The sequence below is a fragment of the Salminus brasiliensis genome, chromosome 4 (assembly GCF_030463535.1).
Source record: "Salminus brasiliensis chromosome 4, fSalBra1.hap2, whole genome shotgun sequence".
In the NCBI taxonomy this organism is placed as follows: domain Eukaryota; kingdom Metazoa; phylum Chordata; class Actinopteri; order Characiformes; family Bryconidae; genus Salminus; species Salminus brasiliensis.
The window spans coordinates 19,304,494-19,361,118 of record NC_132881.1 but is presented as its reverse complement, the minus strand read 5'-3'; the positions used below and the strand labels follow the sequence as shown (position 1 = coordinate 19,361,118).

Sequence of the window (56,625 nt, the reverse complement as noted above, 5' to 3'; positions counted from 1 at the left end):
CGTTTGTCTTACACGCGGATGTAGTCATAATAAACGAAACGATTTTTTGAATTTCATTCAGAAGAGCCATATGGACATCCACAGTTGCGTCATTTCGAACCTACAGGGTGCAGTGTTGCTTTATCGAACGGGGGTTTAAAAACGCTGTAGTGTAAAGAACGCTGAAGAGTAAACGGTTTGTAATTTTAGATTATCATATCTGATAGAGATGTTAACATTTTGCGAGGCGGTGTGTTATGCAGGACATTAATCAACTACTTCAGTAGTCTCTGTAATTTTGCCAAAGGTTGCTCCGTCTCTCTCTCTCTCTCTCTCTCTCTCTCACACACACACACACACACACACAAACACATGTCCATAGTCTTTTATAGTACCGTGTGTAGTATGTGTGAGCGATGATGGGCAGGGGGTCTTAATTTATATTTCTGCATAACTGTTCTATCAAACAAGTATGACAGCTGAAATAACGTTACTATGTGTAAAAATAACTCATGAGTCACCACAGTGCCCACTATCAGCAATGAATCACTGGACACATTACAACATATCTCTGAATAGATTCAGTTAGATTGAGTTATCCAATACATACTGTGTGATCCTTTGAAAACAGATATGACATGTGCAGTCTGCTCTGCCACAACATGTGTATCTGGGACAGTAACTGGCTGAAACACTGAATTTATGTTTGATGTTCTTAGAGTAAAAACTTGCATTAAAAACAGATAACTTAATTTATCAACGGAAATCCTATTACAAATGGTCAGATTTACATAAAGATAGAAAATCTTATTTTAAAAAACAAATAAAAGTTTATACTTACAATTTTTACATATTAATCTGTGTAGCTTGGATTCATTTGGAAAAAAACTATCTATTCAGAACACCATGTGATCACAGCAGCCACATGTTAATGCCGCATCTTTTACAATTGGTATTTCTTTCTCCTGGAGTACCAGTGATGGAGACATTGTTTATGCCAAATACAGAGCAGTGGAGCATCAGAAGAATTTTGAATCAGTTATGCTAAGGTACATATGCTGTGTAGTGTTGTAAAGGCTTTGAACTCTAATAATAATAATAATAATTCTAATAATGGTGGCTCAGCGGTTAAAACGCCGGGCTATCGATAACAAGATTTATTAGATTAGCATTAATAGGTAATATATATCAGAAAAGTGATGCCATATCTACAGCTTGGTCACTGTAAGACTTCTTTATCATTAAGGTTGTTATTCCTGTTCTCTTTTAATAGGCTCCTGTAATTTCTGCAATTATTCATGGTGGAAAGCAGATGCTGATTATGTTTCCACTGGCAGTGCAGCCCATGTATGTGTGTGTGTGTGTGTGTGTGTGAGAGAGAGAGAGAGAGAGAGAGAGATAGAGAAAGAGTGACTCCCTAATTGAGAGTTCATGAGGTTCCTGCCCCAAGCACTAATGTATTTAGGCGTCACTGCAGGCAAAAGGGTGATTGTAATTTTGTGATTGTGATTTTCTAAATAGGTAGTTATACCTTATCTGGTCAAAATACCAGGGTAGCTAGCAATCAGTCAGTCAACACTATATTCTAATTATATTACAGATAATAATATCTTTATCGTTGTGACATGGCAGAATAAAGAACAAAAAAGCTTTGTTGGGGTCCTACTGTTCCTGACACTACAATATATTGATCTTACTTTATCATAAACACTGTCTTGTGCCTGTCATTTCCCCCACCCTTAAATGTTACACTTGGAACTGAAGGCATTTATTTTTTCTTAATTATTAGGCACAAGAGTGATAAATACTTACTGTGTCCTCACTCTTGATCTCCTAAGCACATGTGCTCACCTGTACACTACCCAATGTAAAATTAAAGAAAATCAGACTGACAGGTACATTAATTAAGAGAAGCAAATTAAGATGTCTTAGGGATGACATTTCAGCCTCAGCTGCAGATTAGACAGAGCTAGATGTTTCACATTGCCACAGAAGAAACATTGTGTCCCTGACAAATATTTACATTTCTGAAAGGTGCAAGTATTTGTAACTGTACTACATACAGCGACACTGTACTATGTATGCATTTGACCCATCTGTGGTAGTGAACACACACACACACACACTAGTGAACTAGGGGCAGTGAGCACACACACACACTTCTCCTCTGGGAAAGAAAAGCATTAGTCCAAAATACAAGTAAATAAAAAAAAATTTTCATTCATACATTTTTATCTTTTGGCAATTTAATTTAGCATGCACTACACCATCTTGGTTAGTTCTTATGTGTTCTGGAGAGAAACAAAGTTTCATTTGCAATGTGTGCTGTTTGTCTCTGGAGTATGAGAGAGAAGCAGCTAAAGTATTTTTCAGGTCAATGTTCTCGTAAAGTGCTATTTTTTTTTTTATCGGACACATTTTTAACAATTTGTTGTTAGATCGTGGGGTGCTGCTAAATAGTGTCACATGTGACAGTTGCTAGGCTGCTAGGTGGTTGTTAAACGATGGTTTTTAAACGAGGTTTTTACTAGAATGTTTCTATGTTTGCTTTGGTGTCCTATATGGCCCATATATGACACATAACGGGGATGTTTTTAAGCAAAAGATTCTACCATTTCCCTATGGGTACAATTGGATGAAAAAAACTATTGCTATGTGGAAACATCAATATGTACAAAAAATTGTATTTAAACATGCCATTACCGATTAGATCAAACATCCAGAGTTGCAATAGTGTAGATATCTTGTTGATACCTTAAAAACTACAGGTCTAGAAAAGAGCTTTTACTGAAGGTGAATTACAGGTGTAATTACAGCTATGATTTGGCTATACAATTGCTGCTGTTTCCCAGGTAGTTGCTATGTTGTTCCAAGTGGTTGCCATGCTGTTACTAAGCAGTTGCTATGGTCCCTCAGGTGGTTGCCCTGCAGTTATTATGTAGTTGCTGTTCTGTTCCAAGTGGTTCCTAAGCAGTTTTCATTGGTCGTTATGCTGAACTGTTACTTAGCAGTTGCTATAGCATTTCAATCAGTTACTATGCAGTTGCTAGGCTGCTGCTATTCTATTCCAAATCGTTGCTATGCAGTTGCTACAAAAAAGGAGCACAACATTTTTGCCCACAGGATTGGCCCACACAATTCCTTTCCCTATGGAAAAAAAGACTGTATGGAAAAAATACCTAAATCGTTGCTATGTGGAAACACACGGAACATTTTAGAGTTGAAATGGTGCCGGCATCTTGAAAACTGTGAACACTGCGAAGGGGGTCCAGTTTTATCTGCACAGGGCTGGTGTGGCTGCAGGTTTTAATTCCAACCAAGCAGGAGTGCATTCTGCAAAAGAACTAACTGTTTGAAAACTGAGAGAAAATGATTGAACAAGCAGAATCAAGTGTGCCACAGCTTGTTTAGAGTGATACCTCGCAGCCATGCCGGCCCTTTGTTAATAGGAATGTGTGGTTTTACAGAATGAAAAGTTAGTGGTATGAAGTAAACATATTTTTCAACATACTGGGTAAATCAGTGAGCCATAGTCTGTTTCTTGTGATCCACTTATGTTTGTTTGGGTTTATGTACCCAAAATGCTTAATTCCTATTGTCATATGATACTTTTTAAACTTCTGTTACAATATCCTTCATAACGAACACATTATAATGGACACATACCTGTGTTCTAAGGTGTCTTGTGTTGTGCCTCATTTAAAAATCAATCTTTGCTAAAATGCTTTTAACACTTAAAACAATTAAAATAAATGGTGGGTCAAACTTCTAGGTCGAAGGCAAGCATAAATACTGAATAAAAGCATTGGTTTTTGTGACATCACTAAAATAATCAACACAGCATAATCTGTTTTTGCAGCTTGATTTTGATATATGAACTGTATGGACTGGATTCAAGTTTAACAGTGTTTACATGGTATATTACATGTTCATTGGTTTATTTTTTTGAAACTATGTATACCACACATTTCAGGCATATACTGAACCAGTCCCTTAAGTCAGAATCATTGTTAATAGGGTTCTGTGCCCAAGAAAAAAAGCTTTAAATGGGTTGCTTGAATGCTGACCGAATGCTATAGGGGTATCCCTTTCACAGCCGTTCTCTTACAGGGGAGAGAGAAGGACAGATTTAACCTAGCATGTTCTGCTGCATTGATGATTTTTCTGTGCTTGGAGCAGTAATTAAGCTGAGGCTTTACTGCTCTGCTGATCTACTCAATCTTGTTTATGGTCTAAACTCAGGGCCACCGCAGTGCGATACAACACTGAAAATATTATGGTGTGATCTATGCCCTGGTATATTTTAAATGTAACACACAAAATATCCCTGTTCAAATAAGGTGTTTTGTTGACTTTCTAAGTAAGATTAGGGAAACAGATTTTCTAAAGTTATTTGCAAAATATACACTATATTGTCAATAGTATTTGCTCACCTGCTTTCACACACATATGAACTCGAGTGACATCCCATTCTTAATCTATAGGGTTTATTGTGATGTCTGACCACCCTTTGCAGCTACAACAGCTTCAACTCTTTAGGGAAGGCTTTCCACAAGATTTAGAAGTGTGCTTATGGGAATTTTGGACCAATCTGCCAGAAGCACGTTTGTGACGTCAGACACTGATGCTGAACGAGAAGGCCTGGCTTGCAGTCACCTCTCTAATTTATCCCAAAGGTGTTCTATTGAGGTCAGGACTCAAGTTCTTCTACACCAAACTCATCCATGTCTTTATGGACCTTGCTTTGTGCACTGGTGCACATTCATGTTGGAACAGGAAGGGACCATCCCCAAACTGTTCTCACCAAGTTGGGAGCATGAAATTGACCAAAAACTCTTGGTATGCTAAAGCATTCAGTGTTCACTAAGATTAAGGGGCAGAACCCAACTCCTAAAAAACAACCCCACACCATAATCCCCACCTCCACCAAAGTTTACACTTGGCACAATGCAGTCAGACAAGTACCATTCTCCTGGCAACCGCCAAACCCAGACTCGTCCATCGGATTGCCAGACAGAGAAGCCTGATTTGTCACTCCAAAGAACAGGTCTCCACTGCTCCAGTGAGTCCAGTGGCAGCGTGCTTTACACCACTGCATCCAACGCTTTGCATTGCACTTGGTGATGTAAAGCTTGGATGCAATCTCTTCCACTTTGTTATCATACTACTGACAGTTGACTGTCAAATATTTAGTAGCAAGGAAATTTCATGACTGAACTTGTTTTACAGGTACCAGGCTGGAGTTTCTGAGAGGGACCCATTCTTTCACAAATGTTTGTAGAAGCAGTCTGCATGCCTAGGTGCATGGTTCTATACACTTTTGGCCACAGAACTGATTGGAACACCTGCATTTAATGATTTGGATGGGATTTCTACAAATCAAAATTTTATGATGTGAAAATCATTGTGACTTTAAATTGCCTAAAGCTTGCGCCAATCAGTTAGGTGACCACTATTGTCCCTGTTCCAAAGACAGCCATCATTACCTGCTTAAATGACTGGCTCCTGGTTGCGCTAACCTGTATCATAAGCATTTGAGTATTTGATGTGTTTTATCTCACGCACACCTACTGCAACTTATGAAGCTCTTGTTTTTCCACCTGATTTGCAAATGTGTGCTCTCACAATGGATTCTATTTTTTATTTCCAGGGGATTAAATCATTTTGAAACTGCAGTATGTATGGAGGAGAATAAATGAAGCATACAAATAACTGTTTTAAATGTATAATTTACTTTTCCCTTTTTTTTTTAAATTTACACAGTATTTAATATTGATCACCAAAATGTTTGGCTCCATCTGAGTTAGATTTTGACACAGTTCACAGACTTGTATTTACCAGACCATCTCAATCTAGAATCTGTAAAACCTGTAAAACCTGATTAATATAATTGCATTTCTTATGCATACTAACTGATTCAACACTAGAATACAAGAACACTGAAAGAACATGACATTTAATGCAATAACTTTATAAACCGAATGATAATGAAAGATGAAAATTAGAAGGGAAAGTGAAATAAAGATTAGTACTCTGAGGATCTTTCTGCAGCTTCTTCTTCAGCTCACAATTCCATCATCACATGATGTCATAATCATTCTAGCATAGTCATGCTGTTCTAAAGCTACTGCCATACAAACCCTTTAATTCAATATAAATTGTTTGCATAATAAATTAAGACATGTAAAAATGAACAGAATTGCTCACCACACTGACCAAATTATCTATTAAGAAAAGCAAAACAAAACTGATTTCAGTGGAAACATAGGCTAGTTAAAGAGCACATGAACATAAACAATGTGATCTTGCCTGTTAGCTGCCGTTTCAGAGCTTCCTCCAAACGCTGACTATACTGTACCAGCAGCAGTTCTAAAAGAGGCGGTGGCTGGAGGAGACATGTGCTAGTCTTTACCCTACTAGTGTTGGGGGCATTGCTAGTGATAGGGTCACTGGGTAATTGGCCAATTTAATTGTGTAAAATTATTTTATGTATAGCATTTAGTTTCAACTGAATGAGATGTAAAATGGTAAAGAAAAACATTTTCACAGTCACAACTGCCAGTAGTTTCAGAAACAGCCTCTTGCTCTGTCCGAAGTTTAAATTTTAATGTCACTTATTCATTTCTAATTATTGGTCATTCTTGACCGGGAACACCAAACAAAAGTTAAATAAAACATGCAAAAATGTTATGACAGTTCAGATACCCTGTGTGGACAATGTAATGAAAGCTAATAATAATCAGATTAAATGAAGTACTTTTTTCAGAGAGAAAACTTGAGACAAATTTGACTAGAACACAATAGGCAGGTTAAAATAGTTAAACATTTTCTGCCATTAAGAAGCTGAAAGTCCTAAGTGGTGTTCAAGTGAATGCACAGGCCTCCAAAAATTCATCTTTACTCATTTATTTGTTCTTCTGAACTCCTGTCAGAGCCATGACCAAGAGTCATTTTAACAAGAAGACAACAGCAGACAAAACCCTGTCTCCCATATGCCTGGAGTTTGGGCCTCTTGATCTAGAGCTGTAGTTTGTAACTTGTAACTGAGTTGAATAAACTCAGCTCAGCTGCTTGTTACAACATAAGGTAATTTTAGAATGAACAGATGAACCACTTCTTACAGTGTATGTATCTAATATTGTGGTTGTGCTTTGGTTTATTTCAAAGAACTTAACAGTGGGTGTAACAACGAAAGTTATTTATTTAAAGTGTGTTTTAACACGGTCTAATTGAAAAACATGATTTTGTTTTGTTGAAAACAAAACTTAATAATTTTACTGAAATAGTATTTTACTTCAAGCCAAATGTTTTAATGTTGTAGAAAGGAACTCTTTTAGACAAGGTGAGAATTTTGTGTGTTAAGGAGAATGCTTGTTTTTTTTCATGGCAAATGTGGCAGGATAAACAGCTAGTGGGACTGTACAAACTGTCTTTGTGTTTTGATTGCAAGTTAGCTTGTTAGCTAATGCTAATGCTAAGTCTTTTGTACGTAAACTGGAAAATGTTGGAACTATTTTTAATCAGGGGAACAACTGCTGTCATTTTCCAGATTCAAATGGAATTTTTGAGTTGAATCAACTTAAAATAAGTGAGTTTAGTTGGTTGCCATTGGCAAATGGATAGTGATTGGCCCATGCAGTCTTGCAGAAATGGCACACACTGATGGCCATTGATGTTGGATTTACTCAATTCTCTCATATTGATGTTTCTCAAGAAGTCCAGTAACTGAGTTAGCTGTGCTGGTTTTTTATCACAGTAAATGTGTAATCATTCTCCCCAGACTTGCTTGGTTGTCTGGCCTCAGTGCTGAAGGCTGTAAAAGAAAGTTGCCAGTTCCTGTGTTGTCAAGTGTAATTACATGCTGGCAGTGCTTCACATTTGCCTTAACACAGGATTGTCCTGTCATTGTTTTTCCAGATTAATGAAAATAAATTAAGGCATGAAAGACCAAAACTTAGTTTTCAAAATTGAAGGTTATTCTCCATCAGGTAAGAGCTCAAAATATTCAATTAAAGTATTAAGACTTCCTGAGTTGTTCCATCCTAATTTAGTAAGTTTGTTACATGCTTGGATGTACATGTGAAGTCCTGTCTTGTGTGTAACAATTTATTTTTTTACATGTGTGTACCAAGGTGTTGCATACTGCAAGTCCGCTGGATGCTGGTTTGTACTGCAAGCATGATACAAGCTGTAAGACAGCAGTAAATGCTGCAAAGTTACTGTGCTCGGACAGCAGTGATGACTTATTCTTTCTTTTCTAGCACTAATCTGGCCCTGCAGACAGCAGTGTTGTCGCAGGTGAATAGGAGTTGTAAACCTGAATGTATTATCTCCGACACCTGCTTTAAGGAACCCTTGTAGACTTCTCTCATTCTCCTCTCTTCTTGCCCACACACCTTTTTTTCTCCCTTTTCTGTCAATACACATGCAAAGGCTAATGTGTTCAACTAGGTTGGCAAAGAGCATCAAATCATCATTATAATTATAATCATTATAATATTTGGAGGATGTGCTTCTCAAACCGGTCCTCCATACCGAGGACCATGCCAACCCTGAAAATCATTAACCCTGAAAAAACATAATCATGTTAATCTCCTGATATAAAGATACTGAAAGCTTTATAATAAGCATTATAAAATCACAACAAGAGTTTGTAAAAAAAATTAATTGCCCTGCTAGTCACCAGCAAAACAAAAATATTTTGGATACTGTTATACTGGACAACCAGATCTGGCATAATGGGGTGCCAGCTAAATCAGCCAGACCAACACTAGACCAGCAAAAAGATTTAAATAATAATAATAATAATAATAATAATAATAAAATAAATTCCCACTGAGCCCCTGAAATTATGTCAAAGTCGTTCAGCACAGTGCTGCTCCTCTCCTTCAGTTGGGAGTAGGGCTGTAATATGGGGATTGCCTTAAGATGCGTATGCCTGTCCTGACTAACTAACCAAATAACAAACATTAGTCTACTTCAATATGGACTAAGCGAACAGGCCAATTTCCTTCACCCACTTTTCTTACAAAATTTTCTTAAAATTATGACATTATTGCCCTTTTCTTAAGCTCTCATATCTTTCTTTGTGTTTCTGGCTGTCAGGTCCGCGTCGCCGTGCCCGCCCCGGGGGCGGTCCCGTGCCGCGGTCCACAGGCTTCAAGGTCAAGGACTCTTATGTTCATGTCACGGACTTTTAGTTCTGGATTCCTGTTCACGTCACTCACTGGACTTTTATGTTGACATCCCTCCAAGCACGACGACATGTTTAGTCACGTGTGTTTCATTTACGTTCATGCATGTTTTGATTTGGGTCACCTGAGAGCTGGGGTATATAGGGAGCGAATGCGATCCCCTCCTTGCCGAGAATTACGGTTCGTTAGCCGACCGGGTGTGGCGGCGTCTTGGTACACTTGCTATGCCAACCTGGAGGGCGTCATGTTAAGGAGATTCGTGACCGTCAGTGGTGTTTCTCATGAGGACGTCTGAGAGAGTCCGTTCACGTTCAGGAGTATATTCGCTTCTCTGTTTGCTATTTGGTCGCCTTGAGGATTCGGCGGCCAATCCCTTAGTCCAAGTAAAGTCCGGTAAGTTTAGTTGCGCCTGACGAGCGCTGTATTACGTTATTTACCTTTTACCCCCCCCCCCCCCCGGTGAACACCTGTCATTGTCCTAGCCAGTCATGTCACTGGCAATCAGATTTTGTTTTTTTTAATCCAACATGATACTTCACTTCCAACTCATAGTTAAATATTCTATCTAATTCTAATATAATATAGAATTATTATTATTATTATTATTATTTTTATTTTATTTATTTTTTTTTTTTAATGATTATACAATAATGTTCAGTCACTCAGTCTCAGTCCTTACTTTTCCAACCCCATATGGCGGCCCAGCTCGGGGCCCTCAGTCATCATTCAACCTCCAAACACTTGAACCATTCTTTAGGGGACAAAGTAATTCCAAATAATCTTTTTGGCACCTTTTAGTTTAAGAGTAAAGTTATTTTATTCCTAGAGGGTCCTGTTGGGTTGGTGTCCACCAGACATTTACAGAAAATTGTTATTCTTGAATTCAACTAAACTGTAAAAATGGTTTGTCTGTTCAACCTAAAAATGGGCTGTGTGGTGTCAAGCAAATTCTTTATTGGGATTGAATGTACAACCATTAATTTCTTGTTACCAGACTATCATTTGTTTAGGTTACTTATTTTTAAGTGAATAATTGATTTTGGTTGTTGGTGCTTTATAGACTCATTTGACAATTTTCCAGTTTGAGTAATTTCTTTATACTTGAACAAATAAAAAGCTGACATGTTGACCGATTTTTCTTTTCCAAGTGCACAAAAATGATGTTAATGCATGTACAGATTATGTTGAAGACAGCTGGAGAGAAGTTTTTTACACTAGTGTTCTTCCTGCAAAAATCCACACCATTTGGCATACAAAATAGTTAAAACTTTTCACCAAATCCTGCATATTAGCGTAATGCAAAAGGGTATTTACCTGGCTAGCAATGGCACATGGGCCTAGAAAGACATGTCAGATACCTGTAATAGGAAAGAAGCTACCTTAGGTGACGAGTAGTAACAATCGATGCGCCACTGTGGAACAGTTATGCACTATGAACACCTTTCATTACCTTATACAGTCCATTCACTAGTGTCATCCAAGCCATAGGTGGTTATTCCCACTATTGGGTAGGTGGTCATAATATTCTGATATAACTGTGTATATATTGTCACACTATTGTATTTTTGTTATTGACATTTCTTGCATGTTCTTGCAGCATGAAGCTCATATTACACCTTAAAATACCTGAACAGGCATGACAGCCACATATTAACATGTTGATTGATATCTTACAGATTCCGTAAGAGAAGTACTATTCAAAGTGGTTTTAATATATTCATTTGTTTAGTAATATTTTTTTTGGCATCTGACAGTGAATACTAAGTTGTTGTTTGTTTTTTTTTTTTTTTTTTTTTTTTTTTTTTTTTTTTTTTTTTTTTTTTTTTTTAAATCAGGTTTTTATGATCACAAACTTGCCTCGTTTTATTTTTGTTCATTCTTCTGTTCAGGAAAAGGTGCTCAATGTGGGCTTAAATGCATAATTTGATCACAAAATATGCAGAATCTAACCTTTAGAATGAGGATAACTGTCATGGCGTGTATGGCCAGACAAGAAGGGATGAACGCTCTCAGAAATGGAATCAAAGCAAGACACTTTATTAACTAAAACCAAATTGAAAACAAAGGGATACGAAAAGCGAAGTGCAGCAAATGTGGGCAAAACAATGAACAGAACCAAAACATGACAGATCAGATGGCAAAACAAAACAAACCTGGGACTGGGAGGTGCAGGGAGCTGAGCCAGAGAATAACAAGGGGGATAGACAAAAGAGGGGACTAAACAGAAAGCCACAAGCCTTGCTTGGGCAACGGGCAAAAGTGAACTGAGGACAGAGCTGCGCTCTGTATATAAACAGGGGTAGCTGGGAACCGTGGCTTAACTAGAAAACAAGGCCAACCTAACTTAAGTGCGCAGTGAACTGGCTCAAACTGAGTCGCCTTGGAAGCTGAGCAGGAAGCGAATGTACCTCGCTTGCCTCTAGAGCAAACAGTGAGTCCTTCAAACCATGAACAGAACTATTGCATGAACAATGAGTGAACAGAGAATGAACACAAATGAATCACAACTGAACATGAATCAACACAGAAAAACAGGAAGTGAAACGGAAGTCCTTTTTGGGCCTGTGTTGTGGCTTGAGATCGCCCTGGGGGAGGGTGCGATAACAACGGCCTCACAATAACAAGCAACAAATGTGCAAAGAATTCTTTTTTGACTATATGCACATTTATTGGTTATAGAAACTCTTAACTCATTAACATTGCTTTTAGTGGCAAAATGTACATATCAACCCAGCTCTAATGTATACTGCTGATTTAACATTTAATGTAACAGTGCCAATTGAATACTTCAGGACTAAATTAAATGGAGGTTTCTTTTATCACTCTGTGTGGATAGTGAATTAAGTGAGGCATGGGAGAGAGCGAGAAAGTCAAATGCTCTATATTGTTAGTGGCCTTTTTAATCAGGTAGCTTGGGGTTCCACTGTTTCTCATAGCTTTATTATTAGTCATTGCTGTCCAAACAAAAAATTGACCTCAGGTTATTGTTGTTACTGTGTGCTTTGGCAGATTTAGACATGTGATCCAAGGACAGCATGCAAGTTATTTGGAAGGCAAATTGTGGGGATATAACCAAGACGCACCATATGTTCCAATTATTGCCATATTTATAATCCCCCAATTTATGCTACTTGCCCACCTCTGAATGCTCAATTACTTCCTTTTTTAACTCTAAATTAAATTCCTTTCATTGCTCAATTTCTCATGGGCTTCTCAGTCCAGTGCCCAGGTTGATCAGTTGAGGAAAATAATAACACCATAAATTTTCCAACTGAAAATGGTCAAAAAATTATATCAATCAAAAAGCATTTCTTTGCCATGTACCAAGCAGTGTGTGTGTTTATGAATGATCTACCATTTCCCATAATTTAGATAACTGGTCATTAAAACTGGAATCCATCTTTACACATTCCTTTTTTTCCCTGCAATTGACAGTGTGTGTATAAGCAAGAATAGGCAACAGATTATTTGGAGATGGCTAAAAGGTTGATGGTTTCAGTTGGTCTAACACAGCTGATTCCAGGAATAGATTTACCCTTGAAACCCTAAAACAGGCAGTGAAACAGTTGACAAAATGCAGAGTCTGGTTAAATTGCTACTTTCTTACTGTCTTTGCTTACACCTGTTGTAACAGGTCCTTTTGATGAGGCATTGTTAGACTTCACACAACTGGACACGATAGATGGGGACCCTAATTGATCGGATTGATGCTGTTCGCAGGCTGGCGGATTCCCAGAGGTGGGGAGCCTCAGTACCTGGTGGACTGGGAGGGATATGGCCCGGAGGAGCAGGTGTCAGCTGTGTATCCGCTGATTTGTAGGACCTTCTGACTAATCACTAGGATATCAACTGCAAATAAATGTTGTTTGTATTGTACTTGAAAATGTACTTTTCAATCCCTGCCCACACTTCTGACAGCAGCCAGAGGTGCAGACACCGCAATTTCAGTAACCTCATTTACCCCCCTTGTATTGATACCAAAGTGATGGTGACTGGTGGACTCTGGAATTGCCAGTCTGGAGTGCATAAAGCAGATTTCATTTCCGGTTTTGAACTTGCTGGCAGAGACGTGGGTCACCCCAGAGAACTCTGCAACTCCAGATGCCTTGTCGTTTGCCTTTTCCTACTCTCCACTCTCCATGAAGGACTGGCAGGGGCGGCAGAACAGGCTTGCTCCTCTTTCCTCTGTGGTGTTTTTCACCGCTCTTTTTCTAATCTTGACATCTCTTTTGAATACCATGTTGTTACTGTCTCTTTTGTTACTAGACTTCTCATCATTTTTCTCTATCGTCCTTTGGTCCATTAGGCAATTTCTGTCCCTCAACTGTCCTGACCACTCTTCCACATTGAGTCCTTCTCTCCCCCACTAGAAACTGCTACACTCTCCTCTCATCTATCTCCACCTCTGTCAACCTTCTCTGCCCTTTCTCATCTTGGTCAGCAAATTCTTCTCCACCTTCCCTGTGGCTGAAAAGGTGCGCCGATCCCCTGCCTTTACCCCCCCCTTTAGTCAAGGTCCCCTCCTCCCTCTTCTCTGTCCTGCTTCTCTCCTTTGCCCACAGACGACCTCCTACACATTTCCACTTCTAATAATCCTACCTCCTGTCTGCTAGACCCTGTTCCATCCAAACTATTCCAAACAATTGTTCCAAACCTCCTTCCTTCCTCAGTCTGCCAGAGTTGCCCCCATCTTAAAAAAAAAAAACTAACTCTAGACAGCTTGGACATCAGCACAGACTTATATCTCCTCTCTCTTTCCTCTCAAAGATTCTTGAACGTTTTCATGGTTTCATTAGAAAATTCTATGAGGTGCTGTCCAGAGGCAAAACAAAACACAATTTTTGTGTGTTTTTGTTTTGCCTCTGGACAGCACCTCAAAGAATTTTAATGGAAAAGGAGAAGGAGTCCTTGACACAGTCAAATCCATAAGTAAGTCTCCCACAACGTGGGGTTGTCATGCCTGTCTCCTAGCCTTTCCTGTTCATTAGTGTTCCCACCTGTGCCTCCTCTGTAGCCACGCCTCCTTGTTAGTCCCAGGTGTCCCTTGTTATTTCCTGTATAAGTACCCCTATGTTTGAACATTTCCTTGTTTGGTGTGGTGTGTCTTTTATCTTATCTTTATTAAAAACCTGCATTTGCATCTGCCTCCAAGCTTCATACACCATGACAGAAGACCAGACCTTCAGATTATTATCTTTGTCAGTTTCAGAAACTGGGAAACCAGTTTTTGTTCCCCAGTTTGTACCTCCTTGTATTCTTTCTGTTTAGTTTATTCTTTATTAAAAACCTGCATTTACGTCTGCCTCCAAGCTCCACACACCGTGACAGGGGTAGTATTCCATTCTCTTTTGGACTGTAAGTAAATATTTTAATAGATGATCCATGGTGGGTGATCACAGGCTTTGACAACTGTATGTTTTAGAACATATTCTGCTTTCAGAGCCTGTGGGAATTTGTGTTACTATAAACAGATGGTGGAAGCAATATAAAAATTATTTTTTAGCTCTTTGTCTTAAATACATTTACAGTGGCACAAATAAGATTGAAAGTTTGACGTGAATATGTGATTCAATCAGCCAACTCTCATTTAGCACCATGGACAGCACATTCAGCAGAAATTGTTGCAATTGAAATAAATTAACCCTGTTGCAAAATAGTTTATTTATAGGTGATGTTTGATTGAAAGTCATTGTAAGAAAATAAACAAAATGTGAAACTGTTATTTGCAAACTAAAATTAGGCATTAGGCATGGTACCAATAGGTTCATGTTTATAAAGACAAAAATATTCCATTGACAATACTTCTGACAATACATTTATTGACAATACTTGTTCTTCACCAATGACTAAACAAGGTGTGTGTGTGTTAGCACAGCTGTGCATAGCTGAATGCATGCATTAGAAGGGGTGTCCACAAACATTTGGACATACAGTGTAGCTGAAGAAGGGAATATCACAAACCATGTAAGTATAGGATTGATTATTTCTCAGAGATCTTAACATTATTAATGTACCATAGCTAAAGTAAAACTTTTAACATTAACGTCATGCAATATGTTCGTTAGTCTGCCACATTCCTGCCACTGCTAGCAATTTACTCCTTCACACCTCATTAGCCAAATCCATGACTTGCTGCAACATGTTTTGTCAAGTTAGATGTTAAGTTCTTGAATGCAGAAATGTATACATTTATAGGATGACAAAGCAGGCAGATGGTATGGTAACCTGTAGAGAAAACAATGCCTAATACAAGGTCAGGAATGCTCTCCCTTCGCTGCACTCTATGCCGTCAGCGAAAAATAATAAGGCAGCTGGACTGCTGGTGATGAAAGGGAAAACCTAATTGCAGTGGTGGATATAATATTTAAAGTCTGGTTATTTAACCTCTACATACTAGTGCTTCTAATAAATCCAGTAGGACAGTGGTCACTAATACCAAGGTCAAACACACCTATGGACACAATATTGTTGCGTTTATTGCATATTAATTCATTCATTCATTCACTGTTGACTTGTTGGAGTGCCATACATTTGGTCTTGTTGGTTCTGTTATGAGTATAAAGTATGATGATTTATACTGTGTTCAAAGCACACAAATGTGCCTGATCTGTACAGAGGTTTATTTGTGAGGTTTATATAGTGCTAACTCAGTCAGGCTACTTATATTTACTTCTCATATCTACATATATCCTCTCACATAATTATAAAGTGCAATACTCAACAAATAAGTGATTTGTCCATTTGGTCCCCACGTTCCTTGCTTACTCAGCACTTTATGAGCAGAGAGAGATGGACAGATTGATAGATTGATAAAAAGAGAGAAAGCACTTTGTACAGGTCCCACTTGCTCCAGTTGCCTCTTTGCAAGTATCTCCTGCCCAACGTATAGGTGACTGAATTTTAATTTCAGATATTGTCAAATCAAACCTGGTTATATACAGAATGGAAGAAAAATTAACTACTGGAAATAGATCATCTAGTTCTGGAAATAGATCATCTACTGTTTTTCATTAATGTAGGAGAATTATGTGCAGTATGCACATGTTTTTTTTATTACATGGCTTTTGGCCAATACAAGAGCTGCTCATATTTTATTTATTCACTTCTGTGTGGGTCTCTCACCTTTAGATGTAGAATCAACCGTTCTTCTGCACTAGCTGGAGCAGTTGCCAGGGGATACAGTTGCAGATTGAGCACTTTGCAGAGGAAAGTTTTTGCAAGAAGATATTACATCACATCAGCATCATTATCATAGGTCATCATCACTGACTGCACCAATATTATTATTATGATCACTGTCATCTTCATTATCTGTCATTATCTGGCACTGACATTATCTCCAGTTTTACATTTGTTTTACTTACAGTTATAAGTAATACAATTGTATATCATTTTTTGTTCCTCAGTGTATTGAACAGTGTATTGAAATATTTAAAGTTTGGATTCAGCAGAAGCTTTAAATGAATGGCCTGCTGTCTAAACATGAGTCATTAAACCTCTTTCTCTAAACCTCATTCTCTAAAAATTATAATTAATTACTTTTCTGATGAGCATGCTAGCCCATGAAATTACGACACTCATTTCATCGAAGCAACAGCTATATATAAAATAGCAATATTAAATATAATAATATTATATTTAAATATAAATCTACAATTTATCACTAAATCACTAATGCTTGTCAGTCCCCCACTGCCCAGCTGAAGCACTGCTCCAGCACTGCTTCAGCTCATTAATGTTTGCTTGAAATACTGTTATTCAAAAGCTTAGTCTATTAATTCCTACACCCAAAGTACCTTCCTCTTGATTAAAGAGAATCCTAAAGAATACCCAAGCAGGGAAGGCCAATGAATTATAGGAGGGCCTTTGGTGTCGCTTCCCCAGTTTGTAATCTGGGAGCAGCACAAATTGGGTGGGCACAGAAAGGTCAGACCCAAAGCAACACAGGCTGATAGACCCTTTGAAACACTGCCGCTTAAAGCGATGCCATCCCCCTTTTAGCCATCTTCTCTTTCCTCCATCATAGTCTATAGTGTGCCGGCTTGCCATTTAAAGAACTACAAACCAAACACCTAGGGATAACACATTGGTAAGCAAAATGTGCAGTCCCAAAAAGCAGCACGTGTGTTGTGTTCTTTCCAAGATTTAAATTACATGTTTGAACCAGTTTTATCAGTCATTTATCCACTTAATGGTGTCCTGGATTCCCAGCAATTTCCAAGCAGTCTTAGTTTTAGCAGTCTGCTGATTTGTGTTGAGTTAAAGAAAATATCTGACCTTTTCTCAAGGTTGCAGATGTTTTAGACACCTTTTCACACCTCCATGCATGACAATAAAGCTATTTTTTGTTAATGCCAAGCTGTTCCGAGTATGACCATGTACTGCTTGAAACTGAATATTTCTCGAATGGTCCACAACAATAATACTATTCAGACATTAAGTAACTGAAATATGAAAGTGGTTATAGTATCCATAGCAGGTTATGGGAACAAAGATTATGTAGTTATATATGGATCCTTATCGAGATGCTGTGGCATAACCTAAAGAAGGCTTTGGAAATCTCCAAAGTAAAATCTTGTCTCGGTTTATTGTTTTCCACAGTCTCGTCTGCCATGTCCGCTAAAAGCAGTGTCATTTGGTTCTTGGGGATAATGACACCCCTAAATGTTTAATTCACTCATATTCAATCACTGAATATGGAAATACTAACGTCGATGCTGTAGCGAAAGCAACAGCACTCTGTGTGCATGTCGCATCCTTCAGCTTTTTGGCGCAGTTTTGGAGGGAAACCCCGCCCTCCCACTATTCGCGCGCTGCGTTGTTTTATCCCACCTGTTTTCCTAATCCCTCCTTCCTGTGTTAAGATTGGCTAGTTGTTCGCACCCACGAGCAGTCAGCCGATATGTCGATAGGTTGTCTGCTTATTAGAAGGAGCCACCAGCCAACCCTAGCACAGGAAGGTCGGGTTTGCCAGAACACGGGTGAGGAAAAAAAACTCACGCGTGATAGGCAGCTAAAGCCACACTAAGGGCTGTTTCTGTGGTATTTTTCACCTTCGTTTCAGCTTCGTTGAAGTTTTTGTATTATGGAGAGAGCTTATAGAAGGTTTGAATCCTGACGAGAGATTCGAGTGTTTTTTCTCGCCACTGTCGATCAGCAAAGCCACGACTGTATGTAAGTGCTGTTTGGGACAGGCTGGTTTTCTGTAGCACTTACTAACCTATCTGGTGTACGAGGATTGGCGTCAAGTGACCATCGCGTTACACGACTCAGCGTCAGTGATCCAACAAAAAAGAACAATGAAATGTGATCTAAATCAGAAAGCAGTAAGGGAAAATACAAGGATGAAACCGAAATCAGTTTCCTGCGCTGCTGGATTTATGCTACATGGATTATGAATTTACCACCAGTGAACCATATCGGATGCTTTTTTCCTGGCCCTTGTGCCGTTCGAGCAGCACAGAAGACAGAGAAAAGAAAAGGACTCCACAACTGCACACCACAAACCCCTTTTAAAAAATGTATTATATTTCAAATTATATATAGTTTAACATTGAGTACTAACAATAAGCTTTATTTGCTGACTTTTCATCTTGTCCTATTGTCCTTAGGGAGTGTGGACCCTTTAGACATAGATCTAATGATGCACCGTCGCCTACTCAATGCAGTCCTTCTTTTAATAAACGCTCTGTTTTGTTTTCAAACTCAGAGAACCCGAAACGACATTTAAGATGCGAACGAGCCCCGCGCGTTGTTCTCTACTTGAATTATCTCACCCTTGTAATGTCGTTTCCTTGGACGTTTGGTGCAACGACCCAAATGGTGAGCCAGACTGGCTCTTCTTCATCACGTACAATGGCCAGATCAGTGCACACTCCTGTAACCTCGAAAAGAGGAAAAGCAGAGAGCACCGATGTTTCATTTTCTTTCTGTAAGAAAACCGTTTTTAGCTGACTCGCTGATCTCTGATTCGTGAAGATTACACGTAATGGGGTACCGTGGGACACACCTTGGGGCAAGAGACTTTTTCCACTTGAAAGATGTGCCTGGGTGGTTTATAAATCTACAACTAGTCGAGAATTCTCTCTTTTTACTTATTTAGCTCTCAACGTCGGTCTCGAAATACCACAAAACCTCAAAAAAGTGACTTGCGCACTGGTGGAGACTGGCGAGCGCCGCACGAAGCGGGAGCCTCGCCGATGTCTTTGTCGCTGTCCGTCGTTGTGCTGGTGCTGAAATATAGACGATGCCTGGCCAGAGACTGCCAGGCTGCCGCTCCCTACACGTCAACGAGGACAACGGGCGCTTCCTGCTGCTGGCCATCCTGATTCTGGTATACCTGTTGTGCGGCGCAGCGGTTTTCTCGGCCATTGAGAGGCCGTCAGAGCTGCGAGCGCACGGGCGCTGGAACCGGACACTGCACAACTTCAGCAATGCGTTCAACGTGAGCCTACAGGACCTCAGTTTATTTCTGAGGGAGTATGAAAGTGCTGTGGCCGCCGGGATCCGCGCCGATACTCTCAGACCGAGATGGGATTTTACAGGCGCTTTCTACTTTGTTGGAACGGTCGTGTCCACAATCGGTGAGTTATATGTTTTAATAGTTGATGAAGCAATTCTGTTTTTCACTGTTTAATTTTTTAATCAGTATTTCATACGTCTATCTAACAGAAACTAAACCCAGAAAACCCCCGGAAACTAAATCCCTGTATTTTACAAAAACGGTTCTAGGACACAAATCTGGGTTACGGATCATTGGTTAAAGATTCACAAAATCTGTAAAATTCTGTCATTATACCCTTCAGAAAGGAGTTGTTAGGTTCTTTAGTAAAGATAATGGCTATATGGACCCATATAAATAGGTTCTTTGTTAGTTAAGGCAATATCTAGGCCATATAAAACAAAAGTCAAAGAATTTGAATGCTGAAATGCTCTTATGATGGTAAAGCACCTTGTACATGGGTATCTGTAAATTCCAAAAATGGTACCAAAATATAAAATAACTGTTGCGAGTCAAAGAATCCACTTTTCAGTACTATACAGAACTCTTTTTGTTAAGAGTGTATAGAATTCTGGAATGAAATGAGCTGCTCTATATTTTTCCTTAAATATTTTTTCTATATCACAATACAGACTGTTTTGCTACAGTTTTAAAAATGGGTTCACAGTAAAAGCAATCATCATAAATACAACTATGACAACTCAAAGAACCATTTGAATGTTTAAATGTCTATTTGCTTGATTAAATGGTTCTTATATCTGATATTAGAATCCTTTGTGCTCTCGCTTGTGCATTCTCTCTTTTGCTTCTCCTCACCCTCTGTTGTGTGTGCAGGAACCATGTCAAAGTTGAGTTGAGTGAATAAATGTGAATCGATAACACACATATGTAATATCTTTCTCTCAGTACCTTAGCTACAGGCAACATTGCTGCCCTACACACACATCCACTCTCAGCATCCTTCTGCCCATGAAAAAAACATGTCCTCTATCTTTGCTGCAATTTTTCCATTGGCTTTGCACCAGAAAACTCATTGAGTCTTTTCTAGCCCCAAGCCCCCTACAGTGTGCACAATCTCGGGGCATGCCAATGACATTGGTATGAGGAAGGATCCCTGCTGTCAAAGTTCAGGATGCAGCCTGAGGCTGAACAATCTGCTCTGGGCTGTTTCTCACAAAGCAAGTGTGCTGACGCCTGCACATATTGCAAGTAACATTTACATTTGTGACAGGTCAATAAAGAGCAAGTAATTCTCCAAGGGTGCCCTCTGTCCATTGTTTGTGTTTTCAAACATTTACAGGACAGATATGCCCTGACATTGTTGAAAAAAACATTCACTCTCCAGTATATTTGGACAGGTAAATGTACAGTGCCAAAAGTATTTAACCCCCCTTAAAAGCCATCTGATCCAAAAATCCAAATTCATTTTTTTTTTGTGCCTGCATAGGTATTTTGGTATTATGTTACCCCCCTTTTTCTGTATTAAGAACTGTTTGTTGCACTGTTTGGGAGTGAATTTGGCTTTTAATTGCATTAAAATCTGCACTTCACCATTGTCTCATCTGAACTCAACACTTTCTGTTAAACTGTTTTTACGTTAAACTCCAAATGTGGTTTAATGTGTTTTTCTTTTATGGCTTCTTTCCAGTAACCCTTCTTTACATATCATTTGTATGAGTTCGTGATATTGTCTGGAGCACCTTCGTTTTCAGCCACTGAGCTCTATAGCTCCTTTAAAGTGATTGTTGGCCTCTATGTGACTTTCCTCCTTCTTGCTCTGAAGCTGAGTTTCAAAATCTCATTCTATTACTTTTAAGAGCCAGGCTTTTTTATATATAATAATAAAATTCAATATATCAAATGTATCATTTGTAATCCAGACTACACTGATGATTTTTAAGGGGGCTGAAATTATATTTGATGCAACTATGAGTGTATGTGTGCTTGTGTGTGTGTGGTAATTAGAAAAGCTTGTCAGTCAGTTTTCTGAATAAAGTTGCCAGCACCTTTTCCTGTAAGCTGTCATGCACATACATTCAATAATTGAAAAACTACCACACGAAGGGGCAGTGAGAGGAAGGCTGTCACAATATATGCTTCATACACAAGACTAAACATTTATCTACCTCCCAGATTGCTACTGGCACTGGCCCACAAAACCACCATCAGCTTATGTGTTTGCTGCTACTCAGTCAGTGTCTATGTAATGCAGGTAAATGTCACACAAAGTAACAAGAAAGAAAACTACCATCTGTGGGACCATCCTGGGTGAGTAGGATGTTTATCCTTCTTCCCCATCACCTAGTGCAAAGTCAGCCAGTACAGGGGGAGTCCTACATACTAGATAGGAAAAAAAGATATGACTAAAGTTTGGGAAATTGGGATAGTTGGCTGCCCACCGCTCTGGGTGTGTGTGTGTACTCACTGCCCCTAACACGTGTGTGTGTGTGAGTGTGTTCACTACCAGATGGGTTAAATGCGGAGGACACATTTCGCTGTACAGTCCACACTGTACAAGTGACGAATACGTGCACCTTTATCCTTTTTTATAAATAAATAAAGAGACACTGAAACATATTTGTGTTTGGAACACAAACACAAGGGGGGGAAAAAGAGCAGCACATTCTGCAGTACCACTCATTATGCCACCTAAACAAGTGATGTAAGGGCTCACTCTTTTAAAATGAAGAAAGAAAAAAAAATGTCAGAAATAGACAACAGGAAATATATAGATACAAAAATTTTTGATTTGAACATTTATATTTTCAAGTTTCATGTCAGATAGGCTAAACCACTTTTTTAAATGTGATTTTGTCACTGCAACTTGTCAACTGTTTAGTTATCAAACTAGATGCTATGTTTGGTGGACACCAAACACTGCACATCACCATAAACATGTGAAACATGGCAGTGGCTGCATCATGCTGTGGGGATATATCTCGGCAGCAGGCCATGGAAAGCTTGTTTAGGTAGAGGGTAAAAATGCAGCAAAATGTAGAGAAATCCTGGAAGACAATTTGATTCAGTCAGCAAGAGAACTACAACTTGGGAGGAGATTTATTTTCCAGCAAAACAATGACCTGAAACAAACAGCAAAAGCTACACAGAATTTTAAAAGACAACAAGGCGAATGTTCTAGAGTGGCCAAGTCAAAGCCCAGAACTCATTTCAATAGAGAATTTGTTGCTGGACTAGATAAAGGGTGTTTACATCCGTTCCTTTTGCAACCTGACAGAGCTAAGACAGCTTTGCCAAGAGAAAGGAAGTAACATCGCAGTGTCTGATTGAGACCTTTACATACAGACGTTTTTCATTTTGAGATTTAGAGTTTGTTTTGTAAACTCTTAAAAAAAAAAAGCCAAATTACATTGACATTGATTCTATTTATGACGGTAATAAAAGGGGAACACATGCAAGGGGTGAATACTGTTTATAGGCACTGTATAAAATAATAATAGCAAGTAGCAGGTTTGTGACTATACTTTGGTTATAACGTTAGTTATGTTTTGCTCTGAGAATTATTACTGCTAATTTTCTAATATATATCTGTTCTAATATATCATTGTACTCCCACCAGTAGTTGAAATGATCATTTATGTGGTGTTAATCTTAAATATCATTCTGTAATTGATAACACTGTTTGACTAAAGTAATCAGAATCTTCCTTAAATTGAATATTCATGCATTCATGAGTCTACGTTCCCACATCAACAGGGTACATTAAAGAAGTCTAAAGAACCTTCACTTAAATGTTTTATTCCAATTTAAAGGTTCTTCAAATACACCTATTGCAAACATGGAGGCGCTTTAACCTGCTTGTGGGCCCTGGGGCTGTGGATAGTTGTGGGCCCTACTGGGACAAGTTAAAAGTGTGGACTAACAAAACTAAACACTGTACCTCAGTCCAAAAATACAAAACACGCAGCCATTAATGTCAATTACAGCCTTTAATGTCAATTGCAGCCTTTAGTGTCAACAGCATTTAGTGTCAGTTGGCTGTCTCTGAGCACCACATATTGTCTCTCTCTCTATTACTGCAGCATATAAACTTAAAACTAGACCACAAAAAAGCCATTACTGCCATAAATACATAGGTTAATACTTTGCAAAGGCTGTATCTATAAGATGTTTACTTACATTTCTCTTTAGTTATCAGACTAGCACCCCTTGTGGTCTTGATGGAGCAATTCCCTGTTTTGCTCTATGCACGTGTTTGCACAAAACAGGTTCAAGCTACTTGAGTAGATTTTGATTTTATTTGCTAGCCCTGTCCTAATATTTATGATTGCAGCTTTGTTTATGGCACTGTGGTTTCAGCTGATTTTAAGGAATGTTAAAATATTTGCCTTATTATTATATTATAGCTTAGATATACAGTTGTATTCAAAAGTTTAATTGAAAAGGAGTAAACAATGTATTCTAAAGGATTTCTTCTTCAAATTATAATGCATTTACTTTATATTTCAACAGAATAGAAAAAGTAAAGTAATTACTAACTAAACAGATAGATGATTATCCGAACCCCCATATGACAGCAAAGACCTGCAGAGAAGTTTAGAAGTTTAGAGGTTTAGGTGGTGCACTGTTGTACAGTGATGAAGTAAAATGAAACTCTTTGCCCACAATCACTGTAGGCATGTTTGTTAAAAATAGGACTGGGGTGAATCCTTTGAGTCCTGATCATGTTCATTACATATCAGAAAATATAGAACATCACTGTAAAATAAGGTTATTAATGGGATACAATAAACAGCAGAAATAGCTACATTTTCACACGAGGCCTAAATGGCTTCAGTAAAAAGATCACACAGATCCTCTTCTATTAGACATTCTAAAACAGAGCAAACGTAGAGCAGCATCCACTACCAGAGTTCATTGATAGTACTGTACTGTATTTTGCCGCCCCAGGTTCTTATCTATAGGTCTGCAGCCAGACATATCTCTGACACTTAGCACTTCCTTTTGTCACTTTGCCTTTGTAGACAATTCAAGCCAAGCCAATGTTCAGTTAAGGAAGGGCAAGCCTCTTGTGGAGGAACAGCCACTGTTTAATGTTATAGTCACCTGCTGCATGGCAGATGCACCTCTGAATCATGAATTTTTAAATGAGGAGAGCTGGATTGTTGCTGTAGAAAAAAACTCTCCAAAAAGAACTGCAGGAATGTAAAGATGCAAAGATGCTACTGACTGCTGTGGCAGGTTTTAGATATTACCATGTTTACAGTCAAGTCCATAAGTATTTAGAAAATAACAGAGATATGCGATAACGAGTAGACTTTCAGGTTTAACTTAATGGGTTTAATGAAAATATTGCATTTACCAGATTTTTTATAAATTATAATTATTATTATTAGAGACTTGTATCACACTCCCTACATTTTAGTAATTTGGGTCAATTTGGGCAAATAATAATTAATAAGCAATTTCATTGACAAATGTTTGCAAATTGCAAATTATGCAATTGAGTGGTTGTTTTTCAATAACCCTTTGTTTTTCCTTACACTTTGGAGAAATGATGCACACATTTCTATAGAAGGGTTTGTAGTTTTCCCCTTTCTTGCTCCCCATCTTTCCCTTTCCTTTCTGTCTCTACCTTGTTTACTAAACATTGTGGTAACTTCATTCAGTAGGTTTTACCTTAAATACATAGTGGCAAGGTTTTAGCACTCACAGTCAACATTTCTGCTGCTGCAAATAATAAAGGTTGAAGATGAACTCACCTACAAAAGATGAAACATTCTTATTAACATTTAAACAAGATTAATGATTTATTTGTAGTTTTAGTGTAAATAAGGAGATGAGCTCAACGCAAATGTTTGAGGAAATTTAAAATCTTTTCAGTCATCAGAAGAAAAACATTTTAAATTCAGTGGCAGAAGTTTCCAAAGGAACACCTAAAGTCTGAAGCATTTTGGAAACAAATCATGTGAACTGTAAAGTTAAAATACAATAGAATATAATAAAATAAGTGTATAGAAAAGGGGTGCATAACTTCTTAAAAATGACTCCAATCCAAAACTAATAGATAAGATATACAGATATACTCATTTATTGTCAATGAACAATAGTGCAATATAGTCGGTATAATAAAATTAAGTAACAATAACAAATGTTCCCATATTACAGCAAAAAATAGAAAAGATTAAACTGTGATCTACAGTGGGGAAAAAAGTATTTAGTCAGTCACCAATTCTGCAAGTTCTCCCACTTAAAAAAATGAGAGATGCCTGTAATTGACATCACAGGTAGACCTCAACTATAAGAGACAAAATGAGGAAAAAAAATCTGAAAATCACATTGTCTGATTTTTAAAGAATTTATTTGCAAATAATGGTGGAAAATAAGTATTTGGTCAATTACAAACAAGCAAGATTTCTGGCTGTCACAGACCTGTAACTTCTTCTTTAAGAGGCTTCTCTGTCCTTCACTCATTACCTGTATTAATGGCACCTGTTTGAACTCGTTAACAGTATAAAAGACACCTGCCCACAACCTCAAACAGTCACACTCCCAACGCCACTATGGTGAAGACCAAAGAGCTGTCAAAGGACACCAGAAACAAAATTGTAGACCTGCACCAGGCTGGGAAGACTGAATCTGCAATAGGCAAGCAGCTTGGTGAAGAAATCTACTGTGGGAGCAATAATCAGAAAATGGGAGACCTACAAGACCATTGCTAATCTCCCTCAATCAGGGGCTCCATGCAAGATCTCAGCTCGTGGGGTCAAAATGATCACACGGGGGGACCTAGTGAATGACCTGCAGAAAGTTGGGACCAACGTTACAAAGGCTACCGTCAGTAATACACTATGCCTCCAGGGACTCCAGGGATCTTGCAGTGCCAGACGTATTCCCCTGCTTAAGCCAGTATATATCCAGGCGCGTCTGAAGTTTGCTAGAGAGCATTTGGATGTTCCGGAAGAGTATTGGGAGAATGTCTTATGGTCAGATGAAACCAAAGTAGAACTGTTTGGTACAAACACAACTCGTTGTGTTTGGAGGAGAGTGAATGCTGAGTTGCATCCAAAGAACACCATACCAACTGTGAAGCATGGGTGTGGCAACATCACGCTTTGGGGCTGTTTCTCTGCAAAGGGACTAGGACGACTGGTCCGTGTACATGAAAGAATGAATGGGGCCATGTATTGTGAGATTTTGAGTGCAAACCTCCTTCCATCAGCAAGGGCATTGAAGATGAAACGTGGCTGTGTCTTTCAGCATGACAATGATCCCAAGCACACTGCCAGGGCAACAAAGGAGTGGCTCATAAGAAGCATTTCAAGGTCCTGGAGTGGCCTAGCCAGTCTCCAGATCTCATACCAGTAACGGTGTGTGTCAACCTTGTGAAGACTTACAGAAAACGTTTGACCTCTGTCATTGCCAACAAAGGATATATAACAAAGTAGAGATTAACTTTTGTTATTGACCAAATACTTATTTTCCACCATTATTTGCAAATAAATTCTTTAAAAATCAGGCCGTGTGATTTTCAGATTTTTTTTTTCTCATTTTGTCTCTCAAAGTTGAGGTCTACCTATGATGTCAATTACAGGCCTCTCTCATCTTTTTAAGTGGGACAACTTGCTCAATTGGTGACTGACTAAATACTTTTTTCCCCACTGTATAAGTGAAAATGTAGTATTGTGGCACAAAAATATTTGACCTAAAGCGTCTTCCAGAGGGTGAGGCGGATCTTGGAGTATGTTGGCTGCTTTGTTGAGACAGCAAGAGCTTAAAACATCCTCCAAAGGGGGGGAAGTAAGATGATTCTAAAGGCCTGCGACTGACCCTTGGAGCCTTCATTTTTGTTTTAAATTAAGACTATTAAACTTTAACCATTCACAGAATATTTTATTGAAATTTTATTAAAATATTTCCTTTTATTTTTCTTGTTTGGCAAGAGGTAGACATCCAGAGCCTCTTCACTGCCTGAACTACCTTCCTACCATTCTGCCCTTTGAAACAGGTGCAAATGATATATTATGCACTGTGAGCTGGCCGTAGGATCGCGTTATGCGTAAAGGAAAAATCTAGTTACCAGAAATGCATAAAAAGAAAAGGAGAGACAAAGGAAAGGGTAACAGTATGTCAACCCATTTTTATGAAAAGTGGGTTTTGTCTGTGAGTGGTGAAAATTAACCTGTTAGCTTAGTCCATTGACAAATAGGCTAACGTTAGTTATTACTATCTTCAAAAATGTGTTTACATAACTCTTTTAGCTGTGTTTTAGTCGACATTAAACCAATACAGGCAAAATGTTTAATGAGGTGTCCCTGTCTCTGTCCTGTACTAGAACAGACAAAAGCAGCTGGCTCAGCAAACCTGCCTCCCAATTTCTCTATCACAGCCCTATTCCCAACTGAGAGGTGAGCAGCACTGTGTTGAACGACTTATCAGGCATAATTGCAGAGGCTCAGTGGAACACTGTAAATACTTTTTCATACCCTTCTGCAAAACAAAAGCACAGACCATCATGCCTTTTATGCTGGTCTATGTTATTTGTCCCTGCTGTTTTACTTAGTGTAGTCAAATACATCAGCCTAGCAATCTAGCAGTGTTTAATATTGACTAATTTTGCTAATCTGTTCCACCATTTCAAAAGAGTTAATGGTTAGTGGTGAGATGCAGGCTGGGGTTTTCAGTGGCCTGAGAAGATTTCCAATCAAACAATTCCATTATTTTTTGTTTTGCTAGTTTACAGATGACTTTGATTTAATGTAAGTGACAACAGGAACAAAAATACTAAAACATAAAAAAATGGAATGATGAACTTTTAAAGTAATACTTTTATATTTTTTTCCTTAGGTACATTTTAGAAGTGCATACTTTTATGTTTTACTTGAGTAAATAATGTAAACCTTACTTTAGCTTTTACCAAAATAACTGGAATATTTGTACTTTTAGTTAAGTATGGGTACTTGTGTACACACTCTTGATGCCCTTGTCTGCATTAGGGCTAAAAGTATATAGTTTTAGCACTATATAACAAAAGAGCAGTCAAAATGAGAATCTGTTTTGGTCTGCAATTTTCCCACACAGCTTGTAACCATGTCAACAGCAGTTGAACTACAAACAGAGTACATCTATCAGAGTACATCTGTACAAACAGAGTTGTGTTTTTCCTCCTAAATATGTAAACTCATCTACCTTTATAGATAAATGAAGCATCTCTTCCTGCAGACTTCCTATTATTGCAGATATGGAAAAGCCCCTGGCTAACTGTTTTGCCATAACCTTTTAGAAACCAAAAATCTGCAAACCTCTAATGACCTGTGTACATGAATATGTCTCCCAAATATAAACAAAACCAAGGTACATTTAAAGCCAAAGTTACTAATGCTAATGCAAGTGGCTGGTCCTTAACAATCTTTGCACAGTTCCATTCCATACATCTTTCATTGATGAGTCAAAACAACAGCTCACTTCTATCAGAAACATAGTCTTACACTCCTCATCTACAATGACAACATCAGGCCTTCTAGCAGATATCTCAGACAGTGCATCTTTACTACACACACTCTGTCACATCTGGAATTTAACAATTCGTCCATGTCTGGAGATGGACAAGACCTTATAAAGCAATAGCTATTGAGTATTTGGGACATATACTCAGTTACCTCAGTTTGACAGTGATTTAAGCATTATGCTGAGTGCAGTTTGGGATATCAGATGGAGAGGTTAAGCTGTGTTGGTAAAACCTGAAGTCTGGCAGACATGTTAGGCCCCCCTGCAGTCAAAGTCCTAATATTGTATAATATTGTAGCTTTCTGCTGCCCTGGTTATCAAACACCACAGCTTTCTGCTGCAACACTGCCTTTAAGCCCTGGTTATAAAATACCACAGCTTTCTGCTGTAATGCAGCCTTTAAACCCTGGCTATGAAACACCACAGCTTTCTACTGCAATGCAGCCTTTAAACTTTGACCATCAAACACCAGATCTTTCTGCTGCAACACAGCCTTTAAGCCCTGGTTATCAAACACCACAGCTTTCTGCTGCAACAGCAGGCCATCAAGCCCTGCAGCAAAGAGTAGAGCAGTCCTTAGAATTCTCATAAATAACTTCAGGCACTTCTTCGCTCCCAAGCAACTATAGTTTAATGCAGATCTTATGAAACTCAAATTTATTTTTTGTTATTTTAAAAACAAAGATAACCATCTGATATAAAACAAGCACATCAATTCTTATCAATTCTGCCTAAGTTGATAAGCAGTATGAAGATCAAAAATTATAAATAATATAACTTAGTGTATATGAATCAGTAATAAGAAGGATTAGGAAGAATACATTAGTGTTGGGGGTCAGGGGACACCTGCTACACTTTGAAATACATCTATGTGTGTATGTACAAGCTACTACATAAACCGGCCACTTCATGAAAACCACCTCCTTGTTTCTACAATCACTGTCCATTTTCTCAGCTTCACTTAGAAGTACTTTGTAGTTCTATTATTACAGACTGTAGGGATAGACACTAATATATTACTAGTTCAGACACTTCTGTATTTGATCCACTTGTACCAGCGCAACACACACTAACCATGTCAGTGTCACTGCAGCACTGAGAATGATCCATCATTCATTCAGCAGTCTTTTAGTAGTTTCAGGATAAAAAAGCAGAAAACCTCAAAATGGTCACCTTATAGGACAATTCAATGTTTTAATGTGAAAAGGAGAAGTTTAGTTTAAATCTTTGTTTGCTTTTGTACTGGTTCCATTCAGTAAAAGCTTCACACAATGTACAGACCAGGTGTTGGGTTTTGTATTTTGTATTGTATGTATTATAGCTGCCAAAATATCCTTTCTTCTTCATTCTGTATTATTCAGCTTTTGTGTATTTTAAAGTGCTGGCCAGAGGGGCTTTAACTGGTGCTAGAAAAAATACGAACAAAACAACAGATGCGCCAGCACTTTGTTCATGCTGCAGCCCTCATTAAAAAACATTTTACAAAAATTGCAGCATGCTCTGAGAAACAGATTCCACCCTTCTCATTTTTTTTTTTTTTTGTCTTCCTAGGCTTACTCTCTTTTTTAATTTTTGCTGTCTATCCCCAAACTATTTGCCCCGCTCAACCTTTCCGTGAAAATGCCTCACATTACAGAATTGAAGCATATGCAGTCTTCTATCCCTATGCTTTAAGCAAATCAGCGTCAGGAGAGTCTATGAGCTATATTTCACTGCTGGTGGGAGTGGTGTGGTAACTAAGCTTTTAGCCCATTCAGGCTTCTTGAAGCTGCACTAAATGAGGACAGAAATCTACTCTTTGTCTCCCTCTTTCTCACTCTGTCTCACTGCAGGTTAGCTGCTCAGTCAGAGTGTGTGTAGATGTGAACGTTAGTATCTACAACTCTGCGTCATTTAGCTTCAGAGTTTGGCACACACGCTGGTGAGGACAACCCACAAACCTTTCATGTCACAGAAATGCCCTCGGGCATGGGTCGTTCCCTTCCATTTTTAACAGTGACATTTACAAGCACTCTGATTTTAACAAACGATCCAGGAGATCAGAGACAAACAGTCAGAGAGAAACAGAGAAAGCACGAGAGTGAGGGAGAGAGAGAGAAAGAGAGAGATGGTGCAGAAATAGTGCATTAAGATAAAAAGTGGAAACTAGTAAAGCAACAAAATGCTAAATCAAAGCAGTGTTACTTTTCCTTGTAATAATTCTAGAAGATCATAAAATTCCAGAGGCATTAAAATGTAGATATTTGAACTCCCTTTGCATGCTAAAATCACACAAAAGTATTTATCTGCAGTGTTGGGAGTAGTTATATCTAGCCTTTTATTGGTGTAGTTGAGATTAGCTGGAACACAACTGCATGATCAATGTTCTCAATAACTTTGATTAGGTAAATTCCTCCGGGGACCAAAAAAAGCTATTCTGAATCTGCTGACCTCATTGGCAACGACAGGATTCAAGGTCACGTGCTGTACAGTTTTATGATGAGATTTGTAGCCACATAACCTGAGGAGGACTGCACATGCAAGGCATCTGAGAATTACTGATGAACTGATACACATTCGCAAGGAGGGCAATGGTCCAGGACTCCTGAATGTTGTGTAAATCTTGTTTGTAGCTACAGAAAACTTTTGCAGTATTTATTTAGATAGTACATGTTAACCCCCAATATATTATCCACAGATGTTCACATTTTTAACAAACTATCTGGTGAAACTAGTTTTGTGTAGGGGACTGTAACTAGACTGCTGTCAGATAACTTAAGAGGGGGGGGGGGTGCTGTCAGGATGGAGGAGCTCTTGTAAATATGCACAAAAAATAATTGTAAAATACATTTTATTTTTAAGCACTGTTTCTTGTACATTGGCCTAATTGCACATTTAAGATATATAATTAAAAACATTAATAAAGACTACCTAGAACACTTAAAAAATAGCACTTGTAAAATAAAACATCCATAATATTTAAGGTAAAATACACAATACAATTGTAGTTATGTCCCTAGGTTTTCACCTAGTTCTGTTACCATAACACATTACCCCATTTAAAGAAATTAGAACATTCCACAAGTCACATGTTCAACAGGAAATTGCATCAGTTGGATCTCTTGAAGGCCATTGGAAGACCAAAAGTAAGTTTCCTTCCTTTTTGTTCTGTATATTTGATCATATTGTAACTATGACTGAATACTCCAATGTCAACATCCTGTTCTGTTACCTAAATAAATTTTTATAATATATGTTTATTTTTAAAATACAAATTTAGGAAAAATCACTATATTGTGCTCATAGCTGCCATGTAGCTATATTTCATGTTTTTGCTCATTCTGTGCTAAAAACTCAGTCCTGTTACTTTCAGTCCTGTTACTCTTTATATTAGTGCCAGTAACAGAAGTGAGTAGAGTCCTCTGGTTTATTGATTTATTAGTGCGAATATTAGTCACCTTTTTTTTTTTTTTTTTACAGTATTTTTATTTTACAGTTGAAATTTTGCTGTAGATCCACAACCAAGCACTTCCAGAAGTTATGCCATAGATCAGATTTGAGCCCAGTATTCTGATTCAAACTTGGATGTATTGTGTGGACTCAGTATTGTGGATGCAGTATTGTGACTGTATTGTGGCTGATTATAGAAATGATTATGTGCATGTGATGGAGGAAGGACCAGTGCAGGGGAGGAATTAAACTACATATAAGGTCCCAGTTAAAGGCTAATCTGTAACTTTGCATATTTCTAGTTCATCTACTTCAATTAATTCCCATTGAAAGTTCCCAAATTTGAATTTTGCAACCTTAGATGTGCAACAATCAAATGTTAGAATGTATTTAGAAAGTAGCTAATATAAATAGACATGATTGCATTGCTGTATAAAATTCTGCTTATCAAGTCACAGAGATAATGTAACAGTACTTTTTAACAACTTCAATGTGTTATTTAATGTGATGCACATGTGTGTTTTAGGGAACATAATCAAGGGCAAAGAAGAAGATAAAACAAATCTTTAGAAGCAAATTCAAGAATTACAGATTTTGTTGAAGAAACAAACCCAAAAACCCAATGTTCATTCCTGTTACCTGATAATAATAAAAAAACCCACTTTTTTAAATTATATTTGGCCAATCATTTATCCATTTGTTTAATAAATTACATGATGAATTTATTTTTATCAATTTCAGGTTTGGGTCTTCATCAATTATTTGAACATGTAGTCAGCCACTTCTTCAAAATAAACACTTTCTTGAGGGAAAATCAAAGGAATTAGTTGACATGGTTTTAAACATTCTTTTTAAATGTTACATCAGTTTTGGAAACAGGACTGATAAAAATGTAACCATCGAGAATGCTGATTCAGTTTTTGGATGCTCACTTGACGTTTTTGAGGCGGTGGTGGAAAGGAGGTCACTTAACAAACTCATGGCTTTACTGGACAACACTTCACACCCACTCCATGACCTCCTGGTCAGACAGTGGAATACTTCCAGTAACAGATTCATTCAGCTCCACTGTAGCAAGCAACGGTACAGGAGATTGTTTGTTCCAACAGTGATCAACACTGTACAACATCTCACATCACTGTGCCGGGACATTAATGTATATTGAGCCCTATCAGGACAGGCTCTCTGAGTATTGATATTGGTATGACAATACGCACTGCACCGTCATCTGCATAATATTAAGATAAGATGAATGGATGGATGGATAATTTTATTAATCCCAGAGGGAAAGTAAAAGTGCAGTAAAATAAGGTACATGCTTATTTTATTACTTTTTACTGTACTTCTGTAATACCTGACTTTCCCTCTGGGGTTAATAAAGTTATCCATCCATCCATTCATTTAATCTTTACCCTCCTAGTGTTGGGGGCATGTCTAGTGATAGTGGGAATTCACATGAACAGGGATTGGGCAATTGGCCCTCGAAATTGGGTAGAAAATAGTTAATATTGAGGTAAACTTAAAAATGAATTACGTAAGAAATAACTGGTGGAGCTATCTCCCCTTCACTTAAGTGCATATGCTTTTGCTCCCCTAATTTTGATTCCCCTACTTATTATAATTTTTTTTTAATTACATTCATTTTATCAGCCTCCTGACAAAAATACTGTTTAAGAACGAAAGCAGTGAAGATGCTCTTTGCTGGAACAGTTTACAATTACAATTACTTGCACCGCTGGCACTGCAGAAGAGTAGAGATTTAGTATTAACAGTGCATGTTTAGGAATAAAACAAATTCCAAAGGAGGGCTATTTTTTGCACCATAGTCCTTATCTTAGCAAATAAATGTCACCAGTCTCATTCAGTCAGCAATCTTTTAGTAGTTTCTGATAACATTTTTAGAATGAAAACAAAAAACAGCAGCTGTTGATGATTTTTATAGTCTTTATAGCTAAATTATCCCCCCACACTGTAATAATGACTGTCTTTACGAAAACTGATTTGGCTCATTTTAAACTACTTCACGTGTATCAGACAGAGGAAAATGTATTTATCCTATTTATACTTTTGTACCTGTATTTATGCCCTTCCTTCTTGCCTTCTGGAAATGTCTGGAAATGGTAGGCACACAGCAAAAGTATAAATTAATCTTGATATTGGTTTGAGCACATTTGTCTAAAGATGTTTACTTTGAGCATACACTGGCCCATTTCTCTCTCTCATAAACACATCTACACACACACAATAACAGATATCAGATGTTTTAGAAGACACAGCAAATCTGTTGATCTTTCTTCACCCCATGTTGATTACTATTCCACTGATTCTGTACACAGTAGCCTCATAAAACCCTCACCCACGCACACACATGCATAACACACACAAACACGGCTACAGTGAAGTTGTACTTATCATTAATTGCATTGGTGCTCTACTGAATCCAGTAAGATATTACAGCAGTATTAAGCGGTAAGCGGTGGGATCTAATATAAATACCAGTGCAAAGGCACCAGTAAATCAGCCCATGTCATTGTTCTGCAGTGATCTGATTTGTTGAAGTGACATTCTGAGCATCTTGTTTTCTCAACAGTGTTATGGTGATACAATGGTGACTTGAAACTATTTCTCAAGCATTCATCCTTTTCTTCATAGTTTAACAGTTAAGCCAAGCTATTTCAATGCAGTTAATTTGTAAATATAAATATAAATTCTGACCATAGGTCAGTTCTTTGTTGAAATACCTAACGGCGAATGCAACCCATAGTCTTGTTCAGGGATAGGACTCAGCTAACACTACTGTTTAAATATTTTTGGAATTGCTGTTGTAAAACTAAAACTTATTTGCAGATACATGTTTGCATGTGTTGTTCTTTGGCTAACATTAGCCTGTTTCCAATGCTAAGGCTGGTGGTTATTGTTTATTTGAAAGTTGCTAAAAAACTCTTTGTGAAGTGTCCTGGCAGTCACAGAAAACAAAATATGCCCCTAAATAGTCAAACATGGTGGAGCTCAATGTAGGGCCCAGTGCCTAAAGGCTGTGTCTCTGTCAAGGGTTATGGGTCTTCCAGCAGGACAGAAACAGACCATACTTCAAAAAGCACCCATAGTTTAAGACAAATGGTTTAAGGAAAATGCTGTAACATTCTAAAGAGTCTAAAGATTAAAATCTTATGCATCTCAGCAGTTGGGAGAAGACACCCTTTAAATCTGAGAGACCTGGTATTTGGCAAAAGAAGGCTGATCTAAAATTCCAGTAGAGAAGTGTAAGAAACGCATTCATGGTTACAGTAAACTTCAGTTATTGTTTAGGGGTGCCAATAACTTTGTCCATATTTTTTAGTGTGCTTTTCCAATGCAAAAGTAATAAATATGTGAAAACAGACACATTTGTTACTGCAACACATTTCTGAAAGAAGTGCAGGGGTGCTGATATTATTGGTCATGACTGTATGCTGTATGCAATTTCTTTAAATGCTGTGTGTATATATATTATAGGCGGCCATGACCCTGTCGATGGTTCACTGGTTGTCCGTTCTTTGACCACTTTTGGAAAGTAGTCATTGCATACCTTGACAACCCCATAAGATCTATTAATGTTTTGGAGATCTATGTAAAAATATATTATTCCAAGTCTTGACTTTCTTATTCCATGAATATTATAAATATATATATATATAATATATATATAAAGTATATGTGTGGTCCTGTACATCTTAACCAGAAAAGATTTATACAACCAGTAAGTAGTGAAACACTTAAAACATTGTAAAGTTTATAAATTATATGTTACATTAAATTTGTAAAGCAAAAACTGGCTTACAAAACCCTGAAGGAGTGAAAAATTAACCATTAGCTTCGACCTTTTTTACTCCTGTCACGCCCGCGCCGCCGTGCCCGCCCCAGGGGCGGTCTCGGGCCGCGGCTCACAGGCGATCAAGAACTCCCCCTTCAAAGTCTTGTCATGTTCATGTCATGTTTAGTTATGTTCTGGACTTTTATGTTGAAAAGGACTCTTGTGTTGACACCCATCGTCGCCATCTTGGTTTTAGGTTGTGTTTGTCATGTGTCTGTTCATTGTTTGGTTTATGTGTTACACCTGTGGGCTGGTGTATTTAAGGAGAGCTAGTGTCAGCTGCCAGTTGCCGAGAATTACTCTTAGTGCACCGCATGCACCCTGGTTATTGAGTTCACGGTAGAGACTCAGGATTCATCGGTCTAGTCTGTAGAGTCCATCCTTGTACAGAGGACTCTTTCAACCTAGCTAGCTTAGCAGGGGAAGCTAACTAGCTAGGCAGCTCTCGTCTCAGGGTCCTTTAGGGAGCTACTGCAGGTCTGCGGCGATCTCTTGCCAGGCTTCTTCGGTTCTGCAAGCTGGGGTCCTGGAGCTCCAGGAGTGAACGGCTCTCCAGCTTGCTTCAGCAGTTAGCTCTCCTCACCGTCGGACCGGAACAGTCGTCTAGGTTTGGTGGCTGACTCCTCACGCTCTCAAGTCTAGTAAGTAAATGCGCCTGACTAGCGCTACTCTATATGTCCTAGTTCATAGCTTTCCCAGGCTTGGCTTGGAGGTTTATGTTTCTGAGTAATGGTATTGGCTCAGACCCGGCAGCTAGCACTGCCCTAGTGCCTCACCAGCCCCAGGTGTGTTCCTTTTGTTTGCCCAGTATGGTTTGTCACAGTTTTTAGTTCTTCCTTATCCCTGGTAATCATTGCTGCATTTCTGTTTTGTTTACGGTTTATTGTGCTCAATAAACTCTCTCGCCTTGGTCCATCCCCTGCGAGTGTTCACCCATTCTTGTCAGACCGTGTGGATCATGACAACTCTTATATGGATGCCCATTATTTTCTGACCCCATTTCATGTCTGATGATGTTTTTTCATTGGCTATGTTAAAAACTTATACTACCTTTTACAGTATGCATCCCCAAATACAGCCTCTTCATTTATTGAGCTCCACATGCTGCAAACATGCCACTTATTCCAGTAGACTGAGTAGGAGTGAAACAGTTGAGCTGAGCCAAATGATGCTATTGTGCTATAAATGACCCTGATTGCCTCCAGCCTCTCTAACACTTGTAGTCAATACACTGCATTTTCAAAACCACATAAAATATGAATTATGTGTATGTTAGAAAGGTTTCCTAAGCATGACTTGTATGCTGCACAGCACTTGTATGTTTTTGGCACTGTTGTTTAAATGCACACTGTGTGACTGTGCAGTGACAAAAAGAACAGAAATTAACCTGGAAAATAATATCATACATAATGCTGTAAAGGACCTAAATGATTGTTTTACATAAAAGGACACTGATATTTTAAATACAATTTCACTAACAAAGTAATCTTTTAAAGGCTTGTGATTGCTTTTAAATGTCTTTATTTCCTTGATTATTTCCTTAGGAACCGGGCTAAGTGTAATAGTGTGTTTGACCATGTTGAGTACTGTGCATTTTTATATGTAGGTATTTTGTATTTGGTAGCATCTAGTATCTCTTCACACTAGCTAGTGAAATTCTCAGAATGGACACTAAAGCTCTTCTGCTCTGGATATGAGCATCTAGTAAATGTAATAAATCTAAATATATCTTGAATATAGAAAAATATTGGCACTCCTGCACTTCTTTCAGAAATTGTACCCCTTTACCCAGGATTTTTTTTTTTTTTTCTAATTTCAAATCGGACATCAAACTGCAGACATGTATACTGATTAAAGACTGTGCATTTAAGAGAGTGAGGTGTAATGTTCACATTCAAAGTGGCTGGTGCAATCAGTGTAGTGCAATAGAGGTAACACTTTTAAGGTTCATCAGGCAGATCTGTTCAGCAGTCTAATAGCCTGCAAGCATAAACTGTTTGAGTCTGGAGGACTTGGCCCAGATATTCTGAAGCCTCCTTCCAGACAGGAGGGGTGTAAACAATCTGTGTAAATGGTGAGAAATTCTTCTTGGTGCTACAGGCCTTTTTTGTATAATACTTAATTTATCTTTTCTTGATGGCTGGAAAGCTTGACAAAGTGATTAACTGGGCCTGAGCCAGAGAAACTGCCATACTAAACTGTAATGCTGGAGGTCAGAATGTCTGGTATATAACTGTAGGGAAACGGCGCACAAGCATGTGTGTTAAATCACATAAATGCAACTGAATAAATATTTTTATTTATAAAATTTAAAAAAGTCAAGCTGAAGTCAAGCTTTATTAACAAATCTGACAACGAGCCCAAATATATGACTGAACTAAGGTCTTGAGATACACCTATTGTTTTACTTTTTGCTTTACACAGTATTGGTCTGTTAAACTTTTTTTTTTTGGCTGTTTCTTAGTCTAGTTCTGCGTTTTCTAGTTTTGATTTCCTTTACTTTTTTCTTATTGATTTGAGTGCTCATAAGAGATCATATATACCGAAAGTATGGCTGTTTAAAAAAATATCATGTTTCGTTCAGCAGCCCAGATCATTGTTTATTGTGGTTATCAAATTTTAAAAATTATTGTATTGCACACAGTTTTAAGTTTCCCACTTATAAAAAAAAATAATTCTATGTCCATTAGAGTGCAAAGTGGGGTAGGCTATGGAGTAGGCTAGTTAAACAATATCTATCAATTTAAGCAAATGTTTAAAGCCAAGAATGATTGTTTGCTTTTTCTGTGCTGTGTGACTATAGCCTACTCTATGACTCATATCCTTCTCCTTTGTCCAAATAGCATTATTGTTCATTTTATTCTCCATTATGGGACACTGTTCGCTGTTCATCTTTCTTTTATTATTACAGTGAATGCTGCTTGTGTGACACAGCCTCTAATAAGCAAAATGTCTTAAAACATTAATGGTGATTCATTGTCTATCTTGCAGGATGGTTTACCTTGTTTTAATTACTTATTGTATTGAATTCAGACACTTAGCATATGTGTGCGCAACACTGATTACTGCATTTAATGCATATTCTCATTTAAAATACTATTTAGGTAAAATAAAAGTCATATATGGAGAAGGTTATGGAACAGCTTTTAACTTTTATCAAAGCACAACATCATGTTGGGAAGTGCATGTGTGAAGCAGAATCTATGCGTGTATATCAGTACAATATGGCATATTTAGTGTCAGGCTGACTTGTAGAGCAAATGGTTATGTAATTTCAGCTACAAAACTGATATTTTCTTTTTTCATAAAAACCCCAACTCCTCCTCATTCACAGCCTTCTCCGCAGACCCCCTGCACTCTAGCCTGTGACTAATGATTTCCTGCATGTCAGTGTAACATAGGCATCAGGGGGAAAAACATTCTGCCTCATCATCTCTGTTTTCTGAGTCTGGCCTAGTATTCAAGTCCCCAAAGATGCCAGACAGCAGAAATAGCCTGTTTCTGGCAGTAGAGACGCCAAATTGCATCAGACTGGGCGTTACTGTCAATGTGCTCAATAATGCGCTCAAGAAGTGATGCATCTGCTTGTTTGCAGAGTTGTTTTTGTCACTGAAGATACAAAAGAGCTACACAGGATAGTGCTGGTGCTACTATAAGGGAACATTGCTGCCATTTCCAGTATATGACTTAAAAGTGTCTATTATAGTAGACAGCCATATTCTATAAATAAGGGCTTCTCTTGGGCTAGATTTCTGGTTTAAAGTAATTTGTTTTCCTTTGTGTGCCAATCTTTACATTCATTGCATAATACATTTCCAATGCATATTTGGAATGGAGAAGTGTATTTATTGGTAGACTTGTATCTCAATCTTAGATATCTTGGTCAAAGCTGTCTTTTCTTCAAATCTGGATGTTTGCATCACAGTGGTCAGTGGTTTGCTAATGTTACTAAAGTGCACATAGGCCATATATACAAAGTTCTACTACCCAGATGAAGCAAATGGTTCAAATAATCCATTGTTTAATTATTTGTCTGATTATGTCTAATATAGATAAATGCAGCTACATACAGTCAAAAGCTTAGTTTTCGGCTCAATCTGGACCTGGAGAAGCACAGATTTGTGTATCCGGTTCAGACAGAAACGCTCAAATCATGCCCGACATAGCCAATACAGACAAAAATAAGATTGCTGAATAGCACCAGTAAAAGAAAACAATGCCATGTAATCCCAGAATTTAAATGCAAATACATCACCATATACAGTTGTAGAAACATTATGTATTCAATATTCTGTATGTAAATTCAATATATTTAGTAGATGCTATACAAGAACACATTTGTGTGATTCAATGTGTCTCTGGACCTAGTGGACGGCCCTAAGGTCCTTCTAGAATAGGCAAATTAGAATTTATGGGAATTTAATTGACCATTATTTAATAGAATGATACTTCAGTCCATTGCCTTCTGGGAGTCTTAGATATGTCACTGGCTGTGAATCTAAGCGGTTCAGTGAATTGTTGGAAAACAGGACTTGCAGCTGTGTCAGGACTCTTTTCTAAGAAACTGTTAAACTACCAGAGACAAAGGAGCAAAAGAAGAAAAATGTGCATGTGTCTGCACAAACTGTTAGAAACTGACTCCATGAGGATGGTATGAGGGCCCGACATCCACAGATAGGGGTTGTGCTCACAGCCCAACACCGTGCAGGACGCTTGGCATTTGCCAGAGAACACCAGGATTGGCAAATTTGCCACTGGCTCCCTGTGCTCTTCACAGATGAAAGCAGGTTCACACTGAGCACACGTGACTGACGTGACAGTCTGGAGATGCCGTGGAGAGCAATCAGCTGCCTGCAACATCCTTCAGCATGACCGGTTTGGCAGTGGGTCAGTAATGGTGTGGGGTGGCATTTCTTTGGAGGGCCGCACAGCCCTCCATGTGCTCGCCAGAGGTAGCCTGACTGCCATTAGGTACCGAGAGGAGATCCTCAGACCCCTTGTGGGACCATATGCTGGTGCGGTTGGCCCTGGGTTCCTCTTAATGCAGGACAAAGCTAGACCTCATGTGGCTGGAGTGTGTCAGCAATTCCTGCAAGATGAAGGCATTGACGCTATGGACTGGCCCGCCCATTCCCCAGACCTGAATCTGATTAAGCACATCTGGGACATCATGTGTAGCTCCATCCACCAACATCACGTTGCACCACAGACTGTCCAGGAGTTGGCGGATGCTTTAGTCCAGGTGTGGGAGGAGATCCTCATCAGAATGCCCAGGCGTTGTAGGGAGGTCATATAGGCACGTGGAGGCCACCCACCCACACACGCCTCATTTTGACTTGTTTTAAGGACATTACAAAGTTGGATCAGCCTGTAGTGTTTTTCCACTTTAATTTTGTGTGACTCCAAATCCAGGCCTCCATTGGTTAATAAATTTGATTTCCATTGATGTTTGTGTGATTTGTTGTCAGCACATTCAACTTTGAACATTCAACTACAATAGGGCTAGCTTCCCTGAATACAGGCGATACCTCGAGCCCGTACTTGAGCTAACGACCGTGACTAAGCTTCGAGCACGAAGCTAAGGGAGTTAAGATCACTCACAGGAACTAGCCCCTACAGATCCTTACGGTACACTCCATCCTTAGATAGAGTCAGAACGGTTCGGCAGATACACAGGATTCCCTAGGCTAAGGAGGTTAGCCTCTATTCCCAAAGGCTGTCAATGAGCCCAACGGATCCAGTCTGAGCAATGGCACACAAGATCCAACACTGATTCAGCCTAAATTAAACAGAATTAACTCTCAGCAGTGGCTGCTGGCGCTAGCCCTATTTAAATACATCAGCCACAGGTGGAACATATTAACCAAGAGTGAACACAAACACATTAACACAACCATGAATGCTGAACATAACATGAACGTAAAATTCAACATAAGAGTCCTCTTCAATATAAGAGTCTGTAAAGCAACATGACATGACCGTGACTGAAAGACTTGAAGTCTCATGAACTCCTGCGCACCGCGGCACGAAACCGCCCCGGGGCAGGCACGGCGACACGGGCGTGACAGGAACCAGCAGGGTTGCTCATATCTGGAGGCCTTTTAGTGTTCAGATTTCAGTTTTCAGTGTTCTGGTTTTTATGTTAATGAAATATAAATAAATTATAACAAAAATCCACATGAAAATGAATATAATACCATTACATAATACATAAAACATTTTACTGTAACATGTTTATCCAATCAAAATACTTAAATACTTAAAAAAAACAAACAAACTCTATATATATATATATATATATATATATATATATATATATATATATATATATATATATATATATATATATATATATCCTGGGTCTGATGGTATGAAAAAAACTAATTCACATAACTGTATACTGTGTTTGTGTTCCATGTTTTATTTTAAAGTAATACATTGAAAAGGACATGCCACATGGAACTGGCGCTAATTCCACTGCCGAAGTAGGAATGGAGACGGCTGACATTGCTGGCCTTGAAGCTGACGCATATTCTGGGGCAGGACAGGCTGCTCAGTGACGCTGTGTGGCACTCCTCTGGTTCGTTGGGGCATGCATTAGGAAGTCAATAATGCTCCATGCATGAGAACGACATCTTGGCCATAGGCTTGGGACTAATGGCACAGACTCTAAAGACCCCTCTTAAAATTGTGCCCACCCTCGAAGGGGAAATTGTGCGGGACAGAAAGGCACGAGCAGCCCTACAGCTTCAGGTGGTGTAAGTTGCCCATAGCAAGTCCTGCAGGTACTGAACAGAAGCCACACATTCTCCGCTAGGTCCATGTCGTAGTTCTGTTGTTATGTCATGTTTGGAGAGATTGAGGAAAGGACCCGCTGGTGTCCTTAGGGCAGCAGCAACAAAACATGTACAAACGACTATAATAGTGATAAAAAAAATAACAGTGAGATGTATCAGATGTATCCCCCCCCCTCAATACCTGTGACTCTGTAGAGTTACTTAAGTTACTGGACACCACCATATGATCACATTTCATATAGTGACCATCAATATAGGACAGCAGAATGCGCCCTCATATGTTGGAGACCTCTCACTGTAAATAGAAGCAGTAGATTGTTTTCAAGTCATTTTAGGACAAGGGGAGTATGTTAATACTACTGGGGCAGTGGTGGCTAAGCAGTTAGAGCCTGGAAAGGCTATTGATTACTGGGTTGTGGGTTCAATACCTGGGCTTGGCAAGCTGCCACTGTTGGGCCCTTGAACAAGACCCTTCACCCTCTCTGTTTCCTGGGCACCGCAGCAATGGCTGCCCGCTGTGTGCTTTAGTCTCACAGTTTCGTTGGTGTGTAGTTGGTGTGGCGCAACAGATAACCCCACTACCTGCCACTGAGCTACCGCACCATGTGGGAGGCTGGGGTTCGATTCCTGGTCTGGATGGCTATGCTGTGCTACACCAATAAGAGTCCTTGGGCAAGATTCCTAACACTACATTGGCCTACCTTTGTAATATGAGTAACTTTGTAAGTCGCTCTGGATAAGAGCGTCAGATAAATGCCGTAAATGTAAATGTAAATGAATGAATGTTGACTGCATTTATGGGTAGGAAGCCAAATCCACTCTGTGTCCAACACTAATGGTAAATATGTAACACATTCAAGTAACAACTATCTGATTTTAAATAACAGCATGGACACATTATCCTCATTGTACTCTCTCAAGGATAGAGAAAACAATAAAATAATAATAATAAATAATATTGAATAAAAGTACAACTTACCACCTTTTAAACTTGGCTTTTCTGAAGCGTTAAGGCAGTGCCAGGCGTGTCCCCCTGCCCATCCGATGTTTGACGAGAGCATATGGATGATCCAGAAGAGGATTGCGAGAATATCATGTTATAAGATGAAACCAAAATAGAACTTTTTGGTAAAAACTCAACTCGTCGTGTTTGGAGGATGAAGAATGCTGAGTTGCATCCCAAGAACACCATACCTACTGATCCGTGTTAAGGGAAGAATGAACGGGGCAGTGTATCGTGAGATTTTAAGCCAAAACCTCCTTCCATCAGTTAGAGCATTGAAGATGGAACGTGGCTGGATCTTCCAGCATGACAATGATCCCAAACACACCGCTCGGGCAACGAAGGAGTGGCCTGGAGTGGCCTAGCCAGTCTCCAGACCTCAACCGCATAGAACATTTGAGAAGGGAGTTGAAATTCCGTGTTGCCCAGCGACAGCCCCAAAACATCACTGCTCTAGAGGAGATCTGCATGGAGGAATGGGCCAAAATACCAGCTACAGTGTGTGCAAATCTGGACTTACAGGAAATGTTTGATCTCTGTCATTGGCAACAAAGGTTATGTTACAAAGTATTGAGTTGAACTTTTGTTATTGACCAAATACTTATTTTCCACCATAATTTTCAAATATATATTTTTTTAAATCCTACAATGTTATTTCCTGGATTTTTTTCTCATTTTGTCTCATAGTTGAAGTGTACCTATGATGAAAATTACAGACCTCTCTCGTCTTTCTAAGTAGGAGAACTTGCACAATCAGTGGCTGACTAAATATTTTTTGGCCCCACTGTAACTGTCTTCAAGTCACTTATTGTGACAACACGTAAGATGAAATAAAGTTGGTGCAGCTGATTAAATATTCAAGGACATATACAAAATAATACTTTAAAATTTATTTTAAATTAATTTCATCAAAGCAGTTGCAGAGGGCTGTAGAAGGGTAGACAAAGAGCCAGTGCACTGTAGAAGGGTAGACAGAGAGCCAGTGCGCTGTGGAGGGGTAGACAGAGATCCAGTGCGCTGTAGAAGCGTAGACAGTGAGCCAGTGCACTGTGGAGGGGTAGACAGAGAGCCAGAGCACTGTAGAGGGATAGACAGAGAGCCAGAACGCTGTAAAGGGATAGACAGAGAGCCAAAACGCTGTAGAAGGGTAGATAGAGACAAAGAGCTGCAGAGGGATAGACAGAGCTGTATGGGGCTAGTCAGACAGACAGACAAAGAGCTGTAGAGGGATAAAGAAACAGACACTTTTAGAGGGATAGACAGACAAAGGCTCAGGAGATGCAAGAAATACAGTTAGTAAAACTGAGAGTGAAAGGGAAAAGGGAGACCTAACATTAGCACAGTGTGAAGAAGTGAAGAACCAGTTCAAGACCGTTTAAACTTGATAAATAAGTCACAATAGCCCATTATAAGTATATGGAAAAACTGTCTTAATTTTTTCTTTAATATCTTAAAAAGTAGAAAATAGAAATGCCATAGCCGTTTTGCCATTTACAAGACCTACACAACAAAGTTTGAAAGAAGTGTCTGCATTAATTGATTACTGAGTTCATACTGAGTACTGAGTATTTATCCTGGAAGAAAATAAATAAGAAGTAGAAGAAGCCAAGGGATAACACACACTGTAATTATGTAAAGGCCAAACCAATGGGAACTTCATTTAGCTGTATCTAAAAGGATACAACATGATTGCTGTATCACAAAACAGCTTCTTTTGTTACTCTTGTTACACCAACCAGTGAAGCAGTCCAGAGTGATTGCTGCATCACAAGAAAGCTTCTCTTGTTTTACTGACCTGTTCCAAACAAAGATATATGATTTTATTCAAGTGGCAAATTACAATAATGACGCATTAATGGTGCTTAATGGATCTTTTTCACCTTTACAACTCCTTCAGAAGGGATTAATGTCCTAAAAACAGCATCTGGGATATAAAGAAATGCTTACCATTTTGGGTTTCTATCTAAGTGCCTTTTCTTTTTTTGCCCAAGCACTATTAAAAAAACATATGGTTTCTTCTCAGCTGAGGCAGCAGTTTATAATTAAAAGATAAGAGCATACTTTTAATTTCCCACAAACTCTACTCTTCTGGGTATAATTACATTCAAAGCAATCATTAACTATTTCATGATTACTTTTAAATGCATCCTTGTATGAGTCAATTCATTATTCTGCAGTAGTTTTAAATGGAAAGCAGATTAGTTGTGCTTTTGGGCCCAGTCCCACCAACCTATGCATTGGCTGGGATGGTCAATTTAGATGTTCTCAAAATAGACCTATATAGTTCCCTGCATTCTATGAAAGATAGCTGAGTATAAAACCAATAACAGCCTTATTCAGGGTTTATATACAAGATACAGTATTTTACCTCATTTACTCCTCTGTGATAAAAACAATTCTCATTTTAGGGGTGTCAATTGTGTATATTAATGACCCCTGATAGTATTGGCTGTCTCAAGAAACATTAGTGTATTTGACTTTGTGCAAAGAGGAAGTCAGTTTAGTTCAGTTTGCTTGTCTGTGCAAACTATAAGTACAAGCCTGCATTACATAGATAGGAAAGCTAAAAAATGCAAAGAGAGATACAGTTAAAAGCATAGTTCGACACCAGAATAGCTATGCATCACATTTGGAGCAGGTCATAACAGGAAAAGGGTGCTTCAAGTACTAAATGTGCTAATAATTCTGAGACTGCAGTGGTCATTAACAGTGGCATTGAATTCAAAGAAAGTGCTTGTTATATTAGTTGTGTTGAGCTGTTTACATTGTTCTGTTTGATTGGTTTACAGCAAACACCTGAAAGGTTGCTAATTTTGCTTAAAAAAACGTTTCCAGTGGGGACTGAATTTTAATTGCTTCTAAACTTGAAACTTCTAAACATGAAAAATCCAAATAAAACAAAAACAAAAGCAAACACTAGGACAAAGTTTGTATAACAGTGTGAGAACACAAAGCCAGACCAAGACAAAAACAGGACTAGATATACACAGAGACACACCTGAAAGGGACAACAAGTGGTCAGGGCTACAATGGAGAACAGCTGGGAACACTAAGTAAAAGGCTGGACAAAGACATAGATCAGGGAGGACCAGGGAGCTACTAGGCATATGAAAGACCAAGACAAACAAAGACAGGTTAACTGGGACAGACACAGCAACACACTCTAGCAGCAGTCTGTGAATCCTGCCTAGGCACAGTTTTGAAAGTATGTAACCACAGGTCATTTGGGAGCCGACACATGGACAAGAGTGGCTAACACTGCTGGCATGAGGACAGGAGACCTTGGTTCATTGGTGCTCTCTGGAGGACTGAAGCACTGCATAGCCCCCCTCCTATAAAATAAAGATCATTATAAAAATAATAATAATTACCAGCAAGACCCCCTCAATAGAACCTGGTGGCTTGGCAGGAGGTAGGGCTGGGCTAAAAACAGGCGGGACAAAGGCTGAGACAAGGAAGGATACACAAAAAAGCCAATTGCTACAAGCCTCGTGGCAGACCAAGACAAACAAGGACAGTCTAACTGGGGAAGAGAGCAACACAGAGAGATAAAAAAACAAGGACAGGGCAGATGTCTTCTGCATTTTTAATAAATGAATCACAAATGTGCTTGAAATACTGGTGTTAATTCAATCAAGAGACATGAAACGTTCCTAAGGCTGTTGGCCTGCCAGGTTCTGTCTTCTCTACCTTTCGCCCCTAACGCTTCCTGTCACAGCAGTTGAAAGTAATGACTCTGAACCAGCGCACAAAATCGATGGTGGTTGCCTGAGGTAATTGAAACCATAAGGAGGGACAAAGCTGGCTAGCCTGCAGCATACTTCACCTTGCCTTTCACTTAACAAGAGAATTCATAATATGTGCAATCATGTCTGAGTGCTTATGTGTATGGACTAGCATAGTGGATGTGCTGACATTGCATTCTTTGCCCTGTGCCCTCCACCTGTCCTCTCCCAGCAAACGTCAATGCGGCAGGATTCCCAAACAGCTAATGCATCTTATTCTTCTCTCACTCAGAGAAACATACACACTCACAATGACATACATTTGAACCACTGAAGAAGCGAAACTCTATCACATTATTTATTTTTTTGAGGAAAATGTAAATCATGCCAAAAGTGGCAAACTAATACACATATTTATTTTAAACAGCATTTGAATTTATAAAGAAAAGCAATGGCTGCCCACCGCTCCGGGCATGTGTGCTTACTGTCCACTGTGTGTGTTCACTGGTGTGTGTGTGTGTGTGTGTGTGTGTGTGTGTGTGTGTTGGGATGGGATATAAGCGGAAGCCAAATTCCATCTGTGTCCGTCACAAACAGCAAATATGGTCTTTGTACTTGTCTTTGTCAATATCAGAGATAAAGTGAATTCAGCATAAACCCCACTTTGTCACATAATTAAATACAATTTGTAATAAAATACTTTGAGAAATATCATTGGTTTGATTTCTCCTCTTTATACATCCTTATTGTAGAAAGTTTGTAAAGATCTATATGTTTGATAGAATCAGACTAGTATCAAATTATAGCCACACATTATGTTGTGCCAATGGAAACAAATGCTGAATAACAGGCAACTTTTCTGAAAAAAAGATGTTGAATTGCCTTAAAAATGATATGTCAAATGGTTCTACACAATTGTGTTGGGTAGCTTTTAAGATACATTGAGTTATGCACACTCTGAATAAAAGTCATTTGAGTCAACTCTAACTGGAATACGAGCTTGTATGCAATACTTCTACATTCTTCTTAATATGGTATGTACAACTAATGAGAATTGAAGAAACAATAAAACTTTTTTTATTGTTTAACTACGATCTACCCAATTTAGTTAAGATGTAGAATTGATGTAGAATTATTAAAACACTTTGTTTGCCTCTGGCACCCAAAAAGCAATATAGCATGATATCCCACTTCTGCTGAATGTGTAATTTTGTGCTAAAACTTTCACACAATCCTGTTTTTATTCCTCTAGGTTTTGGGATGACCACCCCAGTGACAGTGGCTGGCAAAGTATTCCTAATCTTCTACGGCCTGTTTGGCTGTGCAGCCACCATTCTGTTCTTCAATCTCTTCCTGGAGCGTATCATTACTCTGTTAGCTGTGGTGATGAAAGCAGTTCGGCTGCGCCGTTTGCGTACCAGTGGTCTACTTCCACCAGGGATCTGCCAGGACTTTGCAGCCAGCAGTTTGCCAGGCTGGAAGCCATCCGTCTACCATGTGATGCTGATCCTGGGTCTGTCAGCTATCATTATTTCCTGTTGTGCCTCAGCCATGTACACTCCTGTAGAAGGCTGGGATTACTTCGACTCCCTTTACTTCTGCTTTGTCACCTTCAGCACCATCGGTTTTGGAGACTTGGTTAGCAGCCAGAGCGAAGCCTACAGCTACCAGGGCCTGTATCGACTTGCCAACTTCTTTTTCATCTTGATGGGTGTCTGCTGTATCTACTCACTCTTCAACGTCATCTCCATTGTTATCAAACAGGTGCTCAACTGGATGCTGGGTAAGATGAGTTGCCTTTGCTGCCAGCGTTGCAACAAAGCCAATGCTTTCTTAGGAAGACGCAATGCTATTCGGCCTGGCTCGCGACTTAGGCAGGGTCGCTTTGGTTGTCCACCTGATGCAGAGGGAAGTGACACAGAGGGAAGGAGACTATCTGGTGAGATGATTTCCATGCGGGATTTGACAAGCTCAAATAAAATCTCGCTGGCCATCATGCAAAAGCAGCTCTCAGAGTCTGCAAATGGTTACCCCAGGACAGTATGTGGAAGCTCAAGGCACAATGGCTTTTCTGGTGGAGTTGGAGCCCTTGGTATTATGAACAACCGATTAGCAGAAACTAGCGACACTAGGTAGAGCCTGTTTCTTATGGATCTTATGGATCAACAAAACAACAAGTTTTTCAAGATTTCCAGAGATACTGGCTTTGCCTTGTACAAGAGCTCCAGTGAAACAGCATGAAATGCATGAAGTATTTTGAATATCTTTTAGAGCCAGGGTTAATACTGGGGTGGTGGTAGCCCTTTGGTCAGGGAATTTGACTATGACTCATGGATCCAATGTCATGGATCTGATCTCAGTTAAGTAATGTAACTCCAGACCACTAAACCTTCGGTAATGTAGACCACTTCAGAGAAAATTTGTATACCAGTGCATCTGGGTCAATCTAACATGAACCCATCTTTTCTTTATAAAATTAATTTCCACAAACCACTGTGTGACATCAGCAATACATGGCATAAAAGTGCATAAGCCTGTATATGAGCTATGCATCAGATTAGTTTTATTTTTATTAGATTGCTTTTGGTGTTTGCAAATGGCCATGCTTATGAAGAGATCAAATTATTTAAAAAAACAGTACAAAAGCAGGCCATATAAGAATGGTATTCATATGCCCTCTTAAATATAAAGGTTCCTAAATGTTTTTTTCATCATACCGTTTTAGAAAAAAGCATATAATTAGCACTGGATTTCATGTAGAGGTTCTCATTACACAAAAGTTCTTTTAACATGAAAAATATTTATCATACACCATGGGTCATTTACAAAATAGTATAAAAAGGACACATACCTATTACACAGTCTCTTTTCATGGGTGGATTTAATAGAGTAATGGATTGCATGTATTCTACAGTTGTACAGCATAAGAGCTTTGGGTTGAGCCCAAGGTTAAACACTCTTACTGTTAAGCAATTAAGAGCCCATGTCATCCTGGGAGTCTTAAAGAGGATCAGTCATATCGATCTCTTCTGCTAGTGCTTGTAAAACGGTCTCAGAATCAATCAGATTTTCAACAGAATGAATTTTGAAGTATGTGGTGAATAAACATGGATTTCATGTCTGCTGCTTCTAAAATTACCTTTCAGAAAATGTGTGTCTGCTGTACACAAATCAAATTCATTATTATGAAATCCCAAACTGACTGAGTATTTTACTAGCTCAAATCATTGAGTGAGATATGCTAATAAGCTTTAACACATTAAAGAGAAGAGACAGAGAATGGTGTGGGATAGGAAAGGAGAGAAAGAAAGGGAAGGATAACACAAATGAAAGATTAGGGAATGTCCTCCAAGAGAAGGAATGATGCATGTATCAGTGCTGAACAACAATGCGAGTTAGAGATCAGCTTTTTCCATGCCATCCTGCAGTATTACTTTGGTTAGCTACCTATGAGCTACCTTCTTTAATTTCTTTTTTAATCTAAAATATGATTTTTCCTAAATGCTGGTCATGTTAAGATTGGGCCGATTCCAGTTTAGAAGGTTAAGGTCTTCCACAGAAAAGATTGAACCACAGGGATTTAAAATTTTAGAGACATCAATGATATATATATATATATATATATATATATATATATATATATATATATATATATATATAGTTGTTCTTCTTACTTGTTATGAATCATAAGAAGAGGAAACCGGAATAATAACCGGAATAATTTTTTTCACACATTAAGTAATTACAATGCCTGATATATAGGGCAAGAGATCTCAAAGATGCTAGGTTTAATGTGTGCATTTGTGACAAAAGTGTGCAATGTAAAGATTCCACATGTAACCATACAGATAGATCTTAATTAAACCAATATTTTGAGATAGATGTAACATAACTAACCACTTCACATAAAACTGAAGAAATTTGTTGTACAATTCGTTTGTAAAATGTAAATAGAAATGAAATTGTCTTGTGAAGAAAACGTTAAAACCCTATGCCCTAATAGCTGATATTTTCCCCTTGGCAGAAAAAAACTTCAGTTAGAGGTTCCCTATAATGAGCAGTTTTCTGATACAATAAAGAATTCTTGGTGGATTTTATGTTGGAGAGTCCTTCAAACCATGACATTTTAACCTATATGCTTTACAGTTGACAAGAGGTTCTTGTGCTCTAAAGGCTCTTTGGATCGCACCATGACAATGTCACCATGTCACTTTACCAATCAAAAGCAAACCAAACTAAATGTCTTAGGTTTAAATAAGACAGGCTCCTCAAGTCCCCTCTAATGATGTTCTAATCATCTACAGCTAATTTGATGCACCTGATTCTAATTTTAGGCACTGACGTTTTCGTTTGAAGTAGTAATAAATGTAGAGGTGTTCTAATGTTTTACCCACAGGAAAATAGTTTTTTATTATTTTCAAAAAGATGAAGCTCACCTTTCAGACAAAAAAAAAAAAAAGATTCTTGGGATGTCCAAACTTTTTCACATGACTGTAGCTAATTTCCACACATACAGCATACAAAGTAAATGGCAATTTTTTAAGACCTGAAAAGGCTGTGTTGGTCAGGCAGCTGTAAACAAAACCATACCCTCTGATTTGTCCCCACCTATATAATGTAAAGATCTTATATTAATTATAGGTTCTTACTAGACTGTACATCAAGAACCATTTAGGAACTTTTACTTTACTAAATTATCATGTACAAATGGTGAGTGGTCTAGCATCTTGGATGCATGCAGAAGGTGAACAGGTACGTGAGGATATTGTTCAGTAAAAATCTGCATGTAGTTATAAGGGCAGATGAGAACAGTAATGCTGGAAAGGTAGCAGGAGCAAGCACTGTGCTCCCAATTAGCCTTCACCCTTCCCAAACTCCATATTCATTCTCTCTCTCTCTATCATTAGCTTCACCCTACTTCCATAGCTAGCAGTGTCTACATGTAGAGAATGCATAGCCCAGTCCAGCCAACTAGCTCAGTGTAGCTCATTCTCTTTTCAGCATCATATCAGTCACAGCACCATACAGCTGGTGTACATAACATTGTGGTGTCCTGCAAAAGGTGCAGTGTGGCATGGTGGAAAGGGGGATTTGAGACAAAAATAGCCTGTCTGCTGCTTCTTAAATGAGAAAAAAATACCCTCAGGTAGTTCAATCTTCAGGCTTGATGTAGATTCCTGCATGCTATTATGTTGAAGCCATATGAGATACACTTGTATAAACTCTTATAGGTATATTTTTCTATTTCTGTACAAGTGTGTAGGAACAGTGTTGGGGAACATGGAGTGTAGAAGACAGCTGTCTGTGTCCATAGTAACTCATTATAATCAAACAGATACAACAATTTACTAGCTAAAAGACTAAACATAATGTGACACAGCAAAGGTAAAGAGTTTCTAGAATAAGTACTGAAAATAAAAAGTATGAGCACACACTGGTACAAATGCATCTCATGGATCTTGGGTTGAGCCTGTAATAGTAAGGCATTTACTGTAGTATAATCTGCTTTTTAGAAGCCTGAGGATGCATCATAAAACCTTTGAAAGGTATATAAAGTTAGGAAAACGTTTAGTGACAGAAAATACATTGCATGCAGTATCAATTGCCTTATTCTTCTTTCTGTAATGTAATCACCTGCTCTATATAATACATTATCTTTTTTGCATTTTGCAAAATGTATCCCCATTGATTCCAATGGATCTATATGCCTCAGAGTCCTCCATTTCCCCCACTGCAAGAGAGGGGAGAAACGGTTTATATTTCTTTTCTTTTCTTTTCTTTTCTGGGTTTAGTAGCCACATATCCATCATCTATTTCAGCAACAGGAAGTGTTTTACATTATCTTGTTTTTATCTATAGCAATATGAGCAAGTCCAGAGGTTGCTGTGAGGTTGTCTACTTTCACATGTTAATGTGTTTAATTGTATGTACCCTGAGGCACAGAAACCAGGTTTGGATTATTATCTATAACAGCTGAATTACAATTCCTGTGGTTGTGTACAGGGAGGAATTAAACATTGCTTGCATGAGTGACATTAGGAGGTTAAACAATGAAAAATTTAACAGCGTTGACCTGAGGGAAGAGACAGGGTGACATTTACAGCACATCAGATCTGCTGATATCATCAGTGTTACACAGTTCAGCTGGGGAAGAGATGTTGCGGGTGTCCAACAAGTAAAATCAGATTAATGTTACTTTTTACTGTCAGAGTTATGGTAGTGGTATGTCAAGGACATACCTTTCTGCATGGCTCAACTATAGCTCTGTTTTATAGTTGTTTATTTGTTGTTGTCAGTTGTTAATTCAATTATATGTCCATTACATGGCTCAGAGTAAAACGAAACACATTCATCCTAATCATATCTGCTTTTTGATCTCTTGTTCAATGTCAGTATTAGCAATTGTCCCATGCACAATGACAGGCTATTGATTGTGATGGATTGGAGACTAAATTCAGATATAGTACAATTCTAGACTTGGTTGAGATGCACAAAACAAACCATTACAATTCCAATTAACTTGCTTTTGGCTTTGCATTTCTACTAATAGATCAAATGAATCGAATTGGCCTAATATGGCATGTGCCTGAGTAGTCTAAACCTGGATTCATCCCTCTGACTTAAGCTCATTTATCTTCATCCGACAGCTATATATGATTCACGTTGCCTGCATTGTGCTGAACCATTGACTATAATGTATGCAATTTCCTTCTGGTTGCAAGTTGCACATTTATAAACATGGATTGTACTTTTATATTTATGTAATTTATGATAAAACAAACTAAATAAAATGTATCCATACAAAAATAAAAAAATATTCTAAACAGTTGTGGTATATTCACTCTTTTAGGTTGGTGATAAAAAAAGGTTAATGTATAGTCAGAAGTGTACATACACTCATCACCGGCAAATTTGGCTTTAAGGTTTTTTTTGTCACTTATATTGTTTTTTAGGGGGGGCAAACAAGTAGACTACATACATCACAGTACATACACACATGGACCAAATTGTTGGTACCCCTCGGTTAATGAAAGAAAAACCCACAATGGTCACAGAAATAACTTGAATCTGACAAAAGTAATACTAAATAAATCAAATCAAATCAAATTTTATTTGTCACATACATAGCAATACACAGTATAACTTGCAGTGAAATGCTTTTTTGACAGTCTGCCCACATCAAAGCTATTCAATAAGATCTAAATTTAAACTAAACCTTAACTTAATGAAATAAAGTGCAGAAGTGCAAAACTTTTTTTTTAAATAAATAAAATTAAAGTTACATTTAAGTTAATGTACATATGTGAGTGTATGTGTGAGTTAAAAAGAAATATTTGCATTATTGTCCGTAGTGAGTTGTCCGTGAGCCATAGTTGTGTATTGTAGTGAGTGAGGGTCCAGTTTGTGTATGTAGATATTTTAATTTAGTGTCCTAGTCCCTGTCCCCATTCAGGGCACGGATGGCTTGTGGAAAAAAGCTCCTCCTCATTCTCTCTGTGTTAGCCTTCAGGGTTCTTAAGCGTTTCCCCGAGGGCAACAGAGAAAACAGTCCATTGTTGGGATGACTGGGGTCCTTCACAATCTTCTTGGCCTTGGTCCAACACCGCTTCTTGTAGATGGACTGCAGGTCAGGAAACTCCATCCTAGTGATTCGCTCTGCTGAACATCTCACTCGTTGTAGCGCTTGCCTGTCCTGCTTGGTGCTGTTCCCAAACCAGACTGTGATGTTCCCCGTGAGGATGCTCTCGATGGTGCAGGAGTAGAAGGATCGTAGTACCTTGGAGGGCAGTCTGAAGTCTCTCAGTCGTCTCAGGTGGTATAGGCGCTGACGAGCCTTCTTCGTTATGGTGTTGATGTGGCAACTCCATGACAAGTCCTGAGAGATGGTCACTCCAAGGTATTTGAAGCTTTCTACCCTTTCCACTGCCGTTCCACTGATGTGGACAGGTTGATAGCTCCTCTGCTGTTTCCTGCTAAAGTCCACAATCAGCTCCTTCGTTTTGCTGGCATTTAGCTGGAGATTATTATCCTGGCACCAGTTCTCCAGGTTTCTAATCTCTTCCAGGTAGGCCTTCTCATTATTTCCTGAGATCAGGCCCACCACAACTGTTTCGTCAGCAAACTTAATGATGTTGGTGGAGCTGTAACTGGCTTTGCAGTCTGAGGTGTACAGCGAGTACAGCAGAGGGCTAAGGACACAGCCCTGAGGCGGTACTGAGGGTGAGGGTGGGTGAGACATGCTTGCCTACCCGAACAGCTTGTGGTCTGTTTGTGAGGAAGTTGGAGATCCAGTCACAGATGGATGGGTGGAGACCTAGATCTTCCAGCTTCGTGGTGAGTCTTGAGGGAATAATAGTGTTAAATGCTGAACTGTAGTCCACAAACAGCATTTTAACAAAACATTCTATGAAAATGAACAAATTAAAATCTGACATTGATTTTGAACCATGCATCAACAGAATTCTATTAAAAAGTAAACTCAATAAACAGGCCTGGACAAAAATGATAGAACTATTGAACTAGTTTGTCATTGAACTATTTTAAAGTGGCCTTCTGACCTAAATCCTATTGAGCAGCTTTGGAAGGAGCTGAAACATGCCGTCTGGAAAAGACACCCTTCAAACCTGAGACAACTGGAGCATATTGCTCATGAGGAGTGGGCCAAAATACCTGCTGAGA

At 38.6% G+C, this 56,625-nt stretch overlaps 1 protein-coding gene across 1 annotated transcript; it reads left to right on the top strand.

Annotated features, from left to right (window-relative positions):
• Positions 1-19,308: 19,308 nt before the first annotated feature.
• Positions 19,309-50,255, top strand: kcnk12 (potassium channel, subfamily K, member 12). The gene is made up of 2 exons (XM_072677518.1): positions 19,309-19,756; positions 49,199-50,255. Exons 1-2 carry the CDS (start codon positions 19,420-19,422, stop codon positions 50,080-50,082), a joined length of 1,221 nt encoding a protein of 406 aa, XP_072533619.1. The 5' UTR covers positions 19,309-19,419; the 3' UTR covers positions 50,083-50,255.
• Positions 50,256-56,625: the final 6,370 nt, after the last annotated feature.

Coding starts and splice junctions, on each gene's coding strand:
- kcnk12 (XM_072677518.1), top strand. CDS start 19,420: ATGCCTGGCCAGAGACTGCCAGGCTGCCGCTCCCTACACGTCAACGAG. Junction 19,757..49,198: donor AACGGTCGTGTCCACAATCG/GTGAGTTATATG, acceptor TTATTCCTCTAG/GTTTTGGGATGACCACCCCA.